Consider the following 72089-nt stretch of genomic DNA (forward strand, 5'->3'; position numbering starts at 1 on the left):
AGCATACAACACACAATGCCCTTTGTCTTTTCTTTCTTACAAGACAATGTTATTTGGACATCTTTTTATGCCAGTGTTTAGAGTTTTCTCATTCACTGTTACAGCTGTATAGTGTTCAGTTAGGGACCTGTACTATAATTTATTTAGCCATCGTCAAACTCAAATTATTTCTGATCTTTAGACTTTGCAAGCAATTTTGCAATTAATAATGTTGCCATTGTCAACTCACACATGTGCATGTGCATCTATAGGATAAATTCTCCAATATGGGATGCCTGGATCAAAGTACGTGTTTCAGGAATTTCGACTGATATGGACAAATTGCCCTCCAATGAAGCTGTATTAATTTATAATCCTACAAGAAATGCTTGAGTTTGCCAATAGAATGTGTTACCAAACTCTGGGGTCTCTGCCATCTGATCGGGGAAACAATGTTATCTTGCTATAATTTTAATTTTTATTTGCATATTATGAGTGAAGCTGACTACCCTTTCACATGAGTAAGAGCCAGTTGATTTTTCCCGTCCTTTGAACTCTATGCTCATGTCCTATTTTCATCTTTCTAGTGGATTACTGGTCTTTTACATATTAATTTATATAAGTTCTTTAGATATTAGAAAAATTAATATGTTTGTGATATGAATTGAAAACATTTTTCCAAGTTTGTCATTTGTCTTTTTATTTTGTTTATGGTGATTTTTGCCTTTCAGAAAAGGTTTATTATTAAGTAGTTGAATTTAACCATCTTTTATTTTATAGGCCTTTGAATTCTGTGTCCTAGTTTTAAAAGCCTTTCCCAACTCAAGATTATTTTAAAAAGTGGTTTTGTCAAGTACTTTCATAACTTCAGTTTTTATTAGGTGAACCATATGAAATACCAATATTTGACAATTTTTGCCCTACAGAAATGGTCATTTGATTCAATGTAGTACATTCAATGCTTTGATCTACTTGGAATTTATTATGGTGTGAGATATGAGGTTAGGTCCGACTTAATGTTTTCGTAGATGCCAACCCAATTGAATAATTCATCCTTTCTTACTGATTACTAATGATACCTCCTAATACTAATTTTGCAAATGTCCATGTTTCTGATTTTCAGAACTCTTCCATTGATCTGCCTGCCCATTTAAATTGCTGTATAAATTATTTAGAATTTATGTTTTAATATCTCATTATTCTTTTCCAGAATGTTCCTCTCTCTTCTTTTTCATTTTCCCATGTGAATTTAGAATTTCCAAGTCTGTTTCCTAAAAAACTAATGACAATTTTGTTTGCATTTTTGTTAAGGTCACTTTGAATTTATGGATTAATTGAGAGTGAATGGCCCTTTTTGTGATGGTACATTTTCTGGACTAGCCTCTTAAATGTTTCTAGCTTCTCAGTTCTCTAATCTGTTCGTTCTGCAGTCTGCCACCTGACTAATCTGCCTCGGACAACATCTTCATTAAATCATATCCCTGAGTTTCCCTAATCCAAACCTTTTCTCTGTTTTCCTTTTCCTCCCTTTAGAAATCTGTCGTGTCCTCCTCTCACCCCTTCACCAACTAAAAGCTTTGATAAATCCTCTTGTCCATCCAAGTCAGATCCTCAAGTGAAACTTCACTGGGCTATGAGGACACTGCACTTTTCTCTCCCTTCTGCGAAATCACTGCTCTACCTCACAGTGAAGTCTTAATTCTGCATGACTTTTGTTACACCACACTTATTAACCTGAGTGGCTTGGTTTCAAAAGCAGATAATTAAACATTAATTATATTACATTAACTTCCAAATCTCTGTGGTTGAAATAATGATGCATATTTAGATTTTTATTACTTTGCTCCTGCATATGCCTTAAATTCTTGTGTCTCCATTACATATCTCTATTCATTCAATCTGTCACCAAATATGTACTGCAGGCCTACCATGTGCCAGGCACTCTGACAGTCGTTGGACATTTGAATCAGTCAAATTAAGCTAAGTTAAGCAGCAGTAACAAATAACCCCCAATCATAGTGGTTTACAACTATAAAGGTTTATTTTTTGCTCATATAACACGTCCATTCCCATTCAGTTTTGACTCTGCTCCAAATCTTTATTTCAAGACTCTTTCATTCCAGTTTAAAGGAGTGACCCTATCCAGGATGTGCTGGTTGTGTGGCATAGGAGAACAACAATGGTGACACCACATGAAAACTCTTAAAGCTACTGCTCAGAAATGGCCCATGTCAATTCCATTCATATTTATTGGCCAAAGCAAGACACATGACTAAGTGTGATATCCATGGGACTAGAAATGCAGTGTTCCAGCAGGGAGGTACTGTTTAGCAAAAGGCACAGAATGTTTTTTAACAAATAGTATAATCACAACAGCAATAAAATGGTGAAGAAGACAGATATAGTACTCACAGAGTTTATAAGGTAGCATAAAATACAAACATTAACCAAATAATAACACAGCTGTAACAAATGCTCCAAAAGAGAGGATGTTAAGGAAACATAAAATGGGTAAGTCAACAATAGCTTAGGTGGTTTATTTTTTTATTTTTATTTTATTTACTAATTTTTCAAGACAGAGTCTCACTCTAATGCCTGGGCTAGAGTGCCATGACGTCAGCCTAACTCACAGCAACCTCAAACTCCTGAGCTCAAGTGAACCTCCTGCCTCAGCCTCCTGAGTAGCTGGGCCTACAGGTGCCACCATGGCCGGCTAATTTTTTTTTTTCTAATTTTAGTAGAGATGGAGTCTCACTCTCACTCAGGCTGGTCTCAAACTCCTGACCTCAAGCAATCCTCCTGCCTCAGCCTCCCAGAGTGCTAGGATTACAGGCATGAGCCACCGCACCTCGTCCACCTAGGTGGTTTAAAAGACCCCCTTTTCACCACCACCAAGAAATATTTGAGAATTAACAGAAATTAGGCAAGAGAGAGGGCTACCACCTGGTCAAAGGCTTGAATAATCTGCAATCATTCAAAACTCTTGGAATACTAATTTGACCAATACAAGCAGAAGTACCATACTTCTATTTTGCAGATTGTCTGCATCTAAATAACAGAATAATCTTCTCAAAGGCTCAATATTCCATAATTCCTTATTAATATGTTTTCCCACATGGCAAGTCAGAGATAACTTTATAACTGCATTATTGTGTCGACAGTTTCATTGCTTCGGAGGAGCCCTAAATGACAACTTGTATTTGGACTGGGATGTATCTTTCCACAAATAGCAACATGAGTCTCAATATTTATACTACCTATATATTTGTACGATAGGTGCAATATATGTTGTATTTTCTTCACCTAAAAATTTAGGGCTATTTTCAAAAGAAGTGGACAGCAATTATAGAGCAAAGGAATGGTTTAACCATATCAAATGAGAATGTACCCTATCCCTAACATGTAATTATTAGATAATTTCTATTTTCATAAGGCAATATTCCTCTCAATTATTTACAGAGAAATAAATGACTAAACTAATAATGATGCCAGGGTCTTAGCCTTGCTTTCTTAATGGATGCCTCGGAAGAGAGCCTTTGTAATTCCGTCTCCATACCATATGTCTCTGTTGACATTAAAGTGCTTAGTTCCAAATGAGTTGGCTTCATTCAAGCATCTTAATTCAAGAGTAGATGATTAGATCTTAAGCTAAAAACCTATTAGGATATAAGTACTTGTATTTTTGAAAGGTATTAAGGGAACATCATAGTGTGGTTGTAGATAAATCCTACATATCTAGTAGTGGGTTGGCAAAAATCTCATTTGATCTTTAAACATTACAGACTAGCTTCCTGTCAAAGTTAAACACAGAACAAGAACCCTGCCAAGGGTTTGTTATACAATACACACAACAGATAGTGTCTGTTTTTATCCTTTAGTAGTGGTAGTTTCAGAGATGCTATCTCTGAACAGGGACACTCAGAGAGGACCAAGTATTTTTTACATGCAAAAAATACCCCTAGCAAGATTCCAGGATCAGAGCAGGAAACCACCTTAACAGGAGTCCTAAAGTGAGGTGGGCATGTGCACCCGGGGGGTTTCCTGACCAGCACCATGCTGCAAAGCAGTCAGTGTGGACAGAAAAGGACAAACCTCACAATTCCTTTGAGAAGGCACATACTGATCTAAATAAAACCCACTGCTATGATTGTTCCTGCTTTTATTTAACCACGTGTGGTCCAAACTAACAGGATTCTCCCCCTTGCCCTCCCTCCTTCCGGTTAATTTGCTTTAGTCTCTCTGTAAGCCTGTCATGAGCAGGGCATGGTGATCTTCATATAGGGAATGTGAAAATCATTTGATAACCATCTGCCTAAGGTTTTGGCAGATATTTGTTTAGCTTACAGAGCTACTACCATGTTGGACTCCTCATCAGGAATAGATGTACCTACTAGGGAAGAGGGAAGAATACAAAGTCCAAGGGTTGAGATTTCCTAATTACATTCTGACAGGTGATACTCCTAAAGAAAGAAAGACAAGATTAATTTATTATTATCAACTTCAAAGGCACCTGCTAGTTCGTGCATTGTTCCTGCACTCTTTCCTTTCTTCCTCCCCCCTCCCTCACTCACTTCCTTCTTCCCTTCTTCCCTCTCTTTTTCTCTCTCCTTCCCTCCTTCCCACCTTCTCTCCTTCGTTCTTTCTTTCTTCCATTTTTTTTTAATGTGAAAAATACCATGGGTACAATGTAACAGTGAAGGTGGGCTTTTATTAAAACTGCTTGGGGAATTTTAGTAGCTCATGCCTCTAACTATATAATCCCTCAGTGTTTTACCTCTTGGTTCACATCACTGTTGACAGCTCCTACTCATTAGGAACACTGATAGCCGTGAAGCAATAAGAAAGAAATGCTTTATAAGAACAGGAATGTAAATTGCTGCTGGAGAAAAAAGTCAGATTTATATGTCAAAGTCCTTGTTGACTTAAACATGAAAAATAAGAGCAGACATCTCAGATTAACTTGTATTGATAATACCTCTTAACTGCATCCTTCCCCACCCCCAAGGAGCTTTAAGTACCGTAAAGATATTATCTGGTCCAGACATACAAATTAAAACAGGACTATAGGTTCAGAACTTGAAAGAAATAAGGTCATGCTTGAAAGAAATTGGGCTTCACGAAGATAAAAATGTTCATGAAAATTCAAATCGAAACATTGAGAACCAAGACTCTGGGGGGGCTAAGTATGGATAATAGAGGCTGCCTTACAACAGAAATATCTCCCTTTGGACACATTTTCAGATTCTAACTTAAATGGAGGATTAAAGTAATCTTGAGTCATGGGAAGTTAATCAAATTATACAAACTCTAAAATATTATGATTCTTATGTGGCAATTCAACGTGGAATATTTGGATACTGGCTCTATATTTGATGAAACTAACAAACTCTTAACACTGTCAACTTATTTTAGGCCTGAAATTGTATTGTAGGGTTGTTTTTAAAAAGTATTTACTGTTTACTGATACATACTTTAAAAGTCCTTTTCCTTTAGAAATAGGAACTAAGATATTTATGAATAATTGGCAAAGAGTTGATCACTGTTGAAGCTGAGTTAGGGCACATGAAGGTTCATTATACTATTCTTAATATTTTTGTATATGTTAAAAATGCTTCATAATAAAACTTTAAAAGAAAGAAAAAATTATAAACGATGTAATAAAGAATAATCAATCTAGTGAACATTCACCTACCCAATATGCAGCTGAAGATTTAGAACATATAAATGTTGTTGAAAAAATTATAAAGCAACTCTTCTACCTCAATTATCTGGCCACCTTTGTGGCATCCCACTGGGAGGGTAGCTGCTGGTGTCTACTCATTAAAGTTGGTAACACCTCAAATGTTTACTCCAGCTGGCTAGAGCAGATCTAAATCAGGGCTTTACCTCGGTAATTTGGTGCCATGGAGCTAACTCAGGCTTGAGAAGCAAAAACACCTGGGCTGAAATCCCTGCTCTAAATATAATACTACAGTTGTCTGACCCCCAGTAAAGGCACAAACTTCTTTGAGTCTCATTACCTCATTTGTAAAAAATATATTTAGTAATACCAACTTTGCAAATATATTCACAGAATTACAGAGAGTGTCTATAAATTTTATTCAATGTTTTCAAGCAAGCTATTTGAACATGTCCCAACTGAAATGTATGAGCATCTCTGAACAAGCAGTAAATAAATACTTTATGGCCAGTTGATAAAACAAAGCCATTTTGCTGCTTATCAAAGAAAAGGAAATCATCACCTTGAAAGCATTTTAATAGCACCCAGGAGTGGGAAGGACAAAGCTAGAATATTTAGGAGTTGGGGGGGGGGAAATCTGATTTTTTTTGCAGGGGGTATCTGATTTAAGGTGGGTCTTTCAATGCAGCGTAGGGGACACTTAATTAGAACGGGGCAAAGTTTCTTATATCATGTTTAAAGATTAGAGGACACAGAGTGGGAAGGTTTTCAAAGTAAAAAGTTCAAACTACTTATTGTTTTAGGAAGGGGTGAGAAATAGAGACAGGACGAATGGATTTAGGGGAAGTTCTTGAAACAAACAATAATATTATCTTCAACTTCTGCTTCCTGGGCAAGAGTTTCCTGGAAAAGTAAAATTAGGTTAGTGCAATTCGCATGGTAAAGTTGTGGTAATGTAAACAGGAAGCTGAGTGGGTATAGATTGGGTTTTGTTCTCATTTATATGGGGGGTTTTAAGAAACTTTTTGTATCTTTTTTTTACTTTTATTTTTCAGCTTCAATGTGAACAGGGATTATATGATATAACAATTCATTTGGACAGTGTTTGGGATTTGTCTGAAAATTTTTATAAGAAACCTTGTTTAAAGTATGTAGATGGAGAAAGATAAAATAAGATTGCCAAAATGTTGATAATTATTGAAGTTGAGTATCAGGCATATGAAGTTTTGTATACTAATTCCTCTAGTATATGTCTGAAAAATCATATAATAGTAAATTTGTTTATTTAAAAGACAGAAAGTATATTTACCTAGCTAGTGTGAGCCCAGATATTGTTACTGTGTTCATTAAATTAATTTTTTAAGTATAATTTTAAAATGTATAATTATCTTAAGTATTTTCAAGTCATGTTACTATATGTATGATATAAATTCTCACAGGCTGATACAAACTCTAAATAGATGTTATATAGAAAAAATAAAATGGATGGGTTTCATAGTAGATTAATGAAAGTTAAAAAGAAAATTAGTGAACTGTAAAAGAAATCTGTAAAAATTATCCAGAAATCAGCACAGGAAAGCAAAACAAGAATAAATAAAAATGAAGTCAGAGACATGGCAGGTATAATAATAAGAAAGTGTAATACAGGCTTGACTGGAGTCCCAGAAGGATAGAAGAAGGAGAATTAGCAGAGACAGTATCAGAAGAGATAATGGCTAAAGATTTTCCAGAATGGATGAAAGGTACCAACTCATAGATTCAAGAAGCCCAATTAATCCCAAACAGTCTAATTAAAAAGATATCCATAGACACTTTATAGTGAAACTAAAAACAGAAAGAAAATGTTACATAGAAGCAAATCCCAAACCAAAATGAAGACGTGACCTTAAAAGGAGCCATACAGCAGAGGCAGGAGCAACAATCTGAAAGCACCTTTCTCAGCAATGAAAGTTGGAAGAGAGTACAATGATATTTCCAATATGCTGAAGGAAAATAGTTGACAACCTGAGCTTATATGCCTCCTGGAAATGTACTTCAGAAATGAAGATTAAATCAAACCATTTTTAGATACATAAAATCTGAGTTGATTTCTGGCCAGCAAACTCTTTAATGGCACTTCTAGAGGTTATTCTTCAGGCATCAAGAAAATGCTCCCAAATTAAACGTGGGAGAAACAAGAAGAAAAGAAGAGCACAAAAAGTGGTAAACATGTAAGTGAACAGAAGTAAGTATTGGCTTTATAAAACAATAAATAATGTCAGGCCAATGTCTTTTAAGAACATAGCATAAATCCTATATAAAATTTCATAAAACCAAACTAGCAGTGCCCCCCCAAAATAAAACATAATGACTGCGTGAGATTTATTTCAGGAATGCAGGTTTGATTTAACCTTTGCACATTAATGTACACACTGACAGATTAATGGAGAAAAATTATATGATTATCTCAATACAAGCCAAAGAATATTTTCTAAAATTTGATATCCATTTCATGACCTGAATTCTGAAGATGATTAAAATTTCATATGCCAATTGGCAATAAAAGGTAACTTCCTTAACCCAATAAAAGGCATCTATAAAAACTTATAGTAAATATCATACTTAATGATAGATAAAAATGTTAAGAACATTCCCTTGATGATCAGGAAAAAACAAAAATGTCTGTTATCACCCCTTTTATTCAAACTTGTACTATAGATCCTAGCCAGCACAATAAAACAAGAAAAAGTAATATAAAATAAAATAAATTATTAAAATTGTCATTATTTGCAGATGATATGTATGATTATGCACACAGAAAAACCCCAAAATATACAGGTTTGTTATTAGAATTAATGAGAGAATTTGGCAAGTTTTCCAGGTAGAAACCAATATAGAAAAATCAACTAAATTCCTATATACCAGCAACAAATAGTTGGGGCAAAAAAGCACCATACAGCACTGAAAATGAACACGCTACAGTTATACGCACTGACATGGATGAAGCCCACAAATGTAACGATGAGTATAAGAAGGAAGCCATGAAAGAATGTATACTGTCCCATGCCATTTATACAATGTTCAGAAACAAAAACAACAACAACAATAATTCACTCCTGTTTGGAGTGCTCATCCATTCTCAGCTTCAACAATTACCATTATGCTTATGACTTTTAAAACGCTATTTCCATTGCTTCCTGCCAGCTATGCCCATGTGTCAATTTTTTCATGATATTGCCTTCTAGATATTGCCACTTGAGTGACCTACTGGTACCTAAAACTACAGGTCTGGTTTGATGATTTATGTAGAGTTTATGAATATCCTTAAATCCATACTCTCTCTCACAGTGAGTTCATTCAGTGCCTTGGTTTTGATACCATCTGTGTGATTGCATCTTCCAAACATCTTACTCCAACCCTAAACCTCTCTTGTGAGTTCCAGGTTCATATATCCAACTCCTCCTTGATATCTTAATTTGGATATTTCCTTGGCATCTCAAACTGACACATCAAATATGCAATTTTGCATGATTGAGGGGACCAAAAATCACAAGCATGCTTGAAAAATGACAAATAGTTTTGCTTTGCTAGTCTTAGTGTGTGTGGGGGACTGAACAGAAATGTTGAAGATGTGACCAGAAAAATAGTTTAGGGACATATACAGAAGAACTTTTGATGTTTTGCCTAACAGTTTGGACTTTGTGGACAATAGAGACTCGTAGAAGAATTTTTATTTTCTGTTAATTTATTCATAAAATAAATATTAATTGAGAACCTACTATATGTTAGGTTCCTGTCCTCATGGAATTACAGTCTATCAAGAGAGTTATGCCACCAGATGTACATTTTCAAATGATAACTTTGTAAAATGTGGACAATGATTTAAAGGGTGAGACTACAGAGAAAAGTTAGGAGGCAAGAATGCTGAAAGCTTAAACTAAAATAGTTGGGAAGTAAAGATGAAGAAGGACTCTTGAGAGTGTTAAGAGCAGAATGTATTGGAATTAGTGTCAAGTTAGAATAAATGGGATGGGGAAGCGAGGGACTGAGGATAGTATCAAAGCTTTCATCTGGCTCAAGAAATGGCAGTGCCTTTACCTTAGCTGGATGATGTGGAAGGAGGAGGAGGGTGGGTAGGTGGGAGACACCTGACTTCAGTGTGAACAATGAACCTGAGATGCCTATGGGACATTCAGTGAGGAAGCTGAGCAGCTAATCAGAAACACGGGATGTGTATTAGGACAGAGCTATAGATAGAGGCATTGGTTTGGGAGTAATAGTTGAGCATGGGGGATAGAGACAGGTAGCACAGAGACTGCCAAAGAGGAAAGCGAAAGTGATCATTCATATGACACGCAGAAGAACAAATTTGGCACTGGCAAACCAATTAGTCTCAGCATTGCCATAACTAACTATGAACCTTGACCTCCCTTTCCCAAAGTTCTGTGCATCTACCTCCCACTGTTCCATTATTTCTTCTGGGAAGGACAGAAACACCACCACATGTAGGCAGAAGAGTCATGGGATGGTGGGATCTAAAGATCTCTGAAAGGTCTGCCTGCCACCACACCTGGGATTGGCCAAGTCACAGTGTGGCCCTGTACACAGCACCCCCCAGCAGATTGAAAACACTATACCTGCTAAATGTAACATGTTTGTAGTTATAAATATTATTAATACCATTATTAGTAATAAAAATAGCAGCTCACAGTTTGTTAGGGGTTCAGTTTTATCCCCCTAAAAAGATATGTTGAAGGAAGGCTGGGCGCGGTAGCTCATACCTGTAACCCTAGCACTCTGGGAGGCTGAGGAGGGAGGATCGCTAGAGGTCAGGAGTTCGAGACCAGCCTGAGCGAAAGCAAGACCCCGTCTCTACTGAAAATAGAAAGAAATTATCTGGACAACTAAAAATATATAGAAAAAATTAGCTGGGCATGGTGGCACATGCCTGTAGTCCCAGCTACTCAGGAGGCTGAGGCAGTAGGATCGCTTGAGCCCAGGAGTTTGAGGTTGCTGTGAGCTAGGCTGATGCCACGGCACTCTAGCCAGGGCAAAAGAGCAAGACTCTGTCTCAAAAAAAAAAAAAAAAAGATATGTTGAAGTCTTAACCCCCAGAACCTCAGAATGTGCCCTTATTTGGAGATAGGGCCTTTACAGGGGTAATCAAGTTAAAGTGAGGTCATTTGAGTGTATCCTAATATGACTGATGTCCTATGAAAGAGGAAATTTGGATGCAGAGACACACACACAGGAAGAATCCACGTGGAGAGGAAGGCAGAGATTGCGGTGATGCCAAAGATTACCAGCAAACCATCAGCAAGGGGAGAGGCCTGGAACAAATTCTCCTGCACAGCCTTCAGAATGAACCAGCTCTGCAGACCCCTTCTAGCCTCCGGAACTCAGAGAGAATAAACTTCTGTTATTTAAGCCACACAGTTTGCGGTCCTTTGCTATGACAGCCCTGGTGTACCGACACATGGTGGTGTATGACTTAACATCATACGAAATGCACTGTTTTTGCTCATTCTCATTGAATCCTCAAAATGAGCCCTTGCGGGAGACATTATCAGTGACCCCTTTTACAGAGTAGGAAACTAAAATTATGAGAGATCCAGGTTCCTGTGTGATAAGACACAGGACACAGGAATTTTAATGGAGAGAATGTCAGGAAATTTCACACATGGGGCGCAGCACTCCAAACAGCACTGTCGTGGAGCGTGGTGGCTGAGCAAGGGGGACCCGACGTCAGCCCCCTAGGTTCCAACCCCAGCCTGGCGGCTCTGGGCAAGTTTCTTAACCAACTCTACACCTTGGTACGATAGAGAAAATAATAATATCTAAGGTTCTCCTGAGGATGAAATGAGCTAATTCCTGTGAAATGTTTAGTGCGGTGCCTGCTGTATTACTATGTGCTCAAAAAATGGTAGCTATTTTAAAATAATTATTCACGGGAAATTACAAGGGAGTGGAGAAGCCCTTTGGTGATTCTGAGGGTAATACAGTCATGGTTGCCTTTTGTAAATGTACTGTGCGAAAGGTCTGAACTAGATGCATTGTGTATATTTAATGGTCTCTCGGTGTCTGGGGTGGGAATAGGTAGCACTTGCTGCTTGTTCCGCAGGCAGACATGGCCACTTGGTGGTTCTCCTCTGGGGCCCATTCACTCATCTTTGGGGGAGACCTTCTCTTGAGGTCAAGCCCATCTTGACCCCCCAAGAAGCTCTTTGTGTTAGTAATAAGGGTTAAGGTCGCCTTGTTAGATGTCAAGTAGAAAAGAAAAGAGAAAGAATTAGAGGTTATATACAACTGGGAATTAATCAGTTAAAAGGTCAGAACATAAAGCATGGGTTTTGATATAGATGGATCCCACATGCTTTGAACTTTAAAATCACTGCATAAGGTTTCACTATAAGCAAGTTCACCATAAAGGGATTTCACTACACAAATAACAAGAAATGCAATCTCCATCCTGAATTTTAAAAATGCAATTAAAATTGGTGCAGACCCACTGAGCCTTGCCAAATCCTGCTTTAAATAACAGTTTGGAGAATCACAAACTTCAATTACTTTTGGCAATGTCTTGGTTTTCCATGAGGCACTATAGGTTATTAAATGTCCTGGCTATTTAGCTTGCTAATGAATAGTTTATCCTACATTCAATTAGGCTGCTTTTCCCTCCTTTTTTTTTTTTTCTCTCTCTTTTTTTTTTTTCCCCCAACCCACTCAAAGAATTGATGATAATTAAGGGAAAGCTGTCAAAGGTCCAGGTTTTTTTATCCAAGATATCTTTATAATTCTAGGGTTACCTAGGGTAGAAATCTGGGCTTCATCTTGTAGACTTAATATCTGTCTTCCACATCAGGAATGGCTGTCATAATGATGAGAATAGCAAGAATAATTGCTGTCGTATGTTCTACGCAACACCTTTCAAACCGTTCTAAATATTTCACATTTTTCTCTTAATATCTTTGAGTAGTAGACAAGGAGCAGATTTATTATTCTTTTCAAAGTCAATGAGGCAAAGGAGGTTAAAAGTATTGTTCCCAGATTATAAACTTCATCGTGAACAAAGCAGAACAAAGACGAACAGATAATACCGTGTCCATTCTGCGTTCCTCACATGGCACTGAATCCAGTTCCCCGGTTTCTCTCTCGCTCTCAAGTGGCTGAAGCATTGAGATGGGGCGATGCGAATAGTATTTTCAGGTATTTCTAATTGCCAGGTTGTCAAGGTCTGATCAGTTGGACAAAAGACCCTTCCTGATCTGTGACACGCTTGTTCATTTCATAGGCATACTTCAACCGGGAAAGATTCTGGCCCCAGTGATTTTTGATATTTATAGAGAAGTTTAGATTGGACATAAATCCTATGCAATCCAACATAGGCGTATCTGTGAAATGTATTTCAGAAAAGGCAAAATTAAAATCATCAATAACAAAACGCCTAACCGTAAGAGAAGGAGGCCAATTAGAGAGCTCTTAAATATTAACCAGCTACTTCTGCAGCTTGAACATGAGACGACCTTTTGGAGTTCTGAATCACACCCAGGCCAATTTAACTTTGAACCTCGTCAGCCTCTGCTCTGACTAGGCACTGGGCTGACGTGTGTGGGAGAGAGAGATGAGGGAGATACAGCCTGCCCCTCGCGGAGGTCTGTGGCCATGGGCTGCCCCCAACCCCACCCCAACTTGGACCAGGTGCCTCATACATGTGAGAGTTGCCATTTCAAGAGCAAACTCATTGTCACCATTATAAGAAAAAAATCTAGACAAAATAGACCCAACTACTGAGCTAAGTGCCTGGATCATTCTACATAGAAGGACTTTGAGGAATGACTTCCAACTTCAACCACCCCTCTTCCTTCAACTCCCACTCCAAAGCTCTTTTCCTGCCCTGCCTGCACTTAGCACCTGACTAAACTGACTCAGGCATTGGCTCCTTTATGGCAGAAGGGGCAACACGACAGCCTGATGCTGGGGTACACGGCCTCCGCCTTGGGGGCCTTCTCGATCCTATTGATATGTTGTTTCTGCCTCTCTCCTTAGTCTTCCCACGTGCCCCAGTCACTTCCCTATCTCTGGGATTGGAACCACCTGTCCAGATCCTGCGATGCACTTTTCCCTCCGCTGTCCAACTTGCCCCTTGTCCCTGACCACTTGTCATAAACAGAGCCCAGTCAGTAACCCCCAGGCCATTGCTGGGTCTTGGCATATGCCAGCTCGCCCAGCACCTCCTCATTCTGGCTTGAGGCTCAGAGCAGCTCACTCCCAGGTCTGGTTTGACAAAAATGGAACTAATATTTATTAAGCACTTACTAAGTACCAAGCACTCTTTGAAGCACATGGTATATTTATTCAATCCTCACAACAACCCTGTAAAGTAGATCCTATTTTTGTCCCCTTTTTATGAAGAAAATTTAGACACAGAAAGAGTCATTTGTCCGAGGCTGTCAGCCCCAGACCCCTGAGTAGCCTACACTGAAGCTTCTTTAAGGAAAGCAGCTCCACAGGGATTGGTTAGAACCATCCAGGTTATACAGCCAGAATGCTAACTGGTCCCCTGTCCTGCCAACCTTTCTCTTTTTTAAAACCTCAGAGCCTTAAGGTGACAGGAAGAGAAAATGTGGTCATGGGGCATTCCCTGGGTCTCCGCTAGTAAACGATTCCTCTCTCCACCCTCTTCCTCGGGGCGTCCTGTTGCCCGGTTTTTTCTGCACGCAGAGCCCTGACTCTCTGGCACCCTGGGCCTTCAGCTGTTCTTATTATCCGTGCATTATCATTAATGGATCAGCCTCCTCCTAAGCTTTCCAAATAGAAGCCTGGCCCGCCAGATCGTAAAGGTTAGGCCCGTGTATTCCAGAGGGCTGTGTCAGATGAGGAATTCTATTAGAAAGCTTTGCATCTGGAGTTTTCTAATGGTGCCTCCAGGCAAAAAAAATTAAAATTAAACCACCAACCAACCACCCCTCCCCACCCCCCACCACCACCGTTCCAGCTTTCCCCACAGCAAGATTTCTGACTTGGTTAAATAGAATTCATTAATAAGCAAGGGGGAAAATCACTCCAGGCAGTTTACTCTCAAAAATGTAAACTGTTAAAACATTTTGTGGTTACAAGCCTTCTGAAAATACAGCGTTTTTCTCTAGTGTTTACTGATTTCTTAGAATCAATGATTTTCTGATACATGCAGGAAACCTTAAGGAGATGGTCAAATCTAAGACCATTTAGTTTTTGGCATTTTTTTTTTTTTATGATGGTGACATACTTAGAAGTTTGAAATCTGGAGCTACCATTTCCTTGGGCTTCCTCTGCTGTCAGCTACCTTATTTTTCCCTCTAAAAATATGATTTATTCCCAGAGGTGTGTATGGTATGTGAGCAATCCTTGGTCCCCTTACAAACACCACATTCGTACAGCTTTTCTCTCTCTCCCTTCCTCCCTGCCCCCCAGCCCCCATTCCCCATCTCTCCCTCTCTCTCTCTCTCTCTCTCTCTCTCTCACACACACACTGGGATGGGGGTGGTGTTCTAGAAAGAACCCAAGAAACAAGAGACAGGACTCTGGGAGGAGGGGACCGTGGAGCCTTCTTTGTAGGGGGTTCCCAACCTGCCTTTGTCTGAAAACTGGCACGAGGCCAGCCCCAGCCCAGTGGATTGCCACTCTTGGCCTCCAGCCCAGTGATGGATCTGACTGTCATTTCCCTACCCCCAGCGAGGCAGGGGGCACACTGAGAAGAGGGACGAGGAGGAGGAAATAGAGCCGGGTCTGGGAAAAGAGGTAGGATGGCCATACTGGAGACAGGGCTCAGCTGGGGAGGTGGGGGACCCGCCCCGTCCCAGGCCCTTTTGTCAGCTCCCTGCTCCTGTGTTAGAATCCATCATAAACAACCAGGAACAGTAACAGCTCCATTGGAAGGAGAATATTGCAGTCAGGCAGTAGGAGGAGCGGCAGAAAGGCTGTTGCTCTCTCGCGTCAAACAATGAGACACTGGTGAACATCAATCTTATTTTTAAAGACTCTGAAAAGGGAAGTCAACAATCTTCTTTGGGAATGAATTACATAGTTTAATGCCCCTCACAAGCAAGAAATTTTTCCTTACACCCAACTGAAATCACTCAGACGACAGATCAATCCCTATCTTTTTAAAATGCGTTGCCATAGGCAGGAAAATAAGTCTGATAACTTTGAAAGCCGACAAAATGCCAGCCTCTGTGAACTTAAGAAAAACATAAAAGATAGTTATAATAGCTGTAAGACTCTCCTGTTTTAATGGGCTTTTTTTTTTCCTCCAAAATATTTACATTTGGCTATTGTTTGTGCATGTATGTCTCTAAATTAAATGTATGGCATATCAGAGAGGTACAGAATCTGGGAGCTTATCTAGCCCAATTCCCCTGACTTTTCTGGTGAAGAAATAGAGACTCAGAGAGGCTAAGTAACTAGCACACAGTCACACAGGGAGAAGGCCTGGAGAAAGGACTAGAATCCAGACAAAGCAGGCACCTCCCTCTCTCTCAGTCTCTCTCTGTCCCCCAACCCCATGATTTCCCTGCCTTTCTCGATTTCAACTTAAACACTTTAAGGAAATATGTATTTTTTTCCATAGTACTACCTCATATATTGTATCTGTTTATCCATCTGTATCTCTGTCACTAGACTATAAATTCTGTAAAATCCTATTCTGTGTGTCACTTGTTCTCCATTGAATCCTTAAGTTCCAGAAAAATGACTGGACTATAATAGATCCCAACAAGTATTTGTGAATGATGAATAAATTAGTGGGAAAGTAATAATAATGTCAGTGTTGATACAGGACAGCAGAGAAAAAGAATAATCAGGTGGTAGATCACAAAGAAGTTGGAAATGGCATCAGAGAAACCATTGTTTTGAGTCCATTGGTTTTTCCCTTTGTAGTGAGGCATAGATATTGGTGCTTATGGAAAAATCTGAATGCACATCTTCAAGAAGACAGGAATGGGCAGGAAGAGAGCCTGGTGATTTTTCAAAAGCCCATCTCACTCTAACAGGTGAGAGCATCTCAGAGTCTAGCCACAAGGTGACTGACATGGTCAACTAAAGAAGAAGCTCATACAGACGCCAAAGCCAAGCTTTCCCTGGTGAACTCCTCCCAGAGTCTGGGCTCCTCTCCAGTGTTCAGTGTTTTGCTCCCCAGTCATGTGTGTCTTTGGGCATGTAGCCTCACGGACTGCTCAAAGCTGGAGTTCCCCATTAGCTGTATGGCTGGAAGTCATGAGTGCTGTCCACCGAAGATTTCCAACTCTGTGCCTTCCAACCACAAGGCAGGAGTAGTGTACTTCCCAGTGCTTTGATGGCAGGCTGGGGCCATGTGACCAGTTCTAGCCAGTGAGTTGTAAGAAGCCCTTTTAGTTGCTGGTTCCAGACTTTCTAGAGCTTCCCATCTGCCAAAGCAATGAGCAGTGTTCTGGGAAAGTTGTTCCCTTAGCCTGGCTCTCTCAGTGGGAGACACAGGGCAGGGCCTTGCAATGAACATTCTAAGCCACTAAGACTTGGGCATTGTCACATAGCATAACCTAGGCTGACAGATACAATGTGTGAAGTAATTCAAGGGGGTGTAATGAGTGCAGCCTTTAATAGTATTAAATCCCATGAAGAGAAAGTTATTCCCTTTTCAAATCTCTTCTGGTCATTCAGATGAGTCAAGAAGCCTCCCTGAGAGGTTCAGAGGTTGACATGTCCTTAACACACACCTCTCCTGCTGTTGCCCTCCTTCCTTTTTAACAGAGAACAGAACTTGGATCCAAAGCACAGGGTATCCGGCTAGAAATTAGTTCTATTGGTTTGTTTTCACATTTAATTTCATAGTGATCTCTAGTTATGGAATGTGATATTGTGTTTTTTAAATATAGGGAATGTTCTCAAATTTCCTTTGAAAATATATTTATTTAAATTATAATAACGTAACAAACCTAGTTGATGTGACAAACCTAGCTGAAGTTGTTGGCATGTACTTACCTATTTAATCCTCATAACAATCCTACGAAGTAGGTGCTATTATTCTCTCTGCTTAATAGATTAGAAAATTGAAGCAGCCCAAGTTCCCCCAGTTAGTGACAGAGCCAGAATTCAAATCCAGATGATCTGGTTTCATAATTTGTACTCTGTGAGTTGCTCTTTTAAAATAGGTGTACCATGGAGTACTACTCAGCCATAAAAAATGGTGAACTACCTATTGTATTATCCTGGATGGAGCTGGAGCCCATTCTACTAAGTGAAGTATCACAAGAATGGAAAACCAAGCACTGCATGTACTCACCATCAAATTAGTACTAACTGATCAACACTAATGTGCACATATTGGAAGTAACATTTATAGGGTTTTGGGCAGGTGGTAGTGGGGAGGAGGGGATGGGTAACAGACGTGGTGTTTGCTGTCTAGGGGACAGGTGCACTTGTCGGCTGGTGCAGAGGCAATTTATGTAACCAAAGCGTTTGTACCCCCATAATACTCTGAAAATAAAAAATATATATTATTCCGTTGGTATGTCATAGCAAAAATCATGAAGGAAAAGTCACAAATGATTGTACTTGGGGAAACAATCATTTCCTACTTTGCCAACCAAGAGACTTGCTTTGCCCCCTTGCCGCAGAGTGACCTTTTACCAGACTCACCCAGCTGTATTCCTGTCCAGGCCAGAGAGTGTTCTGCCTTGGTTCCTGCACAAAATATGTGGGGTTCAGGAACGTGGGGAAAGAATCTTCTAAGTGACCATAGAAGGAAGATGTCTTTGTGAGGGACTGAAGGAAAATCAGAGGGGAGTGACTGAGTGACCCTTGTGTCTGAAACTTTTATCTTCAGAGATATCCTCCTTCCAGAAGTTCTGGAGCTGTGAGCACCTGATGAACACATGGATTAGGTTCTTGCCACCCGTGCCCGGTGCCAGCCAGCCCTGGCTGCTCCCAGGTCCTCTCTGTTTAGAGGGCTTAAAGGAGACACCCTGATAATAATCCATTAATTAGAAATAGGTATTTCTGTGTGTTTTCTTTCAAGATTTTCAGCCCTTGGAATATCTTGTGTAGACTACTTCCTACTTTAATATTTAAAATAAATTTCCCCTTGAAACCTACCTAGCATGGAGCACTCCAGTTTCTCTGCATGGTGGGTTGCTAATGTTATTGGGAACCTTTTCTTTTTGAGATTATTATGTCTTTAAAATCTATCAATTCTGGGGGGGAAATCAGCTTTAGGGATCAATGGGTTTGAGAGGGGGGCCTTTCCTCAGCAGAATATATTCACTTTGGCTTCCTCGAATAGGAAAAACAAAACTTTCTGATTCTCCTCAGTCCTCAGGCCATTTTGTTCATGGTGTATTTTTTATGGTTATGCTGCCTAAGCATATGGAAATAAGTCTAGTGGTGGACAAGCCACAAAAGAGGCTCAGATTCATATGTCATTCAATGCAATATTTTGGTGGCAGTGGTTGGGAATGGGAAATCTATATTTGTTATTGATTAAACATAAGAAGCATAAGTCAATAGAGTCGTTTCCCTTGGTCTTGTTACTTTGATTATCATTTCCTGGACAGTGAATCCAGTGAATCCTTTCGTACTGCCATTTTTCAATCAGCCAAGAAGACGAGGTTGGTTTCATGTTCAGGCACTTTGTTATTGTTCCTTGAAATAATTAGAAATTACTGAAACTGCTCCTCTTTCCCAATATTAAGAAAATGTGCGTATTTAGGCAATAGATGGCAGTGTTTCCACAAATTTTAATATTGCAATGGCCCTTAAAGAAAGCTTAGCGCTCAGCTCTTCTGTAGCTTGCCGTGATCGTATAGTGGTTAGTACTCTGCGTTGTGGCCGCAGCAACCTCGGTTCGAATCCGAGTCACGGCAGGAGGGGAGAAGGTTTTTGGAAGACAACAAGAGTAGTCCCAGGCCACACTGCATCTAAACAACATTTTGCAACCAGGCTTGTGATCATGAAAATCAGAAACCACTACAAATATTTTAGACTTTAGAGAGAGACATGCAGAGTGGCTTTATTAATGAATTCGTCCCGTTGCAAGTGTGTTGTGTGGTTTTTTTTTTAATTTGCATTGACGGATAATATGATAAAACTGGAGTGTAGTGGGCATGTAATTATTATTAATTACAACTACTTAAGCTCTGCTTTGAGCAGACTCGTCAAGTCTGCTTGCTTTTGAGCCTTGCCAGGGCTATACAGTAATAACAACCCTGAATTATTTGGAAAGATGTCAGCAGTAGATGTGCAAATCCTGTTTAACCAGGCATGAATTGTTGTTAGGAGGTTTTTTTCAGGATGACAGAGAGAAAATGAACTGTCCCTTATCAGTAATTGCAGGAAACATTTTGTTTCTATGATATGAACTGGCTGTAATTTAACTTTCCTGCATCATTGGATAATGTAAGAAGCCAGTTGTTGCTCAAAACGAAAATCTCTGAAGTGGGCATTTGGGTCTGATAAAGGGCATATTATAAGTAGACAATGGGGCTCAAGCAATAAATAATGTCCATATATGGCAAAATTTTTTTAATGACATTTTTCGAAAGACTGGGGTTTGTATTGTAAGTGGCTAAATGTTGAATTAATGTGAGTAACATGGCTTTAATGGGCCTTTCTTGAGGATTTAAAAACACGAACAACACAGCCTGAAAATGTCAACTATAAGTATGTTATAATGAGGTTTTACTGCTCTAAAATTATAGCCCACTATGTTTTAAATAAGGGATCATTAGAAGGCACTTCTTAATGTCTCTAACTCCTGTCTCATGGACAGCCTAGCAAAAATTTGTATTTGTTATTTACATAATACTTAAAAAAATTTTCAACTAAAAATATGTGCACAGGGTAGGAACAGAATCTATCAAGTTCTTTCAGAGCTAGTGAATTTTTAGAAATAATATTCTAGAAAAATTGCAATAAATATCACTTTCTCCCTTTCCCAAAAAAGAGCAATCTCTGATTATGGACTCAAAAATATTGGCCGCAGAGTATTATGAAGTGAAGCCTTATTGTCTCATCAGGACTCACTTTCAAGACTATTTTCCACTCTGAGGTCTCTTCCCAGATGTGGCTAATTCCCCAATCCCCCTTCCCCAATATTCCCCATAAATTCTGCCTCCCCTTCTCCAAAGGACCTAGCCTAGGCTCTGCCACAAGTCTGCAAGGCCTTCTCACCTTCAAGAAGACAGCTGAATTGCAATTATTCTTTTGCTAAAACAGAGTAAGTCTATTTATGGTTATTTGTACTTTATTAAGAGATTGAAGATGCAATGAAATACTCATTTGAAGGATGAGATTGTGTCAGTCAGAAGTCGATGGTTATGCACAACAGAAACACAACATGTACTGATGTAAAGAAGGGTATGTACCCTGGCACAAGTATAGGGGGGCTTCAGAAACAACTGGAACCAGGTTATTAAAGAGGACTAGAATAGATTCTTTCCATCTCATCCCATATTTCTTTCTAAATGTTGCCTTATTCTCTCAAACTAACTGCTACGTGGCAGGAAACGTGGCGGCCAACAGCAATTCCTGCTCCTTATCTTAAGAATTGCCTCCAGCAAAAGATCGCCATAGTTACTATTCAAAATATACTGGGGAAGGATCTGATTTGCTTAGCTTTGGTCAGGTGGCCATCATTGGACCAATTAGCTGTGTACATGGGGATAGAGTCATACAGAGGGAAGAGATTTCTTCCCTTATCTTGAGGTCAGCTGCAGAGTGAGGGAACTGCCAGCCCTGGAGCAGCCTCAGTTGTTCCCCTCTGAAGCTTTTCCCATTCACTACTAGAGCACACCATTTGGTGGCGGTTTACTTCCACCAACCCATGAATTCAGTTCCCAAACTAACATCTTCACTGCCTTCTGAAAAATGAAAAGCAGTGGGGAGAGGAGGTTCAGAAAATGACAATTAGTCTAGACTCAACTTGGAGCATAGGATACAGAGCAACTGCTTGGGCAAAGAGAGCACTTCATTTTTCTTTCCTCTGTCTGCACCACAAGGGGCCTTCTTTTCCCCAGATGACTGGTCTCCCAGCTTAGCTAGGAAAGAGCACAAAATCTTCCTGACCCTGCCAACAAAATCAACTTGAACTTGGGCAAGTTATCTAAGCTCTCACGGTTAAAAAAAAAAGGCATATTAGTGTGAAAATTAAAAGAATAATGTACAAATAAACAAAAATCACTTAGCACAGGGGCATATCGTAGAAATGCAACACTAGCACCTAGCAGGGATGTAATAAATGATATTTATTCTTTTTATTTCAAGGCTGCCTACCACCCTCACCCACCACACAGCCTCCATTGATAGAAACTCTAGAGCGAGTTGTCCATTAGGAAAAGGACTCTGCACTGTAGATTTCAGAAGTTAGAAAAAATGTGATCAAGTAGACTCCAAACCAAGGATAGCACAGTCAGGATCCCCTGAGTGACCAGATGAACATCCAGGTTTGCACTCCCTCTTCATATGGATACCTTGACTGAGGGTTATAAAAGTCAATGGCTGTTTTCATCAACAAAGAGTTTGTTGACAGTTAGTATCCTTGCTGTTGTTGAAATGTGTTGCATTTTTACTCTAAAGCCAATTTTATATTGAGTTAGTTTTTAGAAATGCTAAAGCCCAAATTAACAGAGGAAATTAATTCTAATTTTCAATTTCATTAACAGTAGACGATATCTGCTTTTAGCTTTTATAGAAATATTTTGCAAACATCCCAACAGACCCCATTTTATTTCCATGCCTATATTGTCTATATTTTATACCAAAGCCAATACTTGCAAATGAAAAATCAGGGAGACTGTGATATAATCTTTCAAACATGGTTTCCACCAAAAGTTAATTATAGAGCACTTTAGGGAAAAGGTAAGCCATCGTGACTATTAAAGAGTTTCCTTGACAACTTTGTAACATTAATGATGAAACACCAGCGAACTAACAGAATCCTGATTTTGATCACATGACTTTGACAGCTATAAGTTTCACCAATCAGTGACATTTTCATCCTCTGGATTTGTTTATTCAAATTATAAAATCTTTTACTCACTTAAAAATCCAAAAATCGGGAAAACTCTTTTTTCTTCTTTTCATAGGAGTCAACTATAATGGCAAGAAATCTTCATTCGCTATAGTCTATTACTTTATGTCCCTCATGGTGGTATAGCTGCAGCAGTCTATTGTCTATTAGAGTTTGTTCAAGCAAAAATATTTTTACCTATGTAACTATAATTGAATACCTGAATTAAAAATTCAGAACTACATATGCTTGCTTTATTACCATAAGCTATGGCCTTAGCTAAATGCCTTTCTTGCTCTCTACAATATAGTGGGTCAGAGCTACCTCCTTAATCTTCACCATTAATCTGTTGAATTGAAGAGAGTTTATAGCCCAATATTTTCTGTGCCTATATTTTAGTGAGCTTTCATAAATAACAGAAATTAACATTTTTTTGATCAAGTCATATATTGAACAACCCAAAGTAAATTGGTCATGAGGACTTTCTTATTTAAAAGCCAACATCTACTCTCTAATGATGGAGAATGTTGTTTTTTTGTGTGCAACAAAAATACACCAATGCATAGAAAGTGATTTATTAGAATCTGAATGGATGCAATTCACTTTCACAGAGTACTGCTGGGCAGAGAGGTTGCTGCTGCTGGCCCCTTGGTGGGGTGGGAGATGCTAAGGGCCAGGTCACTGGAGCAGCAATGGCGCTAGGAGTGGCAGCTGGTGGTGACTTTGCGAAAAAATAGTGCTTATCCACCAATAAATTGCTGCTGCAATTTCATCCACAGGATCTGAGCATTGAGAGATGATGAGTGGGCTGTTTCTTCCCTCTGTAGCTCATAGAAAGCATGAGATGTTGACGATTCTGCCAGTGGCTCTACCTCTTCTGAGGTGTTCTTATCCATGTCCATACCATCACCCTCAAAGGCCGAAGATCTGTGGCAAGGCTTGGAAATGTGGGCCTTCCAGGGAGGGAAATTCCAACAAAAGCTGAATCAGAGAGAAAGCTTTTCTGAAGAGACCTGGACTCAAATCTCACCTCTGCAACTCCCGCCTCCTTGATTTTAGACTTGACCTCTTTGTGCTTTGGTTCATTAGCAAACCAGGGGGATTATGAGGGTCAGATAAGGTGATGTATGATTGCATATTCAGTGTGAATCCTGATGACCAGTGTTCCCCTTCTCTCCCTTCTTTCCCTTCCCCCCGGGCACATCATTGTTCTATGTTGTTTGTGTGGACTAAAAAAAAGAAAAAGAAAAAAAAAAAACTTTGGATTCAGCCGCTCTGAGCAGCAACAGCTTCCACACACTATGTCTTCACTGAAGCTGTGTCACTTGATGCAGGTCACATTGCCACCAGAAAGGAGAACTTGTGTTTCCCTCTCTTTCTGATAATGAGCAAGGAGCCAGTCAGGGAGGTCCACAGTCAAGCCGCCTCCAAGATAAACATAAACTGCCACTAGATGGCACTGCTTGTTGTTGTTAATCAAAGACAAGGGGCTCTTTTCTTCTTTCTTTCTTTCATCCTGGGTTCCTGGCCCAGGATGTCTGCGACTGGGATCCTAATCATACCAGAACTCTTCTGTTCTCTGAAGGGAGGTTCTATTTTCAGCATATTATCAAGATCTGAGGACCAAACAGACTCCACCTACGATCTGGGGAATTACCTCAACAGTGTTGTCTTTATCCAGAGGTGATTTTAAAAGAATATATTGTATTTGGATGTCAACGTTCAAAGGCTCCGAGGCAGAAAATTCCATTTCAAAAGAAAGTGTGATTAATGAAGCCACATAAATCCTGTAGAGCCTGGAGCAATTTCAGAAATCACACCATACAAATCAAAGAAGCGGGTTTTTCTACATCCTCTCTCACTTTCTCTTACTATTTCTGCACCATCTCAACCTTCCCTTCTCTCTTTCTCTTTTGCAGTTTCTTGAGTACATGTACCCCAGACTCCAAAACATGAGGGAACTTGATCAGAAATCCTACATACAGCTAGCTTCAAGCTCTGGCCCGAGCCGTTTCTCCCCATTCTTGCCCGAGAGATCCAGAGACAGGGCTGAGGCCGTAGCAGCCAGCTCACACACCTCACTAACTACTTATAAAACCTCAATCAGTTCTGGAGTTCCACGTAGCCCAGTCTTCATAAGCTTTCTGACTTAAAGAAAAAGCTCAATTAAAGAATAATGTAAACTAGACCTATACCTTTTCTAGAAGAAATGGCATGGGATTTTCAAAGACCTCTCCACAAAGAAATTTATCTGAAAATCTCCTTTAGACATTTCCCTGTCTCCTTCGAATTTCCTACTTATACCAGCTGCTAAGTGTGCCACCTACTGTCCTCCAGTTCTCCAACCAGCCACTCTTCTATTAGCCTTCTCTACTCCCACATCCTGTCCACACTGCCTGTCCCACCCATAAACTTGGGATCCCTACGCCCTGTTGTGCTGGGCTTCCCCTCAGTGCCCTGGAGAGGGTGGTCTTCTCAGCCCAGTCTCACTATGTTTACTTTCAAGCACGAGCCCATTACCCAGAGTAACGATGGTACGGTATCATGTGGTCTAGTGCTGTGGAGTGTAGCCTAGTGGTTAAGCACATGAGCTCTGGAGCCAGATTCTTGTGCTTACATTTAAGCTTCACCAATTACTTGCTGGGTGACCTTCAGAAGATTACTTGGCCTCTCTGTGCCCCAGTTTATCCACATATAAAATGTGGATGATGATCGTATCTACCTAAAGGGTTGTGTGTGGACTGAATGAGCTAGTTAGGTAAAGCACTTGGAAGAGTGTCCTGTCCAGAGAAAGCACAATACATGGACTCACTATGACTATTATTATTATTATCATAATAATTATAATTATTACTATTATAATATGCCAGGCATAATGGTAGGTAAAGAGAATATGAGTGAACGAAATAGGCAATATCCTTGCTTTTGTGGAGCTTTTAGACGAATGGAAGAAACAGATAAGTCAGTGGCACTTGCAATTCATCATGATATGATTATGAAAAGGAAAGCTACAAGTATGGTAAGAGCAGACATAGACATTTAACCCCTAGTTGGGAATCTTCAGAAAACTTCCTTTTGGCACTGTGATTCCAAAGAAACCAAGGGGTAGTCTTCACAGAGACAGCAACCAAAACACTTGTCTCTTCTGGCCTCTGTGGGATGGGCACAACCAGAAAGGAGGGTCTCAGCGTGGTGCCAGCGCAGTGAGACATGAAAAGAACTCAGCACCCTTTTGCAACTTGAGGATTTTGCATTTTCAGGATCTGCAGGGGGATCCTAAGGCAGGGAAGTAGGATTGTCCCTGAGTGATGTGACATGGTAGGAGTCATATCAAGCAGTCATAACAGAAAGGTAAAAATGGATTTATTTTGGAGTGTCCTCTTGGGTACTCCCTGAAATACCCAGGCACGTCTTCAGCTAGAGGGATGGTGAGAAGGAAGGGTAGAAGTTCTATGACATCTGGTAGGCTTGATGAGTGAGTTGGGACAGAAAAATAATAAAAACCTGCAAGCACTGAAAAAGTAAGTTTTTCTTTTTTCTGCTTTTAAGAAATCATAAAACATCCAGTTTGATCAGTTAGCAAACACATATTACATGCCCTTACTATATGGAGCACCATGAAATATGGAGAGGCAGGAACAAAGGTGTAGGCTCTCAATGAGCTTGAAGTCTAGAAGTGAAAATAGACATGCAAGTAAGTTCAGTTATAATTCAATAAAATGTGTCATCATGAAGGTATGAGAGCACATAGGAGAGTATAGACACTATAAAGCCCTGCCACTTACCTCTGGCCTGTAGAGATCACAATGGTGAAACGGGACAGGGGAGCAAGATAACGGCAAGGACAGGAAACTCATGTGGCGATTAGTAGGATTATCAGAAGGCTCAGTTTTTTTCTTTAAGCCAAGAATCATCATATAAATTTAAGATTCTTCCTGAATAGCAGTTTAGGAGGATTTGGAAACTCTCAAAGACAGGACTATTCCTTTATTTTGCTAGTCACTGTCATCTCCAGAGCATTTCCAAAAAAGAAAGGCAGAGGAAAAAGAAGGGAAGTGATTGAACAGAGATGGAAGAGGTGAAAGAAAAGCAGAAAGGACAGTGTAGCTGTGAAGAAAGAGGGCTGCCACCAAACTGTCCAGGGAACCTTATTTTTCTTCCTATAATCAAAAAGAATACACAGGTGAGTTCCCCTCCATAGAGTATGTTACGGAGGTGAGAGCCTGAGCATATTTCATTCATTCATTCATTTCAACTAACATTTATTGAATGTTTATTATGTTAAGTCACCGTTCTCTCTGTTAGCGGAAAGCATGAATGAAACTGCGCCTCTGCAGTGAAGTAGCTCATAGCCCAACAAACCAATAAAGATGGTAGCACACAATGAACTTTTGGATGTGCTGTGTCAATCCTGCAGTTTGAAGTAAAACTAGTGCCTGGAGAAGAAGGAATTGGCAATGTCTAAAATCGGAATCACACTGAAAGTCAGATGTGCAGAGAAAATGTAGTCTCTGTATACTATTTATTATTAATCTGGCCTTTCTTATAAGCCCCCCTCTGTGGGTGAGCAGATGGGAAATAACTAAATGTCCAATTCAGTTTAAATTTTAGTCCAATCCCCAAATGTAACTATTCCCTGTAAGCAAAGCTCAGTCTTTCCAAACAGTGGTTCAATCTCAATTACTTCTTCCCCTTTCCCTCCAAATTCTCTATAAGGTGGCATTGGGTTTATGACTGGGGTGGACAGCAGGGCTCCCATGACCTTGTTGGGGCAGAGTGGGGAGTCACAGACCACACAGGGCCCTTGTTTTGTCCTCTACTCCTTCTGATACAAGCACCAAAGGCAGTGTTTGGCAAACCTTGTGTGCTGGGTTCTTTCACCTTGGTCAGGGTCTGGGGCCATTCCTGGCTGACTCTGCCTCCCTTGTCTTGGCTCTCTCTGCTACTGAGTCCCCTCTAAGCTCTACCACTTGACCTATCTGGCCCCATGGACTACTCACTGACTCTCAGTTCATATGCCTTCTGAGCACTGTGGGAATGTGCTCAGCCATGCTGTACAGAAACCCAGGGAGGGGCAGTGAAGCTAAATCCTAAATACTCGCTCTGCCCATCCACACCATGGCTAAACCCCAGGCAGGAATCCCAGGTGGGAATGGACACTCGAGCGCTTTCATACTTACCCAATACTGCTCTCTCTTTTCCAGACCAAAGGCCCATGAAGGGCAATTGAAACAGATCTGATCAATTCGCTTTCCACCCCTTCTCTCCATAATCGCCTCCTAATGTTGCCAGCACTGGAAGGAGTGGGCTTCCCTTCTCACTTCCTCTTTCTGCCTCGATGTCTCGTGTGTAAAATTCTACCCAGTCCACCAAACTCATGCCCAGATATGTTGGAGCTAAAAGAATTTTTAAAAATCCTTTCCCTCTCCATAGAGCCTGTCTCCCTTGCCTATTGTCTCTCGCAAAATGTCAAGAACCCGCCCTCATAGTTCTGCCTCTGAGTCAATAAGCCGAATGGCTCTGGCCTCTGAGAGAGGGCAGTGGAACAATGACTTAAGAGGAAAATTAAATTTATGTCTTTAATATCTACAAAGAGTGTATCACTTTTAAGATAATAGAATTGTATTTCTTTGTCTCCTAATTGTGTAGTCCAAGGAATGTCGTTCTGCAGGTCACCTCTGGGTAAACTGTGGCAAGTGTTTCAAGCTCAAATAAATTTAAGGAATGCTGAGTTAAACAAAGTTAAATAGGTTTATTTAATGTGAAACCATCAGAGCCTTTAACATGCTAATATGGTCTGTGAATTCTGATATGCTGTGTCCCAAACTTATTTGACTATAGAATGCTTTTTTCACATCTCCTGGAAACACCGTTCTGCAGAATACAGGAATGGAAGACACCGAAAACCTTTTTTGCCCAGAATCAGTGAATACATCCATCGCTACATTCCTCCTTCCTTTAGGGAGCAAGGACGAGTGTCTAAGGCACAAGTATTTCTATGTCTGATTGATTTTCCACTTGGGCCCTTCCTTTACTCCCTTGGGCCTGTGCTTACTTTTTAACTTAAAATACCGTGACATCAGTGTTGTAAGCACGAATTACCTGGGAGTTAGACAGTTGGAGAGACTGGAACTTAAAAGTGTTTCTCCCAAAGTAAACAAACAAGCATAACCTACGCCCCCACACTACCCACCACCACCCCCTTGCCAAAAAAAAAAAAAAAAAAACCGAGAGATAAAAGGACCAAATGCCTGAGCTTCTCTGGGAATTCTCCAGTGGAGATGCATGTCGACCCGAGTCGCCCTTGTGAAGGATGGGAAATGGATGATGGGTCATGGTTAAGGAATGCAAAATAAAGATCTCATGACTTCCAATATAAAATTCCAATATAAAAATACATATGGTGTAAGATTACTGCACAGTTCCCCACAATCAGAAAGAATGCAAATATTCCCTGCATGGCAAGAACAAAGAAAACAGAATCTGAGTAGAAAGAAAATTGGGGTCAACAGGAAAGTTCTGGCCTGACTGCTTTGCAGAGGACATAATGATCTTAAAATAGATTCCCTAAAAGGGGCATTACCTAAGGAAAAATAATCAAAACTCAAGGGACATAGATGAGTTCCTAGGGAGGACAATGATGGATGAGAGGAAATGGCAAGAGAAAACTGTAGACGGCCAGGATCGTGGGCCCAGTGACCCTTTCCCCTTCCTCGAGCTTTTCTTCTGTCCTGTGTAAATAGAGAAGAGACCTGATGTCGCGCAAAAAGAGGAAAAATTTGATATTTCATGTGCAGCCATATGTGGGCTGAAAGTATAACTCATAAAGGAAAAAAATCAATCCCATCGTACACATCTTTGTGTAAGAGGGATTGATTTGCACGTGTGGCTTTAGCATGAGAAAACATCCTGTGCACACAGAAAAATAGCAGGGGATTCCAGGGTCCCAGAGGAATGAGCTATTGCTGGCCACTCTGTGCTTTCATGTATAGAAGCAATAAAGCATCCTTAAGAATGAAGTAGGACACTTTTTGCTTCTAACCCTATTGCCACTCCTGCCCCTCAGACTTTTTCTCAAAATAAAATATGATGTATGCATTATTTTCCTAGTCAATCAATCAAAATGAATTATTAGTAGCGCTCTGAATTCAATCATAAAATTTGCTACTGGCATGTGAGCATACTTTTTCCTCACAAAAGAGTCAATAGAAATAGAAATGATAATTTGAGCTGTCATGAATCCATATGGCTCTTTATGAAATAAAATAAAATAAAAGCTGCCCATATCAAGGCTATTGTTATTGAGAATCCAGAACTGTGGAAACACCTCATCTTCCTCCAGACCAGGCTGGAAGACCCTGTGAGCATCTCTGTTTTAGGTGCCCAACATCCTCCCCACCCTTCGTCCTACCTTTTATGTCCTCCACAAGCCAGGGTTATGCCTGGTGAGGCTAAGGACACTGCACTCTGGAACCCCTCAGCCACAGAGGTCATCACTGGGCTCAGAGTGGGCCAATTTAGGACCATACCCTTCTAGCCAAAGTGCTTAGGCCATGGTACGGACACATGACCTATGCTGAGCCAATCAGAATCCTTCCTTGGAGTGTCTCGCGTAGAAAGTGAGGGGATATTGTCTCAATCCCTGCCTTTCCAAGGTTTGGTTGTATAAGTCTATTGGCCTTTAAACCTTACTCCCTTCCTAAATTCAAAGTAGTTCAAGCTAGGTGCTTATCACATGCAGTGAAAAGACTTCCAACTAATACAAGGATCTTGGCAGAATGCAAAAGAAGCCCTCCTTTCATTTTCTTACTCCATAAGAATGTTTATAGGAGGCATATGACTGCCAGGACAGAAACATGGCAGTGAGCAAACACAGGCTCAGTTGACATTCAGGGACATTAATGACCTATTGGGAAGAACAAGCATTCAATGACTGCTAATAACTAATGAATTTCAAGTGTTCAATAATCTATTAGGAAAAGTAGACAGAGGGCTAATGTCTGGGGAAAAGGCAGAAAAGTTTCCATAAGAAAGTGGTGTAGAGGCTGGGACCTAAATATGGATAGGAGTGAGTCTCCTCTTCATGGGCCAAGGTCTCCTTTGCCATTTTAACCCTGCCTAACATGGTGGCTACTTACATATAAAAATTTCTTCTATGTTTTTTCCACTAACTAAGCTGACACTAGCCTGTATATTTGATAATATTAGTGGGAATATGATGACTTTTTCTGTATTTTTCATATTTTCCTGTATTTTTCATAATTTAATATTTATCAAGCAGCAAATGCCTAAAAGAAATTTTGACCTACCTGAGTAAAATGAAGTGCTAGGTAGAAAAGTAGGACTAATAGCCCTCAAATAAAAAAAAATTGCAATTCTGTTTCTTTTCTGATGAATTATCTTTGGAGTCCTAAATATCTATTAAAAATTCTGACATACCTATAGATTTCTACTCAATCATAAATCATAAAAATATAGAAAACCTGGGTAGGGTTTGGTAAAAAGAATACGTACTGTTTTTAAAAGTGAGCTCTAAAGGCATATAAACATGTATGTGATGCTGTGCAAACTATCAACAGGCCAATCCTAGTGTGGCATCCTTTGCCCTGTTGAAATGTTTCCAATTGTGATGGATCCACTGTCCATTGGTTTGTAGCAGGAAATTTACATTTGTCAACTTTCATTTGTATGTAGATATGATTACTCATATTGAAAGCCCATCTTATCATCTTCCTCAGTGGAAGAGCTAATCCGATTCACCATTTTTATTAGGTATGCTATGCATTCCTCCTCAGTGCCCAAAATTCCAGGTCATTTTTGAATGACTTGTTATTTTCATGATTTTGCATTTTATCTTGAGAAAGAACATATATACGCTTTGAAAAGGTACTACATCTTCTAGTCTTTTTTGACCTTTCTCTCTCATGCTCCAAAGCATTTCTCCAATAACTAATATTGAAAATTATTTAACAAATCTTTATTGGGCCCTTAACAAGTATCAGACACTGTTCTAGATCTGAGAATTTGGAAATAAGTGTTCAGTTCAGTTACTTGATTGTTATTTATCTCATTTATTATTTGATAAGAATTATCATCTAGAAAGAAACAAAGGAAGGAAGCGAAGAAGGAAGAAAGAGAGGAAGTGGCCTGGCTCTTTAAATTTATGAATGCTACAATTATTCACATGGTATAAACACCTTTGCTTGCCAAAGACCCAGAGCTTTTAAATTATGTGATAGTATTCTGCAACAAAACAGTTGAAGGCAGGATGTGAAAAAGAAATCAATGCAATTTACTTATAATTAACTTAAGACTAAGTTAAAAATTGGCTTACTCTCAGTGCTGCTGCTGTTGAACTGTCATCTAAAAGCTTATATAATTAGTGGAAGCATGTTAATTGAATTATGGCAATTAAGTCAGCCTTGAGACAAGAGAGTCCCTTCTGATTGACGAGATTGTGGCAATTCTGTAACCCGTTCTCCCCTGTTAGAAAGTTTCAGGACTGAGTCTCATCCTGCCCCGTGGTGCTTTAGCTGCTATGGTGTAGCCAAATCTTGATTTCTCTGAGGTTAATTATCCACTTTGTGGGTTTTCTGGGGCTTAGATTCTTTTCCTTCTTTCTACAAGGTTAACAGGTTGACAGCATCGATGGGTAAGCTGGAGCCTTGGAGAGGCCATGCGATTTACATCTGCAATTTTTACTACGAAATATCTTCACCAGTAAAAGATAAGGAGTGGGAGGAAATGAAAATATTTGGGAGGCTGATGTGGAGAAAGTGATTATCTTTTCCGCCCTTTCTTTAATAATGTCACTGTTGATTGAAGTGTTGAGAAAAGACTGAAGCTGGAGTTCACATGAGTTTGGGGACCGTTTGGGGACTATAATTGTCCATGTTAATCCCTTTTTATAGATGCTGCAGAATGGGCTAGCAGCGAGTATGTTAGATCGTGCTCCTAACCTGATATTAATAAATGAAGTAGCCTTGGGAAATTTCCTTCCTCTCTCCAGGACTAAATTTTACTCTATAAAATGAGACTGCTGCAGTTCCTTTTAACTCCCAAATTCTACACTTTCTGGGCTATTCACAAACTCAGTGCCATGTTTTTTATGGTTTCCAATATGGATTGCCAGCCTCACATGTCCTGGGGCGATGAAGCTGTGTAGGCCAAGTGCATGCCAGCCAGACAGACTGATGGGAACTGGAGCTGATGCCATTCAGGGCTGTCAAGGGGTCAGAGGTGTAGATTCCTCCAGAAAAAAGAAAAGCAAAAGAAAAGCCCCCAGGGAGAAAGGGGTGAGAGGACCATACTGAAGTGTCTAAAGACAGCAGTTTTGGGGGAGTTCTCTGAGCAGGGCCAATGATCATGTGCAAGGCTTGATGCAGATTGAAAATGTGGGGACCCTTGTTCAAAACTTTAAATTTCAAAATGGCAACAGTACAGCATTGAACCAAATGCAGGCACACAGGACTCCTCTGAGTGCCAGGCCCTGTGGGCTGTAGAGGGCACATGCCCATGAAGTCACCCTGTCTGTGGGCATGGTTGGTAGGGATTAATCCTGTTTTCCAGGGGTTGAAATCACAGTAACCTCCCCTCCCTGGGTCCCCTGAATCTGCAGGGCTCACTTCAAGTCAAGTCTGCTTTTCATTCAGTGCTATGTTTCTTTCTTGCTTGCTTTTTTTTTTTTTTTAAACAGTGCTGCTAGCTGTATAAATATTTTACAGTTCCCCTATGAAAAGTTTCCAAGGGGCCCATGTTGAGGGAAAAAAATCTTTGAAAGGATTTTTTCCATAGCAATTAAAACCTTTCAAAGCACTGAGAGCTCCCCAGTCCCACTTTAGTGCAACAAACCTCTATTTTTTTTTGCCCAGTTTGGATGGCTCTGGGTCTGAAAATAAGCCAGCCTCTTTGTTCGGTGACTTTGTGGATTGCCGATAGACATTTGGAATTGAAATTCATTAGATACATGGCATAGCTGTGGATAGAACCAGCCCAGGGTTTAGAAATTCTGTGATCAGAAACTCTAACCCCTATTTCCTGTATCTCATTTACAGGGCTAAAATGACTATAAATCAACCTAAAGCTCATTTGGGTTCCCCAGATGAAGTCAAATGTACAGTCTGACTTATGCATATACCATTTTTAGTTAACGCACCAATAAAAATAATTGTGCAAGCCTAAATTTGGAAGTGTTCCCAGCGTTTATGACAAAACTTAATAAAGCCAGACACATTGAATGTAATATGGGAATTTTATTGAAATGAAATTAGTCCATCATGTAAGCTCCACGTTTTCCTCAGATTTCTTGGACTTCATATGAGAGCTCTCCTGGGGACCTTAATAGGGTCCTGCAGAAATTTAAGTACAGTATGTAGAGACACAGGGTTCAGACTAAGACTCTGCAATGGGTAGGATGGTGAACTCTGACTTTAAATGCAGCAAACCGCACATGCTTCTCTAAGCATGCCCCTACTCTCTTAACCCCAGGGTCTAAGCAGCAGATATATTGTTGTGGTTTTACTCAAAACATAAGCCTCCTGAAGAGATGGGGGTGGGGGTTCATTTGTAATTCTAGTAACAGTAGTATGTGCCAGAAACCTCTTATGTAATTTCCCTGGGGAACTGGCATGGCAGCAGCCATTGTATATGTTCGTATAGTTTGGTTGCTGAACTGTATTTAGGGATGAAAGCCAGGGGGCTGTGAGATGCTTTTTTGGCTGCTCAAAGGAGGAAGCAATATTTATTTCTTTGAAATTTAGGGTTGAGGGTGATGGTATAGGAGATTTGAATTAAGAAATTCAAGTTCTGATATACTCGTAGATTATATTTCATTTACGGTGGTTCTCAAACTTTAATGAGTACATAAACACTTCTCAGGGTGCTTGTTAAAAAAAAAATACCTATATATCTAAGCCCTACCTCAAGAGATTTTAATTTATTACACCCCTAGCTGGACCTAGGAATCTGCATTTTAAACAATACCCCAGATGATTTTGATGCAGGTGGTCTAAGGATCTCAGTTTGAAACATACTTCTACCAGGTTGGTCATCAACAGCAACAAATAAACTTCCACATACGTAATAAATGTTTGTTTTTGAGGTGTTACTATGTGCTGAGCATGGGGGAAAGTCTTCCAGCCCAACTACTTCATTGCATTTGGACCACCATCCAGGTAGGTGTCTGGCCTATTTTTTAAAAACTCAGGGGACAGATACAGTCATGATGGGAGTATGTTCTGAGAAATGTGTGAGGCGACTTCATAATTGTGTGAACATCATAGTGCACTTACACAGATCTGGGTGGTATAGACTCCTACACATATAGGCTAGGCGGTGCCTGTATAGCATGTTCCTGTACTGAATATTATAGCAATTATAACACAATGGTAAGTATTTCTGTATCTCAACATACTAAACAAAGAAGAGGTACAATAAGAGTATAGCATAAAAGATTTTTTAAAAAATCATACACCTGTACAGGGCACTTACCATGAATGGAGCTTGCAGGACTGGAAGTTGCTCTGGGTGAGCTAGTGAGTGAGTGGTGAGTGAATGGGACAGTCTAGGACATTACTGTACACTTCTGTGGACTTCATAAACACTGTACACTTAGGCTACACTGAATTCATTTAAAATTTTTTCTTTCTTCAGCACTAAATTAACCTTAATTTATGTAACTTTTTACTTTATAAACTTTTGAATTTTTTTAAACTTCTTGAGTCTTTTGTAGTAACACTTAGCTTAAAACACAAACACATTGTACAGTTATGTAAAAATATTCTTTCTTTATATTCTTATTCTATAGGCTTATTTCCATTAATTTTTTTTTTTTACTTTTTTCTTAAAAACTAAGACATAAATGCACACATTAGCCTAGGCCCATACAGAGTCAGGACCATCAATATCACTGTCTTCCACCTCCACATCTTGTCCCACCGGAAGGTCTTCAGGGGCAATAGCAGGCATGGAGCTGTCATCTTCTATGATAACAATGTCTTCTTCTGGATACATCCTGAAGGACCTGCCTGAAGCCATTTTACAGTTAGTTTGTTTTTAATAAGTAGAAGGAATGCACTCTAAAATAATGATTAAAAAGTATAATACAGCAACCACTAGATGATAGGAATTTTTCAGCTTCATTATAGTCTTATGGGGCCACCATTGGACATGACCAAAATGTTGTTAAGTGGCACATGGCTGTATTTCAGAGCTTCATTTTATAGCCTGTTGCAGTGCTTAATCACCATTGCTGTTAAGGCTTCTTTCCTTGCTTCTATACAAATTCCTTCCTGCTGAAATTTGAGCCCATTTCTCCCTGTTCCTTCCTCAGAAGGGATAGAGAAGAGTTGAATGGTGTCTCAAAAATAATCCTGTACGTGTTTACAGGAAGTTAGTATTATCTCCCCATTAATGCACAAGACAAACAAATTTGCTCGTGGCTCAGGGGCCAGTTTCCATCTGTAAGGCTTCAAACCACTAGATCCAAGGAGGGCTGAATTAGGCCTGCATGGTGAGTGGGTGCTCTCTCCAATTGCCTTCCCCAAAGCCATCATGGCAGGACTCTGAGGATTTAAGGAGCTATTTTTGGACACTGACATCACCGTTTCCACAGTTCACATGGAGAGAGAAATTGTGTTTTTAATCTTCTCTTAAACCCAGTTCTTTCTACTTTTCCCAACTTTCCTAAGCTTCATGCCTCTAACAAACTATAACACCTTGCCTGACCTCTGTGATTAGAACAGAAAATGAATTAAAAAGTTTAAAGGGAAATTGGGCTATGCCTTTTCCTCTTGGTGACAGTGGTGGACAGCCTCTGAGGTGGTCTCCTGCCACTCACGCTTCGTGTAATCACCTTCCTTTGAGTGAGGAAGGACCCGTGACTTGCTTCTAATCAATAGAATATAGTAAAGGTGGCAGGATGTCATTCACATGGTTATGTTACATTATCACACAATATATGTTATAAGTCATGTATTACATTTTATGTATAAGACTGTCTTACTAGCAAAATTGTCTCAGAGACTCTTCTTGCTGGCTTGATGAAGTAAGTGGCCATGTTGGGAAAGGTCACGTGGTGAGTAACCATGGGTGGCCTCTAGGAGTTGAGGGCAGTCTTGAACCAACAATCAGCAAGAAACTGGGCCCCAGGTTCAACTGCAAGGAAATGAAATCTGTCAACAACCTGAATGAGCTTGGAAGCAGATTCTTCCCTCGTCAAGCCTGCCCATGAGAACACAGCCTGGCTGACAAGTTGATTGCAGCCTTACAGGATCCTGAGCAAAGGACCCAGTTAAGCTGTGTTCAGACTCCTGATCCACAGACACTGTGAGATCGTAAATATGTGTTGCTGTTTAGAACTATTAGACTTGTAATGATTTATTAGCAAGCAAAAGCTAATAGCATGGCTATTGATTTGGCTTAACTAGCAGGGTGTATGGGGAAGTATACAAGGCTTTTGAGAGAAGACCTCCAGAGAAATATTTAGCCTGGGTGTCAGGCTCAACGGGGACCTCATATTTATATACTTGTAAATATTTGGGACCATGCTTAAAATCTTCTATAAAATTTACACAGAAGCTACTTTTCCCTTAAATTAATAATAATAATAATTATAACAGTAATTGTCATTTATTGAGCACACTAGGCACACTTCGAAGTGCTTTGTATATACCAATTCATTTAATCCTCCTAACTGTCCTATAGGTAGGCAATAGTATTAACTCCATCCTGCAAATGAGAAAGCTAAGGCACTAAGAAGTAAGTCCATCTGCTCAAGGTCACAAACTATTCAATGAATTTGCCAAAAAAAGGGCAAAAAGTGAAAAAGGCTTTTGGCCTTTTGGTGCCTAATTATGTCCAGTTATATTTCCATGTACCTTAATTTATAGAATTATGTCAGATATTATGAAAATTGGGAATATTATGTGCCTCGTTAGACTTCTAAGAGGACCTGTATAAATTTATCACAGAGATGTTTTCACTATTACTACTAATAATAACTACCAAGTAGATATAAGTGAATGCTTCAGTAATTCTATAAAGGTGGAAGTGGTAGAAGTTCAAACCCTTGAGCCAAATTGGACTTCTGCAGGCCCACAAACTTTTAGGAAGTTATTTGCAATGTTTTCTCTATTGTAGTGGCTTTTTTGGCTATATTTTCAGTTTTATTAATATTCTTTTGAAAACGTAGAAACAAAAGACTGAGCTTGACATGGTCAATGGAAGTACAATTTGTGGCTCTTAGGTCTTGCTGTTTTTATGCATCCTGGAATGATATTCAATTACCTTTGGAAATAGCAGCACCACATCCCAAGCTGGTAGGAAACCTATGATTTACTTTTTTCTACAGGTCTTAAATTCAATCAAGCATTCCTAAATTCTACTTGAAGTTTTTTTATTTCCTTTGGTTTTAAGAATGCCATTCAGATTCCGCTAACACGCTTTTAGTGAGTGCTAGGTGGTAATTACTAGTGTCTTCACTTTATAGATTTAAATAACTGAGACTCAGAAAGGCTAAACTGTCTGTGGTTAAACAATTAGAAAAAACAGATGAGAGATTTGACATCAAGCCATCCTGTTTCATTCGCAGGGTCCCATTCACTATGTGGCAAACTGAGGGCTACCTATTTCCTCCAAAAAGATTCTTAATGGGAAATGATAATGAGATGGACCATTTTTCTCCCCACCCCTCATTCTTGGGCATGTAGAAAAATAAAGTAAAATTTATTGAAATTGGACTCATACTGTGCCCCCAAATGGTGTGGTTTTTGAGCTTTCTGGGAAAGCTCCACCTGCCCAAAGTGTGTCTGCCATTACCATCCACTCCACTGGAGCCTTGTTCCTTAGGTGCCAGAGGCTTGTTGGTCTTCCTAAGTTCTATTAAGACTTTATGAGATTGTGAGAGCACAGAGCATGATGGGAAATGCCAGCCCAGAGCCCTCCAGGGGTTCTTTGAAAGCCTCCCCAATGTATTCTTCCAGGTAGAGATGGTGTGATTTGAAGGAAGGGGGAGTGTGTGTAATGTGGCTGTCCTAGAGTGGACAGGGCTGAGCCCTGAAATGGAGGCGTCTGTCCTAGAACATTTGTAACCAGACACCACACCACTCAGAGCAGTAACTGAACTTTTAGCCTCCTCTGAACAAACAGTTTTAAAAGTCCCTAAATAAAAAAAAAGTAAAAGCCCCCATCCCCACCCCTACTTTTGCTTTGTCCCTTGGTCTAGTTTAATTATATATCCCACACCCTAGGCCGGGAGTGTCACCACAGTTTGAATCTTTTGTGTCTGGGAAATTGAAGAAACTCTTCCTTCTCACTCAGAGCCAGTCATGGCTGTAACTCTCCTCTCTGAGTCCTGCTTGTTCCTTAGATTCCAGACCACAACTCTACAAGCCCCATGGCTGGTGAGAAGACAGTAGAACTTGACTCATGGAGTAGTTGGGAGGGTGGTAGGGAGGCCAGTAACAATACAAGAAGGAGAGGAATGAAACTTCTCTTTGAATCTCTCACACTTGGAAAAAGTAACCCGATCTGAACTCTGCTAACTCATTCCTTAGCTGGAAGGTCTCATAGTGCTGTCTAAAACCATGTCCACTATCTCATCTCACTTTGTTCATTCGTTCAATGACATTTACTGTGTCCCTACTGTGCGCCAAGCACTGTTCTAGGTGTTGGGGATACAGTAGTGGACTGGATTCCTTTTTTCAAGTATAAATTGTTCAGTGGAGGAGTCAGACGTGGGGAAGTGATGGCAATCTGGAGTAACAAATTGTGTGGGAACATATGGAAGGACAACCTAGGACCACATATAAGTAATTTATTACCACATAACAAATTACCCCAAACTTGGCAGCTTAAAACAACAAATACTTATTATCTCACACAGATTCTGAAGATCAGGGGTCAGGGAGTAGCTTAGCTGAGTAGTTCTGGCTCACAGTCAATCAAGAGATTGTTGTCAAGATGACAGCCAGAGCTACAGTCATCTGAAGGCTTAGCAGTGCTGAAGGATCTTCTCCCCAAAAAGCTCACTTATGCGGCTATTGGCCTCAGTTCTTCACCACAAGAGCCTCTACTGGAACTGCTCCCAATAGGGTAGCCACCCACCCCCCCAACCCCCCAGAACAAGCCATCTGAGAGAGACGGACAGACAGAAGCCACAATGTTTTTTATAACCTAGTTTCAGAAGTGACATACTGACACTTCTGCTGTATTCTGTTGGTCACAGACTAATCCTGATACAATGTAGGAGGGGACTACAAAGGGACATAAATACCAGGAGGGGGTTTATTGGGGGCTGTCAGCGGGGCTTGCTACCTCATCCAGTCTAGGTGCATCACAAAAGGCCATTAGATAACGGAAACATTCCCTATAATGGGGAAAAATAAGAAAATAGGGAACTATATGAAGTGAAATGCAAACATGTAACACTATTCAGAACCTGCTTGGTCATCTGGAAAAGTTTTTTTTTTCTCTTTTTTTTTTAATGTGGGAGGTATCAAGAAAGATACTCAGAAAATGGTTTCTTCTCTCATGTAACTTACGGATTTGTATTTTGACCCATGGTTTAATTTTAAACTTCAAAATGAGTTGACATCACTACAGACTCTAGAAACGTCCCTCTGTCTGTGAATACATAAAAGACATTCCTGTAAAAGATAGGATGTACGTGAGGAAGCATGTGTTCCTGGTTTCTGGCAGGGGTCCTGCTTCCCAGCCTGTCGGAATGGCCACCTACCGGTGGCAACCCTTTATGAGAAATAAACCTCTCCTTTCCAAATGTATGAACCTCATCATTTTTTCCAGTTAACAACTAAGAAAAATGGAACACTGAAAGATGCTGTGGTTTGTGGGGGCAAGCAGGAGTCTGGTTTGAAGCATATGAATTTTGAGGTGTCTCTAAGACTGGCTAGGAGAGATATGGCTGCCTGAAGCTCAGAGGACAGGTCTGGATTAGAAGTAGACATGTGAGGAGTCGCTGGCATATAGGTGGTGTTGGGGCTCAGAAAACAATACCCCAAATTGAAGGCCTCAGAAGCAGCCTTAGAAGCAAAAGTTTTTCTCTGACCCTTCCTGTCCTCCTGTCTTTCAGTGTCCTTGTTCTCTGAGGGTAGCCACAGAAACTAGAATCCCTCTTTTCCAAGGTAGAGCATAGAAACCAGAACCCCTTTTTCTCAAAGCCAGTCATAAAACTTAAAAATATTGCTCTAACTTTCCCTCCACCTTTTGGTGTAAAAATCTGGCCATAAAGAAATTATCTGACCTACTTAGTCTGACTGTAGGTCACAAGACCCCCATTCTAGAGAAGGTCCTGTCCCATACCCAGAAGTAAGTAATATATGTTTAGAGAGGCCAAAAAGAATCTAGACAGACAGGATGTCTTGGGTTTTCCCACTCAGTCTATTAGTATTAGATCATACATTTTTTGTCTAATTATATTTTTACATGGCTGTCTGTACTTAGTTCACCCTAAGTATAAAAATAGAAAATTTCTCCTGTATCTCTAAGTCTTTATTTTAAAAACTCCAATGTTACGTAAAACTATCATCAAATAAATTTGTATGCCATTTCTACTATTAATCTGCCTCTTGCCAGTGATTTTCATTGAACCTTCAGAGAGTAAAGGGGAATTTTTGCCTTGGCCTTAACAATGCTAATTGAAGTTACAGGTGTGAATGAGAATCTCTGTACCTCAGTTTTCTCATGTGTAAGATGGGATAATAGCAACAACTTCATTTTACCAATTTGGATAGGTGATCATAACATACATAACATAGGTATATTAGAAGCACGCCTGATATGTCTTAATCCCTCAATAAATGTAGGTCATGATCATCTATCCTAGTTGGCAAATATTTTCTGTAAAGAGTAAGACAGTAAACATGTTAGGCAAAAAAAACAAAAGATATGATGTACATGAAAAGGTTAGTAGTACTTAAGTTTGTGTGATAAACCCTAAATTATCTACATTTCTAAACTTCCATATTTAGCATTCATTCCTTTGCTTTAATGTTAATTTTTCATATCCCAAATCTCTAATTAGTTGTTTTTCTTAACCATCTGTTCTTTTAAATATTTATAATACCTTCTCTTATCACACTGAAGATATTAATTATACTTCAAGTCCAATTCTGTATTAACTCTTTTTCTCGAGGTATAAGTTCTTTTGTGATTGTTGATTTGCCTTCCACACGCCCCCAGCATATTGTTGTAGAGGAGGAAGAAGCTGCTTACTTTTTCTTTCTGTTTTTTCAGTGAAGGGTGGGGGAGAAAGGTGAGACGTGTCATCAACAGGATATTCCAATGGCTGTCTTCTGAGTTTTGCTAATTCCTTTCCTCGCAGGGCATTGCCCTGTGCCTTTAGCACTACAACTGCTCTCTTTGCAGAAAGAGCCCCTCTTGCTGCTGTGTGGGCTGGGGTGAGGGATGGCATGGGCAGACACTGGAAATCCTAGATGTCCCACTGTAGGATCACAATCAAGCCCCCTGGCTGGTTGTTTGTGAACCCTCCTCTATTCCCAACCTCCTTCATCTCCAGGTAGGGAGCACCCAGTTCTGTGCTGAAGCTGACTTGCACCTGTGCATAAGAATGGATTGTTCAATTTTTAAGGAATTGGCAAGTGAGTTGTTAAACATAGCTACTATTAAAAACTACAAATCTGAGCTCCTTTCCACCCCAGAACCAGTTTTTAAACATTTTAACAGCATATCACTAGGAGCATAATTCTATTACTTCCAAATTTTGTGGCAGTACTTGAGGCTGACTGGCTTGGTTTAAACCCAGATTATGCCATTTACTGGCTATGTAACTTGGGCACATCATTTAATTTCTCTGTGCCTCAGTTTTATGATCCATAAAATGGTGATAATACAGCACCTACTTTGTAGGGTTGGTATGAGGATTAAGAGCTGATATTCATAAAGCACTTTGGAACAGTGCCTGAAACCTAATAAGTCATGTGTATTTTGTCAAATAAAATAAAATACATATTATTCTAAGAACTACTGTCCCCATCTTTGATTCTATCTCATTGGTTTCTCATCTCTCAAAGTCTGTTCTACTCTTCTTCCAAGTAGAATGGAAAGCATTCAATTTTTGTAGGACATGTGCATCCAAAATAAAGATAAGATTTCTCAGCCTCCCATGAATAAATTCTGGTAAGGTAATATAAACAGAATTATTATGTAGTGACATCCAGAAATCAATCTTTAAATGACAGTTGCCATATTTTCTTTGTCCCTTTTTTTTCCTTTATTCCTTCTTCCATCATGGTCTCTGAAACTTTAGTGTGATGGCTGGAGCTGTAGCCACCATATTGGACCATGAGGAAGAAAGCCATACTCTACAGATGATATAAATTTGAACAAAGAAATATAAAAAGAATCTGCAGTAGTTGATGGCAAGAAAAATAGAAAAAGTAGGTGACATATGTTCAGGGTTTGGAATGAGAATAAAGACATAAAGATTCAGATTGTTTTAGAAGTGTGTAGAGGTAACCTTAGATTCTGAATAATCTTCCAGTTCCAGATCCATGAGACCCAGCTACCATGGCTCATGTTCTTGGATTTCTGGAAAATTCCATCTCTCTTATTGCCATGTGCATCTTTATAATATACCTTCCTTATTGGAGCTAATGTACTTTGCTATTCCTTGAAAGCAGAACTGAAACTAACTAAACCATATGGTTTACGATATAAATGTGAAGGTATAATTCTACCTACTTACAGGTATGTTTTGTGCATTAATATTTTTCTGTGCAGACAAATTTACACCATAGGCCTTCTTCTTTGGAAATGTTTTACAACCTAGTGTGGTTCCTGGGTATCAAGTTGCATTCTGAAGTATCACCTGTCACTTTCCCATCTTGGGAAGGCTCTGAACTTTTAGTCCATAATATCTAGATTTTTATATGTTATTTATAATCCATGTTGCCCTTGGGGAAAATTAAGTAGATGAAATTTGCTTCTTAACTCCTTTTGTTGCTCATTCCCACCTGAGTTGAGCACCTGAGTTCAGCAGGGGCATATACCAGATTAACCATTCCTCAGACCTACTCCCAACTCAGTAACACCTCATGCTTCCCTGCCTTGTCTCATCATAATTTACCAATAACATAATATTTCCTCAAGGCAATGCTAAACAACTGGCCAATTAATCAAAGACAACAATTTGATTTGCACTGAGGTAACATTTGATTATTATAGATGCTATTATTGACTCATGTGAAGGTTTTAAATTGGCCCTTCCAGTTAAAGCGAAGGACAGTTTAATACTTAGGGAATATTTAGATGTCAGGCATTGTACCAACGGCATTATTTAATTTAACTTTTGCAAGTAATGTATCAAGCAAGGTTTGTAGTTGCAAGCAAGAAAACCCAATTCTGGGGTAAGAAGCAGAAAGGAAATAAATTGAAAGCATATTCAGGAGCACACAGGATTGCCAGAAGGGCCACGGAACCAGGCTTGGAAAATGGGCAGGAATAAAAATAAGGCAGCTACTAGCAGTGGCACTTACTGTTTGTTAGTAACCAGTATATATTTCTCACTCAAAGTTCGACTGGTGTTTGAGGGCAAGGAGGTGAGCCTTAGCTTCGCGCAATCCCTAAAGAAGTCAGGCTGATAAAAGCACTAACATTGTCAACACGTGACTTCCAGGATCACCTTGAGATTCAACATTCTGCCTGCAGATGGGGAAAAGAGCGAGTGGAGACATAGCACATGTGTGAATTTTTTAGGGGTCAAGCCTGGAAGCGGCATATTTCACTTCTGCTCTCATCCCAGGGGTCAGAACTTGGTCCCGTGACCACCCTCAGCTGCAAGAGAGGTTAGGAAATCTCATCCAGCTGGGGCCAGGAAGAAAGGGGGACAGCTAGCTCGTCTCTGCTCCAGCCCATCCTTCTGGTCACCCAACATCTGTGTCATGCTTCCTTTGACACAGAGAACACAATCACCCTCTTAGCAAGAGAGCTAAGCCAGCGTGTGGCCATGCTTCCCTGATCTCGCGGGATCTCATCTGATCTCGCGAAGCTAAGCGGGTCGGGGCCTGGTTAGTTCTTGGGTGGGAGAGATGACGCGAAACGCTGCCGAGGCCTGTTCAGGGCCTCTAGGAATGCCCAGCCTTCTCCGTCAGGTCCAGGTTCGTGGCTCGTCACGGCCCAGCTGCCTATATTCAGCTAGATTGCTTCCTCCTCAACACATCCGGTACACAGTGGTGGAATAAGGACAAAAATCACTGCAGTAAACACACCCTTGTGGAAAAGGTAAGATTCACAGCAGCTGCGGGTATGTAAAGATGTCAGATTTTACCGTGAAGTCTGTGAAAACCCTACCCTGGAAGGGAAGAAGTTTTCCCAAATAGACGCTAGGTCTGCTTTCTGGGAGAAACTCCTTTCTCCATTGCTCTTCATGGCCCCTGGCTCCACCATCTGGAAGTTTCTTCTTTGTCTTTTTCCTCCTTGGGCATTTATTTTTAATATGGGTGAAGGAAAGTATGTTTTCCTTGGAGGCTGCACAGCTTTCAAAGCCTATCTCTCGCTGGTAATTTGGGTGATCCAAAGCTTATTTTAATACTCAAAGGCTTGTTTTAATCCGAGCTTATGGTTTCTTTGGCAGTACTGTGCCCCCAAACCTAGTAGAATTCTAATCTGTTTGCTTCCAATCAGATTCGTGTGCGAGGAAGGGTACCCAGAGTTCCTTCGTAGTCATAATCCTCAGGCCTGCTTTATGTTCTTGCTTTCTAGTCTCCATGCCTAGCTCTCTGTCTACTGCCTCGAGGCCATCTAACCTAAACAGGAAGAGCTCGCCTCTGATTGTTCTTAGCTGCAAGCCTGAGTCGTCTTCAATCTGATTTCTAACTGTTTCAGTTTTGGAAGCAGTCATTTTTCCCAACTTTTCAACACCCATGGTTTCTGACATTCAGTTTCGTTTTTGCTTGAAAACAAGCCAATTCTTGCCTGAGTTCATCCACTTTTTTTTTTTTTTTTTGCAAATTGCTACCAACATTCTGTTTCCTAACCCTTCCCCCTAGAGCTCAATAATCAGCATGCACTTGGCCCGTCTTCTGAGTTCTATCAAGAGGCAGTTTTATCAAAGGTTTTGCCACTGCATAGCATAGATCTTCATCTTCCAGCCTCCGAAGTCAGTTTCCCTGCCATTCACATCCTCATTGCTTAGCCAATGCCATGCATTTTAGGTTTTTGTTATGGCAACATTCCACTTTCTGGTGTGAATGTGTACATTAGTTAGGGAAGTTCTAGCTGTGATAAAGATAAACCCTGAACTCTCAATGGCATACTGCAACAGAAGTTTATTTCTCATCCACTAAAATCTAATGGGTGAGGAGGCTCTGCCTTCTGTAGCCATTCAGGGACTCAGGCTGATGAAGCCTGTGCCATATTCAAATGTGACTTCTAGGCTAGACAGGGTATTGCCAACTAATAGATAGAGGAAGAGAGATTATGGAGAACACGGTGGGAGGTCTTTATGGATTAAACTTGGAAGTGATATCTATTTCTTTTGACCACGACCTATTAGCCAGAACTTGGTAATAAGGTCACATCTAACTCAGAAGGGAGACTGAAAGATATAGTACAACTGTATGCCCAGGAAGAAAGGAAAATGAGTAACAAACTACACAGAGGATCTCTTCCCTAAAACTGGAAACACAGCCAAAATCATGCCAAACAACAGATAAGTTAGGGCACCACCCCTGTTGCCACTGGAGGCTGGACAGTGAAGCTTGCACTGTCAGTACTTCCAGCAGCAAAACAGGGTGCTGTCATTATGGGGCTGCTCCTGAAAAGACAGTGTTGCTGCCTCTGTCACACCATCCACAGCCAGAATGGGTTCTCTATGGCCCTAATTTCTTTAAATCACTAGCTCCCAAGTCAAAGTCCAGAGCAGATTGGTTGAGTTTAGATCATGTGCTCACTCTCTTATTGCACAAAAGGCTAGGAAAACAAGTCTGAATTTCTAGCGTATATAGTGAATAATAGACTCTGCCCCCAATCATAACGCAAAAGGTGAGAAAATCTCCAAATAAAGATGAGGAATTAAACTATATCAAAGGAATCAATTTCATGATGGAAATTTCAGCAAAATTGGCAAGCTGTTAGGAGAGAGTATTTTGAACAAGTAGGAAGTGACCTACTTTATTCTGTACATGTATATGCATGTGGTCTTGGTTCCTACCCATCAAAATTTTTGAGGTTTTGCCTTCGTCTAGAGCTGTTTTGTTCACCACTGCATCCCAGTGCCTAGAAGAGTGGCTGGTACTTGGTAGTCACTCAGTAAATATTTTATTGAATGAAAGCATCCCTGGGCCGGTAAAAATGCTTATTTATATTTCTGTTCCTTCCTGACTCTTCTGATGGCTGGTAGGAGCTGTTTAAACCTAACTACAAGAATAAGGGCAAAAGAGCTTCAATATTAGACAGCTAGACCACACTGCCGAAGTGTCTCCTGCCTGGCTTCCGGCTGTAAAAGTATTCCTTTAATTACATGAAGAGTCAGTGAGAACCAGACGTAGGAAAGACCAGTAAACATTGCCAAAGATTATTTTTAAGATTTTCTAAATTTCATCTTTCATAAAGGACATACGAAAATTTAAATCTGAAAATTAAAAAAAATGTTTTTTATCCAGAGAGATTTATATCCTTGGTCCATATATTTGGAATGTTCTTCTTGAGGTGTTTCTTTTTCCTTAGTAGGCTAGTGGCCTTGAGTATGTCTCGTGGGACTCTGTGTTTGTCTCCTTTCATTATAGAATTCCTTCCTGGGAATGTGAATTATGACATCTCTTCAACAGAGAAAGATTTGCCTTTCCAGACATTTTAAGTAGCACTGACATTAGATGACAATATTTTAAAAGACAACTGGCTAATACAGGACAAAGATGTTTAATCCTTTCCTCTGTAACAAGACAACCTCCTTTCATTCTGTATTGTTTTAGTAAGAAAAACTATGACATGCATTACCCTGTCTCACTTTATTTGCTCTGTTGTAGATGAGGTTAAAAAGTTATGTTTTCAACGAGCTCTTTAGAAAGAGAGAGATGGGAAGGCAATGAAGCAGACAGGAGTGGTGGGGAAAGGTAGAATCTGCCCTTCTTTTCCAATGTAACTTAGATTTAAAATTAAGAGTCTAAAAATTACAATATAAGAATGTTGGCCACCATAAATAAAAACAGGAAATTTCAGGGAAAAGGGTACCCCACATCTTCTATTACGCCCTAAAACAGGGATCTGGGAGCATTGCCACCTGGCATGGGTGACTTGCGTTGCCTGCTGAGGCTGCCAGCAAAAATCTATCATCTCTTAAAGAGACAAGACTGTGTTTTGAACAGGGCTCATCTCGGCCTGAAAAGCTGTGCCACTTCTGCGTGGTTTCATAGCCGTGGATGCTTAGATTTCAGGAGTGCAGAGCCCCATGATTCTATAAGCTGTAGTTTCGAAGAGTGGCTACGATGAAGGTATAGGAACAAGATGAAAGAAATGTTCTGCTCAAACAATGCAGAAATGGAGAGTCTGTATGTGTCGGCTGAAATGATTTTAAATAGGACTAAGACTATTAGCCAAGGTGCTGGTCCACATTCAGTATTTCAAATAGCTCCTGGTACTGTATTTGCAAATGGCCTTTGAGTAGATGCTGAAGTTTTTTTACAAGTTGACTACTTTTTGTTGTAGGATTAGAGGTATTAAGAGAAATGTTTTAAAAAATAAAGAGAAAGAAGCAATCAAAAATTATTATTTTGTATAATTTCTGAGCACATTGGAGTTAATAGTTTCAGCATTTAATGTTTCATTTCAAGGCTAATGTGCCATGCCATCTGCCAAGTGACGGTGTCTTTATTAGGTTACCATGGTATATAAAAAGCAAAAGGCTTTGCAAAGTTTTTGAGCAGGATGATTTTTATTTCTCCCTTCAAAATTTTTCAAAATGTAAATTAACATGTTTTCAACAAAACTGTTGAAATGAGTTATAAATATTGAGATGATACTACCTAATTATTGAAGGGCTATGTTTGTTTTTACAATCTTAATTTTTTAATCTGAAAATCATCCTGAGGTCTAGAGAATTTTACAAATGTATATAAACTATTAATTCCATAATAGCGTTAATGATTGAAAAAATACTCAGAATTATTTCCTTAGAACTAGGGGGAAAAAAGTCCTTTACTCCAAATGTATTTAAAAAGAGTGAAACTATTTCATTTTTCTTTTGCTTAAAATGAGAATAAAGTACAGAAGCTCAAAGAAGCTGAAAAAGAGAAAATGGTATTTGTGGATTTTTTGACATAAGCTAATAATTTTGTTCTTAAAGCTAATGATTTGTATGCACTAGTTTGCCTCTGCCTCCCCAAATGTAGTTTGAGGTGGCAGTGTGATTCAGCTTTGCTGGATCAGTTTGATCCAGCGTCTTCTAGGCCAGATGATTTTTGCAAGTGTTTATAAAGATAGTGTGTGATCAGTGTGTCTCTTTAATGCTCTGGCAGTCAAAGTTTTAGGCTTTCACCCCCTTCTGTCTCTGGGGAAAGTTTTCCAGGCTTCAGTTTTTCCATATGCCTTGTAAAAATTTTTTTAAATAAGTTGTTTGTGTCCAGAGATATAAGCACACATACACCAAGAGGCACACATACGTATTTAAGTGAAAGGGACAGCAGTTGTATATATTTTTGACAGTACTTTGATACTCATAAAAGCAAAAGATAGGGGGAAAGAGATTTCTGGCCCACCTATCTCACTTTTGTTGTTGAGATGAAGCATGTTAAGGATTGTTCTGGAAAAGAATTTCTATAACCTGTGCCCTAATTCCACTATTAAAAACCCTAAGATTGCACCTCCCATAAGAGATAAGATTAAAATAATATAGAGGTAGGCACTGGTGGGAGGCCCTAGAAGTACTCAGCATCACTGCTTATACCCAATTAAAACCAATGTTTCTAATTAAACATTAGATTACTGAGCTCTGTTCAGATCCCTATTGAAGCAATTGCATTCTTAAAAACAACACGGAGGAATATAGAATGCTTACTTTCAAAGCAAATGAATAAATATTAATTGAGCGACTATTTATAAAATAGGAACTGTGCTAGGTGCTGAGAAGATGATTTAAGCAAGATAGATACCGTCAGAGGCTTCTCGTAGCTCCAAAGCCAATGGCGAACTTATCTTTCCTAATGATGGATAGTACTGTGCTTGTAAAACAAAGACACCAGAGATTGGAAGCAAGGCCTCATGAGGACAAAATCTCACAAATCCAGTGTCTGTACAGTGAGATAAATTCCAGTTGGGAAATGGTAGAGGTGAAAGAGAGATTGACAAAAGTCAAATAGATTCAGGACATTGACTTGGTGAATATTCAAAAGGCTATACCCTAGCATGGTTCTGCTGGACGCTATTGAGGTTATCAGTGCGTGGGCATACAATTAGCCTTTTAAAGTAATTTATTCTCCAGTGAGCCTTTTGATGAAGACTTGGAATTGTCTGTCATATGTATTGAGTATCCAGTTGACCACCACTTCTTGGGACTTGTATCATTCTTATTAGAAATCCACCTGCACAATATTCTGTCCCTTGTTGAGTTGATTAGAAAAACATTCCTGGTTATGAAGGTGAAATGTCAAAGAGGGGAAAAAACTGAGGCTACTCTTTGGCTCAAGGAGAGGCCGCTGATTGGCTACTTTGCAGGTGGCTCACCAAAAAGGCCTTTGCCAAGCCATTCCCCCCTCCCTATTCCAGTGATGCAATATCACCCCACCAGAATGTTTTGTTCTCCAAGACCCTTGTTTCAATGGGTACATCCCATTCACAAGGCCAGCAGATGTCAGTCCTGATCCACTTTTTCTTAGTAGTGAACGAGGAGGAGGAAGAGCTGATCTGCTTTCCCAATCACTGCCTTCTATTTGCTGGCTTTTCTTCCTGAGATGGAGGTCCCCTGCTTGGTTTGCTTTGTTAATATTTGCATTATTCAATAGTTATTATGTGATAAGCATGTTGTTTGCTTTAGATTTTGGTTGGTTTGTTTTCTGGTGCTTTTATTCTTAGCTGGTGGCTTAACTTGAGTTATAGCTGTGGTCTGTATATTACTCAGGGTGGATAGGATGTATGTTTTTACAGCTTCTTACCTGATGCCTCAACAATCCAAAGTTGGGCCTAAAAGCCAAAATAAAGCAAAAAAAGAAAAATCTAAGGAAAAAACATGCAGCTTTTATTCTGCAAAACCATCCCCTTGGTGTCAGCTTTGGATATATCCCTTTTACAATGAAGCGGGTTAGGTTTGCAAGTACTTCCACAAAAATCATTTCTAAATGCACATACTTTTTGGCTTCCTGATTAAGAAATAATAGTATCCCTGTGCATTAATTGAGCAAGAATCTCATCCTTGAGTGAAAATATTTTATGTCTAAAGATTAAGTAGTTTATTATAAGTACAAATGGAATGATTTCAAGTAAACAGAATATAAAGCTACTGTTTATAATGTATTCTGCTATTTGTAATATACTATTTATTATGAAAGCATGCTTTAAAGTTGCTACTGAAGTTTTAAACTCTAGGACTTGCTAGTGAAGAAAAATGTGTGTTTTTGCCTTTGATCTAGTATTGTTTGTTATAGCTGATTAGCTGTTATGTAGTCCAAGGTAAAATTGTCATATAAGATGATTTCAATATGCTATGAAAGAATCTAAACATTGTTAGATGGCTTGTGTGTGACAAGAGCACATTTGGGCAATACTCTGTTGCTTAAGTTAAATGTTACATATTTATTTACCAAGTTGCTTAATTCAAACAGCAAGAGTTTTCTTGATTTATTAAGAACAATAATGCAACCCAGAATGTATATGTAACTTTTAAACAACTCCCACTGAATATCATAGTATTAATATTTTGTTTTCAAAATAATAACTATAACAACCAGATGCTTAACACTGACTTTTTTTTTCACATAAACATAACTTATGAGTGTAAAGAATTTTAAAATCTAATCTAAGTGAACTTGTTTTAATACTCTTCTGGGGCCAGGGAGATCAAAAAAATCATTAATTATAATTCCTTGCAATGTTAAAAATTAAAAACTAAAGGCTAGTGATTTGTAATTTTGTGTTTCAGGCTATTTTAATTGCTTAAAAAGTCTTTGCCTTCTTAATTAAAAAAGAGAATGCTAATAAAAATACATTTATGTACATACAAAAAAAGTATTTACATAAAACATCTCTTACCCTGTATTTAGGATTTCTGTGTTAATGTTAGCTGCAAAATTAAGAGCAAAGCAAAGGTAATTTCTGAAGATTTGTTGTCTTGGCCATGATTTTATAATCATGTCCTGCTTTTCCAGCCAACTGTCTAGACCAGTGCTGTTAATGGAAATATATAATGTGAGCCTTAAAGGAGAGCCACACATGTAATTTTAAATTTTCTGGTAGCCACATTTTGAAAAGTAAAAAGAAACAGATACAATTAATCCCAATAATATAGTTCCAAAATATTATTTTAACATTGTACTTGATATATTTTATGTTCTCTTTTGAGCATCCTAAGTCTTTGAAATCCCTGTGTGTTTGGCACTTACACATCTCAATTCTCACTAGCCACATTTCCAGTGTTCAGGAGCCACGTGTGGCCAGTGGCTACTGTATCAGGTGGTGCAGGTCTAGATGATCAAATCCCTATACTGCATGGCTTTATAGAATATCACTGTTGAGCTGATAGCAGTCTACAAGATTCACATGTTGGAGCAAGATTCTTTAGTGGAGCAAACTCCTCGAGTGTACGGGAACCCTTTGTTCTTGTTCTATTTTGTTTTTAACAGCTTGCTTTGCTCCATAAAGATCCATCAGTCACCCTCAAGCTGTGGGACCCTCTGCTTGTTCATGCCTATGAAGCTGAGTTTGCCGAGGTACTCAGTCTGGAGAACGTGAACTAGAGCAAGCATTGTCATGTGGCCCAACTGTGAGAGGCAGAACCCACAGGATTCTTCTCAGGGATCCGTTCAGGACATGGAAAGAGTCCCAGTGTCTGTAGACTTTTGGGTTGTCTAATGTGCAGTCCTGAACTGTAATCCTGGGATTCCAAAAAGAATGTCACCTCTATGCTTTGGATTTTCTGGGAGAGTCTACATTTCACATAGTTTAACCAGTTTTTCTTTCAAATAGGTCCCAACTTCTTAGACTGCATGTCTTGATTTGAAGTTCAGAAAATATGGCTGCTCTAGAGGAGGCCTCTCCTATTGCAGGGCTGGTTTTTCAACCCAGAGTGACTGCCGAGGCAAACTTTCAGAGCTGGCATGAGGATTATTTGGAAACGATAATGGAAAGAATATGCAAGGCTGGAGAATAAATTGTAGATGTTTCAGGGAGAAGAAATAGCACAGGTATTCTGAAGTTAATTCCCTTCCCACAGGCCCTAAATTGCTGCAAGGTTAGTCAAGAGAGAAATTAAACTGAAAAATGGAAAAGAATCCCCAAAATGCAGATAAATACCATTTTTTGTCTTTTTCACTTCTCCATTATTCTACCCCACTGCAAAGCCCTTAACAAACATAAATAAGAGGCCATTGGTATTTGACATTTCCAATAATATAACTCTTAATAGTATTTAGTGCCCACAAAGTTCCATGCTTGCTGTAACATGCTTATTTATATTATATATTTATATATATTTTATGTTACATAAGCATGTTACATGGAACCTGGAACGTTGTGAGCACTAATAAAGGGAGGCCATTGCTACAAATATTATATTGCTGAGGAACCATCTAGGCGACGTGAGAAAACCAAAATGACAGTATGGCACATCTCTTTCATATCTGTCACTTTTCTGTTTTATCTTGTGTGCTCTGAAAGGCAGTGCATGCCCATTATATCTTCTTTGTACCCTTCTGAATGGAATCTTATTTTCTTCCTTATTAACATACCTTAATTAATAGAGGTGTGTTTGTATAGCTACTATGTTAGAACACCTCAGTGGGATAAAGATTTGGCATGATATTGCTGGCTGTCTTGTTATCTCCCTATTAAGTTGAAAGAGAATATTGGTACCAAGGTATAATCATCACTCCATATGGTCTGGAATAGGAATCTAATGGTTTTCTTAAAATGGTCCTGAGTCTCTCCTTGGTTTGGGGACAGATAAAGACTTGTGAACAATTTCTCGAATCTTAGGGGAAGAAAAGTAGATTTTTATTCTCTACTCATTTTTCATTTTATAAAGAGAGGTGTCATAATGGATAATTTTAAATCTCTTAAAAGTGAGAAATATATTGTCTTCTCTAAAATTAGCACTTTGTTATTATGTTTACTACCCAAAGTTCCATTGCCATCACTGAACATTTGCATGAAGCAGTTCAAGAGGACTGTCGAATGGCATGAATACACAGTTATCTCTGTGTATTTACCCGAGTCGCTGTTGTTTGCTTTTCTCTGAGACTGTATTAGAAATAAGCAGAAACAACCTATAGTTGAACATGGCAACAGCAATTTTGTTAAGGTTTAGTTTTAGTAGACAATTGGAGTTTTTGTTTGTCTCCTTTGTTTTACATTTCCACTATTGCCCATCTAATTTCAGTGGGCATTTTATTTGAAGAGAGACACAGACAGAGAGATAGAGAGAGAAAATTGGACATAGTTTATTATAAAGAAATTATGTTCAGCCCACCTTCCCAGAAATGAGAGGAAGAGCTCCATTTGGATCTCTGATTCTACCTAGTTTTGGGAATTAAATTTATGTTTACTTCTTATTAAAGTCATGGCATGCAGGCTTGAGCAACGGTCTTCCAGAATCCATCTGCATCCCCGCACCCTTGGGGCGCTGCTCTTCTTTTTCAATACCATTAACAGCTCAACAGACCACAGGAACCTTAGATTCTGCTACGGAGAATGATACTGGGTCACAGGCTCCTGTGACAATGACATTTTCTCCGAGAGTTCAGCACAGCTGTGCCACTGTTAACTTTTAATGACCATCCTTTTTTCCTTTGAAAAGTTTCAGTGAAATGAAATTGATGTGTAATTTCTGCTTTCATCTGTACTTAATGGAGGATAATATATAGTAATATATAGTAATTCTAGGTGCTGAAGTACCCTGGGACATGCTTAATTTGGGGCACTCCAAAGCATAATTCTGTACACAGTTATACACAAATGCAATATAAGACTTTTTTTTTTTGAGAGCCCAGGCCCTAAAATATTTTATAACCTGGAATACACCAAAAGGTAAAGAGACTCACTCCCAGCCTGCATTTGGGCCCTACTGTTCATTTCAGACGATGGCTGACTCAACGGAGAACTCCTATGGAAGCGTGGCAGTAGCTCCTGGGACAATGAGTGGCACAGAGGCACCACAGTAGTTATTTTGGAGCATTATTCTTTCTTGGTTTCCACAATAGCTGGAATCTGATAATTTAGCATTAAGCCTCTTTTCAACTATATGGAACTGTAATAAGGTGATTTAGCCAATGTGCCTGTCCATTGTCCCAAAGATTCTGTGATCTATTATGCTGTAATGTGTAAAAAGAAAAAAAAAAAAAAAGAAAGAAAAATGGGGGAAAAACATAAACCAACTAATTACCGAAAACATTAAAAGCTGCTTTGAGAGGGCTGTTATTTATTGGCATTTTTTATGAATCAATATAGATATAGGAATCGACTGCAAAAGCCTCTGGGTACATTCACATAATGAAAGCCCAATTAATATCTGCAAGCACAGTGCACTGACGGCAACAGGGAGCTACAAGGACAATCACTGGCTTCCGCAGCCAACACTGACAGCTGCAGTGCCCTGATAGAAAACAGCTTCAAAGGCCCGATCCCACCCCCACCCCAGCCTCAACTGAACACTCCCCTCGTATCTCACCCGCACTGCGGCAAGGCCTGCAGGAACAGATGGGATACCAGAAGCAACCCATGGCTATCTGTGATGTCACCAAATGAGGCATTCTGGGATGCTGTTTGGGTGGCAAAAAATGTCAGAAGACTATGGGGGGGGGATGGGGAGGAACGAGGGATAATTTTTTAGGAGGTGAAGTTAGCGTGGCAAGGCAACCAGTAGGTTGGAGAATGGGCTTCCAGGTGATGGAAGAGGTTATGCTGCGTATAGATTGAGATTGACTTACATTTCAATTTTATTTTGGTGTGGATTAAGGGAGCTTTACATTTGTTGGGCTCACAAGCAAAATGTGGCTTCATGTTCTGTAGGCCTATTTGCTTTGAATTCATCCAGGACAAAAAGCCCTTGCCAGCCTGAGTCACTACTACCTTTTTCAAACAGGATCAGAACCTTCTTCCTTAAGATGTAGCATCTCTTGATTTTTAAAACCAGGTTTCGCTTTGTTGTTTGGCTGTTTTTGTTTTGTTCTGTTTTTTGCTGCCCCCAAATATGAAATCAATTTCTGACTAAACTGAAAGACTGATTTCTAAAATTAGATCATCCAAAACTGTTGTCCAGGAATCCTGTTCTGAGCAGTCATGTTGGTAGCCCACATAATGATGCTTAAAATCGGGCATCAGGCTCTCTCTCACAGCACACACAGATATCTCGGTACCCAAGGGTCTGAGGATGCCACTAAACACACCAGTCAGGTAAAAGCAGAAAAGTAGAGCTTGAATAAATACATTATTCAAGAGAAAAAAACAGATCTACCTAAAATTTCCAATTCTTTTAGAGGGTGAGTGGAACAGTGGAGGTTGTAAGGGAAAGATATTCTCCTTTGCCTTGCAATAAATATAATAATAATAATTGTTATTATTTATTTATGTTTTTATGGTCTTAAAGCCCTTTGCAGTTTACAGAGATCTCCCATATGATCTTCCTAGTAAATCCCCATAACTTTTAGACAATGACTACATTGTATACTGTATATACTATTGTATAGAGATGGAAGCTGAGCCTTGGGTTAGTTCAGTGACTTGCCCATGGTCACAATTAGAAATGTCAGACATGAGGCTTCATTCCCAGCCTTTCAAGTCCTCTGTAAGACATGGAAACTATTTAAAGAAATCCATAAAATAATCTATAATTGTTTGGAGGGGGGCTCAAGAATCATTATTCTATGAGCATGTCCTTCCAACTAGAGTTGCCCATGTTACTGTTATAATGGCACTTATCTTACTTCATTTGTACTTATTTGTCTGTTTTTCCCCACTAGAAGGGGAGCTCTTTGAGGGCAGAGCCTTTCTTATTCACCCCTGAGTCTTTAGTAACCAGCATAATACCTGGTATGTGGTAGATGTGGTAGGCATCTGTAAATGCCTATTGCAGTAGGATGGACAGACAGGTGGATGAATGGATAGGCATATGGATGAATTAATAGATGAATGGATGGAAAGATTAGTGGATGGATGGATGATAAAAGTTTTATTTTAGCTATTTGTATAATTTAGCAATCCCTTTCATGACCTCGAAGAAATGGAACAAGCTGGGTATAACCATTTCTATATGTGATAATTTGAAAAACAGACTGTAACTGGCATTGATAAGAAACAAAAAGAAAAAATGACTAAACTGATAAAGAGGAAAAATTATAATCATACAAAAACCAACTGAGAGGAAAATAAGGCAGTCACTAGAGGCTATTATTTTAATTTTATTTTATTGTCAGCTCTAGGGAATTGTCTCAGCAGACAACTCGGTAAAGCCTGTTCTGGAGCTCTCTGCTAAGTGAGATAAATCCTCCTGGTAGGCAAGCATATTTGAGTGCTTCAGTTACTTTTTTGGATGGCATCCCAATTAGCATCACTTCAATAAACGTTTACTGGGAGTGCTGGATGTGCCGGACTTGGTGCTAAATGTGGAGAAGGTTACCAGGTGGAGCTGGAGTTGGCTTCAGCCCAGATGAAGTAAATAAACTAGGAGAGATTACACAGAATGCCTGCAGATACCTTCAGTACAGGACTGTGCCTCCAGTGCTCAAAAGCAAATCTGAATCAAGTGCTCAGAAGAGGGAGACTTGACTTCCAATTTGAGTTGAGGGCAGGCTTAACAAATGAAGCAGAAGGGATGGAAGTGTAAGTAGGAACCACACATGGAGATATTGTGGCAAACAGCAAATGGTAAAATGTATTTCTTTAGGCCGCATCCAGTGTTGCAGCGCTACAAAGACGTTCCAGCGCACTGGAAGTGTGTACAGCACATTTCTCATAAAATGACTACAAGTTAAATTCATTGGATAAGGAGATGGGGTTGGAAGAAAGTTATTAGAAGGAACATTGCCCAGCTCTGTGCAGAGGTGTGATCAAGTTTAATAATCCAGAAGTATCGTACGAGTCATTCCTTGGAGTTTTATCCTAAATGCAGAATAATGCTGGAAAAATAAAAATGATAGAAATAGACTTGCCTAGCAAAGACAACAACGATCAGATTCCCAAGATCATTGATTTTTAAAAACATAAATAAATACTTAACGTGGTGGGAATTATCAGATCTTCTTCATGCTCCCCAAGCAATTTGAATGTTCTACTTATAGAATGTATTGCTAAGCAGCTCATTAATTAATCTTGCTTAAAAAGGCTAACAAATAATAATTACCAGGTATTATTAGCAAGTACTATGTGCCAAGAACTGTGCTAAATGCTTTAAATTTTGTATTTAATTTAATCCTCATAACCATCCTATGAGGTAACTATTTTTTTAATAATCTTTCTGTTTTATTATAGAATAGTTTCAGCTTTACAGAAAAGTTTGTAACGATAGTATAGAGGTTTCCTATATACCCTCTACCCAGTTTCCCCAATTATTAACATCTTACACTAGCATGGTACATTTTTTCACAATTCATGAACCAATGTCAATATATGATTATTAACTAAAGTCCATACCAGATTCAGATCTCCTTAGTTTTTACCTAATATCCTTTTTCTGTACCAGAGTCCCCTCCAGAATGACACATTATTTCTAGTCATCATGTCTTCTTAGGCTCGTCTGAGCTATGGTAGTTTCTCAGACTTCCCTTGTTTTTGATAACCTTGAAAGTTTTGAGGAGTCATGATCAGATATTTTGCAGAATGTCTCCCAGTTTGGATTTTTCTCATGATTATACTGGGTGATGGGTACTTGGGAGGAAGACCACAGAGATAAAGTGCCCATCACATTATATCACAGGTTCTTGCTATCAACATGATTTATCACTGATAACTAAGTTTGAACACATGGTGGAGGTAATATTTATCAGGTTTCTCCACTGAAAAGTTACTCTCCTGCCTTCTTTTCATGGTGTACTCTTTGGATGGAAATCACTAAGCACACCCCACATGTAAGGGGTAGGGATTTATGCTCTACCTCTTTGAGGGTAAAGTATTTACATAAATTATTTGAAATTCTTCTGCATGTGAGATTTGTCTATTCTCTCTCATTACTTATTCAGTCATTTCTTTATATCAGTATGGACTCAAGGATATTTATATTCTACTTTTAATTATAATCCAAAGTCTAGTCTGTCTGGGTTACTATAATAGAATACCACAGACTGGGTGGTTTATAAACAGAAATCTATTCTATTTCTCAGAGCTCTGGAGGCTGGGAAGTCCAAGTTGCTGGCAGATTTGGTGTCTGGTGAAGGCCTGCTTCCTAGTTCATAGATAGATATCTTCTTACTGTGTGGCAAAAGGGGCAAAGGAATACTCTAGGGCCTCTTTCAAAAGGACACTAATGCCATTGAGGAGGACTCAACCCTCATGACCTAATCACTTCCCAAAGGCCTCACTTCCAAATACCATCACTGGGAATTAGGTTTCAACATAGGAATTTTGAGATAACACAAAAATTCAGTCTGTTGCACTCTATCACATTATTTATTTTGTTGCTCAAATTATCCCAGTGTTGGGCATTGGGAACTCGTTCAGTTGACTCTTATGTTCCTTTGACATACTCCTGGGGTTTTTTTTGTTTTGTTTCGTATTGTTTTCTTGAGCACTTTCTTACTTTCTGGCACTGCAAGATGCTCCAGCAGTCACACCTTGTATGTTACCTGTTCTAACCTTGGAACTAGCCATTTCTCCAAGGAGCCCTGGTTTCTTTTGTTGGAGAATGATATTAGAAACCAAGATCTGGGCATTGGTTATAGAAGTAACTATTTTTATTTTCTTCATTTTACATATGAGGAAACTGAAGCTTAGAATGGTTAAGTAATCTGCCCTAGGTCATGATTTAGAAAATTGTAGAATCCAGATTAAAACTCAGATCTGTCTGTTCTTGTAACTGTGGCAGGATATCTTGCCTTTTTTTTTTTTTTAATCCTCTTGGGACATCAGTCTACTTTCCAATAAACCTTAAGTAGTGCTGGAAGATTTCCTGGTCGGTTGACATATATTGCATTTCAGCATTCCTTTTCTTACTGTCCCTGAGATCAGATTTTGGTAGGGTTTATTCAAGACAATGGCACTTTAGTTAGTGGTTCTAATCTAAAATAAGTATCTTCAGAGGTAGTGCTGAGAGTCTGAAAGTGATTTTTCCATGTTTTGAGAAATCTAATGGAAATCATATGTTTGCCCATGACACAACTGCCCAGGCTAAGGAGAATGTCACATTTCTTTGATTCTATATAAACTCAATGTGGCTGGCTACCTCAGTTATTTCAAAACATTAGGAGCGCTGATTGGTTGATGATGACTTCATAAGAATTTCTGAAGTTGGGGAGGATAATAAAGAGTCTTTGGGGGTAGAAATGTTGGGAAAGACCACATTCATTACTGTTCTGCTTGTGATCCAACTGTGATTGAGGTGGGCCAATTATGAGAGTTGTCTGTGTGTGTATGGCAGGGAAAGAGTAACTTTTTGGATATAAAGTAGACATCTATATATTTGGTTTATGTTTTACCAATTTGCTATAATGTTTTAATGTTCAAAATTCTGGTCCAAGTTACTTTTAATTTCTGCTTCATTTTAGATGCCTGCTTAAAATATTTAAAGTGTACACATTGGAATGATTTTTTTTGTATTCTATTTTCTGAAGGAAAAATCTATATCTTAGTGTAGATAAGCATATGGATCTATTTAATATGTTCAAAAGCAATGCATATGAATGACTCAGAGCTTAAGTTTGTAGTGCTTGGATAAATTGCCTGTTGGGATGGACTCAGAAAGGTAGGAGGAGAAAGGGGGAGGGATAAACAACAATTTAAATGGGAGAGGAGAAACATGTGATTCTAGAAAACAAAAGAATCATGAGCACCAGGAAAAGATAACTGGTTTTGATAGACAGAAAGTTCTCAGTGAATATTAACAGGGCCTGACTTCTTGTTTTCACACAATTGTGTTCACATGAAACCATACAAGGAAACAGTGCAATTAAAATGTTTAGAAACAGAAACCTTTGGGATCATCTAATTCAGCAGTTCTCGACACTGAGCTACACATTCCCAGCATGGAAATTTCGTAAAATTCCCTTGTAATTCTAATATGCATCCAGGCATGAAACCATTAATGTAGTTGTTTTTTTTTTTATTTTTTTCAATTATGAGATATTTCAAACACACAAAAAGTATAGTGAAAATATATTAGAAACCTAGGTATTTACTCCCTAGATTTAACACGTAAACTTAATGCCACATTTGCTTCAATTTTTTTTGTTTAAGAAGTGCAATGTCACAGGTATCCTTATAGTGCCTTGTCCACTATCAAATCCCATTTGCCTTCCCTTCTTTTCCAGAGGCAATTGCTACTCTGAAGTTGGTGATATTCATATTTTGGTATCCTTACTACATAGATATGTGTGATTTTGTTTATTTTAAAACTTTGCATACATAGTATGTACATCCTTTTGCATTTTGCTTTTGCTACTCAACATTATGCTTTTGCAACTCATCCGTGTAATTCAAGTTCATTAATTTTAACTACAGTGTAGTGTTTCACTGTACAAACATACTAGAATTTTTTAATGCATTCCACTATTACTCATGGGCATTTGAGTTGTTGTTCCCATTTTGTTTTGCTTTGCTCTTGGTATAATAAAAATGCTATGGTGGGCATTTTGGTACATATCTCCTTGAGTACACAGAAGCAAGGTTTTCTAAGGCTGAGCTTCCCAACCAGTGTGTACGGCAATGCTTCACAGTTGGGTGGAAGCCAGGTGGGACCTGAGGTGACCACAGCCCCTAGACAGGTCATCTCCTGATGAACAGCCTTCTCAGGTTACCCCAGTGTGCTGTATGAGTATTATCCTGCTGTGTGTGTGTCACAATGGGAAAAACGTTGGAAGATACTGCCCCAAGAAAGGTACCTAGAAGGGGTCATCCAGTGTTGTCCACCTGTTGTGCACCTTTAACACTATAATTATTGCTAAATTATTCTCGAAATAATTGTACTAATCCCTAGGCCCACCTTGCCAGATTTGAAATTTTTTTTGCCAGTCCGATAGATGTGAAATGATACCTTGTTTTAATTTTTATTTTCATAAATTAGAAAGTCTTTTCATATGTTTATTGGTTAAATTTAGAGTTTGTGAATATTCAATTTCTATTCTTTGTTCCTTTTTTTTTTTTTTTTTGAGACAGAGCCTCACTCTGTTGCCCGGGCTAGAGTGCCGTGGCATCAGGCTAGCTCACAGCAACCTCAAACTCCTGGGCTCAAGTGATCCCCGTGCCTCAGTCTCCCGAGTAGCTGGGACTACAGGCATGTGCCACCATGCCTGGCTATCTGTGCTCATTTTTCTATTGAGTTGTTCTTTTCTTTTTCTTATGGTTTGTAATGACTGTATCCTGGATATTAATACTTTGTTGGTTATACACATTGCGAATATTTTGCTCCAACCTCTGACTTACCTTTTAATTTTATTTTTAGGATCATTTTTCATAAAAAGTTTTTATTTTTTTAGTTTATGCTTCAAGTGAAGAAACGTGAAGCTCATGGTTGCATAGTAATGCTATTTCAGTACCAAGTGATATCATCGTGCTTGCTATTCAAAATCAGTGTAGCAAGATTGAAAAGAATGCTGTTCTGAAAACCAGTCTAAAAATAATTTTCTTATATTAATTAAATGATTCCCTGAGTAAGCTGAGACACACAATAATGAGCAATTAGTCACCTAACCCCAAGTCACGTACCTATCTAGTGCCAAAGCTGCCAAAATCTGACACCATTTCCCAAAGTGTGTTTGTGGAATGCTAGTTCTTAAAAAATATTCTGTGATCAATTTCACTTTACATTTTGTTCCCCTCTTAAAATTTCAGAGTTTACAGTCTGGTATTAAAAGTTCTGTTAAGTCTTGCAATTATTAATAAAAACGGCAGCTGGCTTTTTAATCTAGTATTTTTTTTAAACTTATTTGTCTATGGAAGCCCCATTTTCTATGGAGCACCTACTAACATCCCTAGGAACTGATATTCTATGGAATAGACTTTGAGAATCTCTGTACTTGAACACATTTATCTCAGATCTCCAAGACTGCCCTCCCCGTGCTGGTATTTATCTATACAATCTAGTAACTATACAAAAATAAAAGCCCTAACATTCATCATATTGAACTTTAAACACTGGTATATATTAAATAGTAAAAAGACTCCACTGGCTTAGAGCAGAAATAATAAGGCTACTTTTGTTCTCTAACGGGGTCTTGTAAGTCATTCTATGAGAATGCATAATAAAACTATTTCTCCTTCCTTCATGTGTGCATCTCTTAAATAACATGGGAGCCATGTTGTGCATGGGATTATGATTGATTATTGAGCCCTGCAGGATAAGATATGGCTCTTAGGGTATGAATAAGGGTATGTCACTTGCCTGAGAACCTAGAGTCCTAAGATAAGAGACAGGAACTCAGAAATTTGACCTTTGCTAGGGTTAAAGTTTCTCTCTGGACTCTCTTAAGTTCAGAATTTTAAAAACTGAGTTATCTGAGCATCTTCCTAAGAAGTAGGTACTAAAACTGTTGGGAGCTTGGGCTCCAAGCTCTGGAGAGCAAGGTATATCCTTATGAGTCAGTAGTAAGAGGCAGAGGTGTGCTATGTATCTTTCTCTACATTTAAATTTTGAACAAGTGTATGTATTATCTATTCAAAAACTTAATCAATGACATTAATAATGAGGGACTAGATTACATTTAATGATTCAGCACATGTTTATCGAGATCCTGCTGTGTCTCTGCCCCAACATTAGAAACTATGACAACCAAAAAAAAAAGTAGAAAATACCTGCAAGGAAGTGATTATTATAATGCTGAGCGGGAAACACATAAAACATTTGTATGTACAGATGATTACAAATATATGAATTGTGCATACAGAAATGGCAAGTATATATACCAAAATGTTGACTGTGGTGGTCTTTGAGTTGCTAGGAATGTTGGTAGATTTTTTTTCTTCCTTCTAATTAAGAACTTTCTGTTATTCATGTTAGCATATGCTACTTTTCAAATGATTTTTAAAAGTTAATTTTATTTTTAGATGTACAAGAAAAATATTTTTATATAAGTATGCCCGATACAGAGATAATTTTACAACTAATATGTGTTTTGCAAAGCCCTCCCAGCCCCCTTTTGTAAAATGACTGTATCATCTATAATAACTGGCCACCAATTTTCATCCTAGTAATTACAGGAAAGCAGTTAGAAAGTTATCACTTAAAACAGCACTGTAATATCCACAAGCTTTGGAAATGGATAGACCAGGGGGGTTTAGATCCCAAGTTTGTCAATCACTACTGCCTCACCTTGGGTAAGTTCCTTAATATCCCTGAACCTTAGTTTCCTCATCTGCTGAGTGGGTAAAATGTTAATAATGACATCTACCCACCCCCTAGGATTTTCGTGAGGATGAGATAAGAATTCATCAAATCTCTTATCCCAGTGGCTAGCACATAATAAGTCCTGAGGACTGTTAGCTCTTGCTAGGGGTTTGAGCCCAAGACCTTTAGCTAAACTGGAGAGAATTGTGGCTTATGAGTAGTCCCAGCTACTCAGAAAGCTGAAACAGGAGGATTGCTTGAGGCCAGGAGTTCAAGACCAGCCTGGGCAACATAGGGAGAACCCTGGCTCTAAAAATAAATTAAAAAATAAAATAATAAAATTAGCAATTAGCTGAGTGTGGTGTTGTGCACTTGTGGTCCCAGCTACTTGGGAGGCTGAGGCAGGAGGATCTCTTCAGCCCAGGAATTCAAGGCTGTAGTGAGCTATGATTATATCATTGCACTCCAGCCTGGGTAACAGTGAGACCCGCATCTTTAATAAATAAATAAATAAAATTAAAGAGAATGCTTCCTATGTGCTACAGACAAACTTATATACTTGCAGAGGCTATTTACTTGAAAATCAAGATGAAGAACTGGCATCAGGGAGAGTACTGTGAAATCCTTCTCAAGAGTAGGCTTAACTTTTTTTCTGTACAGTAAGAATTAGAAAGAAGAGAAGGTGACCGGGTGAAAACCAAACAGTCTTGGACACCAGGTGTAGTGTGACCTGTGGGAAGGAAATAAATGAAGGACAATAAAGCTACTGATAGGACAAAACCAAAAAGGGTGTCAAAGAGAGAGTCTGATACGAAGCCATGAATAGAATTTCAAGAAAATGAATGATGGTATGGGGTTACCATGTTATAAATCAATAAGGTGACTGAGATGATATCATAAACCAGAAGAACAGAATTCAAATAGATATTAATAACACCTGCCCTTGGATATTAACCTTCAACACTGCCACTTGTAATGTAAAATCCCTGGTCAGACAATCTACCCTATAACCATATGGGTTCTTTTTTTAAGAGGGAGAAGTGATAAGTATCAGGTTTGGAAAGGGGAAAAAAATAAAAGCAATTTAAAACAAGACATTTAGGCTTTGAAGACAAGGGGGTTTGGAAGGGTTCGGACACGCTGAGGCTGAGCTATCAAGTATCATGGTGGTATCAGGTTTGTTTTCTGGGAAATATTTGAACTAATTTTATCAGCAGCATTTCTCTCAGGCTATTTACTACCTGAATATCTGTCAAGGCCTCTAGAGGAGGCGGCCAAACATGTACATCTGAAATTCTTTTTATGTGGAGCACAACTTGGGTGGGGAAGGCTCTCTCGTAACGGGTGGGGGAGCTGACAGTAGATGTTGCTGTGAGAAAGATGAGATTTCGGGAGCTGTCATCAGGATTGCGACTTCTGGTTGCAGTCGATATTTTTCCAAATGCCAGCCACACAAGGATTTAAAAGAATGTGCAAAAAAGCATGTGGCGTGCTCCTCATGAAGCAAGAGCAGGCTAAGTGGCTGGCTTAGCATCACGCCCCACCCCCAGCCAATCACAAGCTTGGGCACCCTGGCCTTTTCCCTGCAAGGCCTTGGCCACATGCCCTCCTATACCATTGTGAGGAGGTTGGACAAAACGCGATGGTATTTAAAGCACTCTTCCATGGCGCTCTTGCAGTTGTGAGATTTCCCAAGAGGCAGTTGCCAAGATTATGTTCTTTCCCACTGGCTTTTAATTTGTAGATTGTAATGGGCTCCCCTTTAGATACGGCAATATAGGTAGCATTCCACAAGGTGGCCAGAGATGAGATAATCCCATGTAAATCTTCAGGGTACACTCTCTACCATCATGAAAGGTGCTTAAAAAAGCATAGTGATCAAATTCTCTCATGGTCAGGCATGCTGCTTGCAGAAACTCTAGTTTTAAAAAGAGATCTGTTATCAGCTATGTTCTTAAAGGAACTTGAAAATCACACAATTTTGTTTAAAAGTAAACCGCCCTTATAAATGAAAAGGAAACAGATCAACCACTGGACCATATTTCTCTGTCTGTTTTTACCCACCCTTATCATGCAAACCACGCTGGCAGCTTTCCCAGATTTTTAGCACTGCCTTGACACTCTTTCCTCTCCTCCTGGTGTAACAGCCCTATTTGAATTATTAATTCTAGAACACCCCCTTCCTTTCAACCTTGGAGGCAAACAGATCCACCCTTTCTGGGCACCAAAAAAGTAATCAGTGGTAGATTAGAATCCACCTGTATTTCAGTATCGAGGCCCTCAATAAAAGGAGATTTATTTGAGAGGTACTTATCCATCCTATGAATAAAAATGTAAACATTTACTAAGCAGTTAGACATATATGATAAGTTGCAGATATTTCGATCTGAATGTGCTGCCAAGCTTTCTTTATTAAACTGTAGGTAAGAGTTTCAAGGACAGGGTGAGCCTGTTACCTTTTGTTTTCAATTTTTTATCATCTTGCGCTTACCTAATAATCCTCTTGTTAAGGGTTCCACTGTTTTTACTGAGCCTAAGGCTAAGCTGAAATCACTTAGTTACTTCTCCAAGTTGTGCCACACACTGTTAGGAGGCGTCCAGATTTCCAGTCTAGAAAACTCAGTATTCAAGACATCCAGTCTCACCAGACTGGCACTTTCTACAAAACTTCCTAATGTCTTTTATTCTTCTTCCTTGCTTTTTCTTTCTGGACTTTCATTCTCTGTTACCTGCATTCCCCTAGCATTGCTGCTGCAGTTCATATATTTCCATCATTTTTGTTGCTGTGAAATATTCCCTTGGGTGTGTATATCAATATTTTTTTTGTTATCCTATTGATAGACACAGGTTGGTTTCATTTGGGGGCTTTTACAAACAGTGCTGCTAGGAACTTTCTCGCACATGTAGCCTGATACACTCATGCAAGAGTTTCTTGATGTGCCGTGGGGATGTGCCTGTCTTACTGGATAATGCCAAACTCTTTTCCAAAATGGTTGTCCCAAATAATTCCTTACTGAACCAGGCTATGTGCCAGCTTTGAGCGGGTTCTGTGGCCAGCAAAATATAGTCACGTCCCTTCCCTGACAGTGCTTATATTCTAGTGAGAAAAGTGGATCAGTCAAGTCTTCTTCCAAATAAATAGAAACACAAATGGAGGGACTTCTGGCTTCTCTCTTCCTCTGTCTTTCTCTCTCTCTCTCTCTCATCGGTTTCTGTCTCCCTGGTGCTGTCAACAGTTGTACAGAAGCTACACATTTCCTGTTGTGTTCCCAGGCATGGTATGGGTAGGGTATTCATCCACTTTTCAAGAAGCCCATTCGTTTCTTTGGAAAGGATTGTCTTCCAGAAGATATCTCCAAGATTATAACTCTTTTAGGAAGATAATTCAATTACTCAACAAGTAGTGACTGGGTGCTTACTAGAGACCAGATAACTTTTTCTCTGCCCCCAGAGGCCTTATGTTTTAATGGGGGAGCAAAACCAGTAAAACAGAAAAACAAACTATAAGGGTCTATTTTAACTCTCTTTGAAAAAACAAAGCAAATGCTCAGGTTTCTAACTTTTTCTCCAGCTAAAGTAGACATGAAAGGCTGATGCTAGGCTGGGTATGGTGGCTCACACCCTGTAGTCCCAGTGACTCAGGAGGCTGAGATAGGAGGACTGCTTGAGACCAGGCGTTCAAAACCTGCCTGGGTGATATAACAGGACCCCATCTGAAAGGCTGGTGCTTTTTGTAAAATATCTTGACACCACTATTTCATTGCCCTCAGTGAGTGAATTAAATTAGGAGCACTCAAGATGTTTCACCTTTATTCATTCATTCAACAAATATTGGCATGGTGGCTCACACCTATAATCCTAACACTCTGTGAGGCCCAGGCAGGAGGCTCTCTTGACCTTAGGAGTTTGAGACCAGCATCAGCAAGAAGACCCTTTCTCTACCAAAAATCGGAAAAATTAGCTGGACATAGTGGCATGTACTGTGGTCCCAGCTACTCCGGAGGCTGAGGCAGGAGGATCGCTTCAGCCCAGGACTTTGAGGTTGCAGTGAGCTATGATGATGCCATTGCATTCTAGCCAGGGTGACAGAAAGAGACCCTGTCTCAAAAAAAAAAAAAAATGCAATAAACAGCAAGCTGATAATGAAACAAAAAAAAAACAAACAGGGAGGAGAAGCTGCAGGTGGGGAATAAAAAAGATAAGGAAGAGAGTTGTTATGGACTGAATGTTTGTGTTCCCCCTCACATTTATGTGTTGAAACTTAATCCCCAACATGACTATATCAGGAGGTGGGACTTTGGGGAGGTAATTAGGTCATGAAGGTAGAGACTTCGTAGATGGGATTAGTGCTTTTATAAGAAGAGACATGAGAGAGACGATTTCTCTCTCTGCCATGTGAGAATACAAGGTGCCATCTGTGAAGCAGGAAGAGGACTCTAACCAAGAACAAGCACCATGCTGGTGCCTTGACCTTGGACTTCCCGAACTCCAGAACTGTGGGAAATGAATATTTGTTGTTTAAACCTTGTGGTCCATGATATCCTGTTATATCTGAGCAAACTAAGCAAGAGCAAAGAGCCAGGACAGGTAACCCTGAAAAAAAGGAACAGGAACATAAATGAATATAAACTGGATTTTGTGGGCTGGTGGGAGGTACCCACAAAGACAATGATACTTGCTCTTTTAGGAGATGTTAAACCACCACTGCAGTTTGTACCCAAAGCCACTGAAAAGGTTTCATTCTGCAGGTGCTTTGATAATCTGGGGCACAGGAAATCAGATGGACACAAAGAGGAAAATCCAGGGGTAGAGCACAGGGACCCTCACGTGGGGTGCAGGAGATCTGGGTGATGGAGGCGCAGACGAGGTAGACTAGCGACAGCACCCAGCTTCTACCAACTTGGGTTCAAATCCCTGCTCTTCCCCTCCCTGGATGGGTGGCTTTGTGCAGTCACTTAGATTCCTCCTCAAAGGAACAGGGATGGTAATGCCTCCCCTGCACAGTGACTGGATTAGGGACAAGCACCACACCCGGCACAGAGTATGTCTCCAGTCGTTACTATGCTCCAAAATGATCCAACATGCTGGCACAAGGGTAGAGGCAGAGGTGGTCCAGACAAGATAAGGACAGCATTTGGGGGCATTTATTAATATTAGGCAGCCATTTCCTATAATTCATTATCATAAATGACGAGCGTAGTCTAACCATTTCCCACTTATGCCTCAGTGATCTTGACTCTAGGAGGATTACTTTACTCCCTTGTTTTCCATATAGATAAATTCAGAATCTGCACAACATGAATGAAGACATTTCACTTTAGTTCTAACCTGCCCTGATATATTTTTTTATTTACATCATCAGCTTATTGAGTGAAAGTTTGGTGAAAGTATTAGGCAAGAATCAGTCCCTGGTTTGTTTTTACATTTTGCCTTTAGCCCTGGCTCCAGTTCTCCTTCTGTAACCCAGTCATTACCTCAATAACTGTGGCTGTAACTGGCTTTCCCTTGCTTCTTCCTTGGGGCTTCTCATGCTGGAAGACCCAGAAGCATTGTAGACTTGGGTGAAAGGGAGATTTTGTGTTACTGTGCGCCATTTAAAATTTTTCGTAAACTTGTAGCACAGAGGTGATTCTATTTATTAGATTGAATCCATTGTTTTAAATATGTTTAGAAAATTGTACATTATTTGGATAAGAAGTAATGGCAGAAGCCAGATGTATTCCTCCATCCTATTCCCAAAGGGTCAAATGATGGCATTTTTTTTCTTAATTAAGAAAATATCTAACAACCTAAGAAGGAAGAGAAGGGAATTCTGCAATGCGAGAGTAAATCAAGCTCTCTGGTAACCTCCTCACCCAGAGCCAAAGTGATGATATAATAACATAGTGACATAAGGATTTTGAGATCCTTGGTTAAAAGGGTCAGATTATTTACAAAACGTTATTCTTATTTTTATTAAAATAACCAGTAAGTAGGGAATTTTCACCTGCATTCAGAACTTACAGCACACCACAAATAGTCTTTTATGTCTCAGCTGGTGAAACCATAAAGAGGTTGTTATTTTACAAAACAGCTTTTCACAGAAACATAATTCAATTTTAAGAAAATGAATATGAAATAAAATACCTATTCCTGCTCTTTCAATAGCTCTGTCCTCCCACTCCCACTCCTACTAAGTCAAAGTTCCTTTATTCTTCTCTAAAAGGCCTCAGGGGTTTCCAGGTTCTCCCAGCAAACAATTGTCGTTCATTGTTTGGTGTGTAGTTTCTGCCTCAGGGAGATCCGTGACGGGAGGGTTTGGGGGAAATAGTAAGTGTATGCAAAGTTGCCCACGGTGGTGAGATGCACTGAGAGGTGACTGGTTGTAAGTTCTCCTGAGCCCTCCCTTTGAAGTAATTCCATTATCGACAGCTTATGAACACGACTCCGCTTATGCCACGCAAACTGGCTACAATGGGTGTCTCCCCATCATTTCCAATGCCTTTCCCCTTTGTTAATCACAGGAGGTTTGTGCACTTCTCTAATGTTATTGAACTTTTTAAAATTTCAACATCAAAACCAAAATTGAATCAAATCAGTCCTTGTCTTCAAACTATGCTCTTATTTCTCTCTTGTGTAGGGCTGGAGGGTGGGCAGGGACCACGGGGATCACTGTTCTATACTTGCCTGCAGTTTTCTTCTTAAATGGCTATACCACAATCCATTTTTGAAGATGATGCCTGTTCACCTAAGCGAAACTCAATCCATGAAATTTTATGCAGTGTAAGGGTGAGGTAGTTGGGAGGAGGGGTGTAAAAATAATAAGTAATACAAATAGCTACATTTATTGAGCCCTAAATATGAACCAGACATTGAACCTAAATATGAACCAGATAAGCCCCTCACATGCATTACTTTATTAAATGTTTATAATACCACTCCGAGGTTGTTATTGTTCCCTTTAGAAAGCTGAGGAAACTGAGGAAAACAGTCATTAAATAAATTGCTTAGATCATGCCCCCCATAAAAAGGTGAGCCGAGGTCCCAACCAGACAAGCCCTCACTGTCGGGTGGTTTAGACTGCCATTTTAATCTTTGCTGCTGATCATTAACTCGTTAATTTGTCAACTATTTACTACTAGGTGATCACATATTTGTCATCCAAACTGGGACCACTTTGAGGATGAAAGTGGGAACTATTAAAAACTATGCCAGGCATAAATGCAGATTATCTCAGGGAAATTTAGATGTGTAGTCAACACCTGGCCGTTATAGTACCAGGTCAATCCACTCTTCTCCTTCCTCTTAAGGTTTTCCTTTATAAGCCCCAGGCCACTATAGGCTTCACAGCAAAATATTGAAGTTATTGAAGTAAAATGCTCCATGCTCCAAAAATATTGTATTCCCCTCTCCCCCGCAAAACTTCTATTTTAACAGAGTCTTTTTTTTTTTAATGTATCAGGTATATGTGCTCATAAAAAGCATTCTCCAATGATAGCTTAAATTTCTTTAAAATGGCACAAAATAGTGTATACATTATGGGCTCATTTGGGTGAAACAAAAGGATTTTTTAATATTTTTGTGTTGTATGTATATGTGTGTTAATACCTATGTATGCTTATGCATACAGAGTATATCTCTTGAATAATACACACAAAAATATTTACTAACTGTTGCATCAGGGAGGGAAAGAATCCCAGAATCTGGGGTGAAAGGAAGACTTACATTACACAGTATATCTTTTTGTTCAGATATAATTTTTTACCTTGAGTATATTTTATTTCTCAAGTGAGAAGGAAAACTAGACAGGT

General features: G+C 39.4%; 1 non-coding gene across 1 annotated transcript; it reads left to right on the top strand.

Moving 5' to 3' along the window:
* The first annotated feature begins 19440 nt into the window (after positions 1–19440).
* TRNAH-GUG lies at positions 19441–19512 on the top strand. The gene has a single exon. It is a non-coding gene; the product is annotated as a tRNA-His (tRNA).
* The last annotated feature ends 52577 nt before the right edge of the window (positions 19513–72089 follow it).

The sequence above is a fragment of the Lemur catta genome, chromosome 10 (genome assembly GCF_020740605.2).
Source record: "Lemur catta isolate mLemCat1 chromosome 10, mLemCat1.pri, whole genome shotgun sequence".
Lineage (NCBI taxonomy): Eukaryota > Metazoa > Chordata > Mammalia > Primates > Lemuridae > Lemur > Lemur catta.